The sequence below is a fragment of the Dipteris shenzhenensis genome, chromosome 24, assembly GCF_047967505.1.
Source record: "Dipteris shenzhenensis isolate YYH24624 ecotype China chromosome 24, Dip_SZ_1.0, whole genome shotgun sequence".
Lineage (NCBI taxonomy): Eukaryota > Viridiplantae > Streptophyta > Polypodiopsida > Gleicheniales > Dipteridaceae > Dipteris > Dipteris shenzhenensis.
The window spans coordinates 22,449,461-22,521,549 of NC_141619.1; the positions used below are offsets into that span (position 1 = coordinate 22,449,461).

At 42.0% G+C, this 72,089-nt stretch overlaps 2 protein-coding genes and 1 pseudogene across 3 annotated transcripts in view; 1 reads left to right on the top strand and 2 right to left on the bottom strand.

Annotated features, from left to right (window-relative positions):
- Positions 1 to 1,632: 1,632 nt before the first annotated feature.
- LOC147886373 (pyrophosphate--fructose 6-phosphate 1-phosphotransferase subunit alpha-like) lies at positions 1,633 to 39,377 on the bottom strand. 2 transcript variants are annotated; one of them, XM_087395125.1, is made up of 20 exons: positions 39,186 to 39,377; positions 38,790 to 38,874; positions 38,383 to 38,537; positions 33,652 to 33,764; positions 32,882 to 32,956; positions 30,466 to 30,579; positions 30,244 to 30,311; positions 30,009 to 30,092; positions 18,375 to 18,428; positions 18,201 to 18,281; positions 15,655 to 15,748; positions 8,379 to 8,452; positions 8,139 to 8,249; positions 7,937 to 7,981; positions 7,796 to 7,852; positions 7,526 to 7,630; positions 2,982 to 3,098; positions 2,751 to 2,854; positions 2,404 to 2,569; positions 1,633 to 2,263 (listed from the first exon to the last, which is right to left on the bottom strand). In XM_087395125.1, the coding sequence occupies exons 2-20, from the start codon at positions 38,865 to 38,867 to the stop codon at positions 2,135 to 2,137; spliced, it is 1,824 nt and encodes a 607-aa protein (XP_087251251.1). In that variant the 5' UTR covers positions 38,868 to 38,874; positions 39,186 to 39,377; the 3' UTR covers positions 1,633 to 2,134. The 2 variants fall into 2 exon arrangements, with proteins under 2 accessions (XP_087251251.1, XP_087251252.1); XM_087395126.1 differs by lacking the exon at positions 39,186 to 39,377 and adding an exon at positions 38,995 to 39,162.
- Positions 39,378 to 61,458: 22,081 nt separating this feature from the next.
- On the bottom strand, positions 61,459 to 61,554 carry LOC147886374 (U6 spliceosomal RNA; annotated as a pseudogene).
- A 1,911-nt stretch (positions 61,555 to 63,465) lies between these two features.
- The window catches only part of LOC147886375 (PPR containing protein), a 19,683-nt gene continuing 11,059 nt past the window's right edge, over positions 63,466 to 72,089 (top strand). The window contains exons 1-2 of the mRNA XM_087395885.1: positions 63,466 to 63,756; positions 63,886 to 63,992. Of these exons, the coding sequence (XP_087252011.1) occupies positions 63,560 to 63,756; positions 63,886 to 63,992 (304 nt within the window). The 5' untranslated portion in view covers positions 63,466 to 63,559. The remainder of the gene's footprint in view (positions 63,757 to 63,885; positions 63,993 to 72,089) is intronic.

Genomic DNA, 72,089 nt, shown 5'->3' on the forward strand with positions numbered 1-72,089 from the left:
CTTTCTGATCATAATCTCAAATTTGATTTCGAAAAAATATCATAAAGCCTAGGAAAAATCAAATCTATCTTACTGTCTGAGGGATAGGGTATGCCAACACCTTTCTAACCGTGGCATCATCTATACAAATCCAATCAATAAAGATACAAGATCTCACAATTCAAAAAGTCACATTTAGACTAGCATACACCTCCTCCCATGTTAGAATATCCAAAATAATTCTAAGATGGATACCATGCTCCATCAATATTTTACTATAAACTACGATATCATCCAAGAATACCACCACAAGCTTACCCAAATAAGGTATGAATATATCATTTGCTGAAAAGTGGTTGGGAGCATGTATGAGACCAAAAGGGAAGACTATATATTTGCAATGCCCATACCTCCTTCCAAACTCAAATCCCTTTCATGAATTTATTTGATGATGCCCTGTACATAGATCAACTTCAATAAAATGTGTAGCACCCGCTTATCAATCTATGAGGTGATCCATTCTAAAAATGGGATATTTATTCTTAATGGTAAACGTACTCAATTTCCTACAACTTATACACATACATATCTCGCCATCATCGTTCTTATCAAGCACTAGTACTAGTGCATCCCATGGGGATTTACTTGGTCTAATATGACCCATCCTCAAATAGTGTTTAATCTACCCAACTATCTCATCTTCTTCCTTTTAGTGGTCGGAGCATGTTTGAGACCAAAAGATAAGACTAATTTGTAATGCCGATACCTTGTTCCAAACCCAATTTTATAAACATCCCTTTCATGAATTTATTTGATGATGCCCCATACATAGATCAATTTTAGTAAAATACTTAGCACCTACTAATCAATCTATGAGGTCATCCATTCTATAAATGTGATATTTATTCTTAATGAAAAAAGTATTCAGTGGTTACCACTAATACACATACATATCTCGTCATCATCATTCTTATCAACCAATAATATTGGTGCATCCCATGGAGATTTACTTAGTCTAATATGCCCCATCCTCAAAAAGTGTTTAATCTACGTAGATATCTCATCTTCTTCCTTCTAACTCAATCAATAAGGGGTTCTAGGAAGTATATCAATCTCATGGTCAACGCCTCAAGTAGGTGGTAATCCATAAGTAAATTCTTTTGAAAATCCATCATTCATTATTATTATTATGAAGAATTCCTATGAAGAGTCTAAATTCTGTTTTTGTATGACAGAGAATAGAATACCCAAAAGGAAAAGGAAAGACTAATTTTTCAATAGTCATTCCTTTTGTGCTACATTAAATACTTTTGTAATGTATATAATATTCGATGGCAGAGCTAACTATTTGAATTTTGAGACAGCCAAGCTTCTATTTCTTCTTGAAAAACTTATCTTTGCTGCAACGGCGCATTTGTTTTCAGATGCAGCCTCCCTTGAGGACCCTTCTATCTCTGTACATTTTATTGGGATTCATGTAGTTTTCATATGCTTCATGCATGTGTTGAGTATTTTTGCACACGTTAGATATTCTTTAACTAACGTATTAAGCACACATCCACAAATCAATTGACACATAAAAGTATGCACACTGATGAATCAACCCACATTTACATGCACGTGCACTAGATCAATGAATTTGCATGCAAGTTATTACCATATCAAGTGTTAATACATAAATATTCAATTTAAGAAAAATGTCTATAGTAAAAGAAGATCTATTATTTTAATGGTCAAGTCATCAAGAAGCTCATTAGAAAAAATATACAAGGGTTGAATCAAGAGAGCCAACTGCATGCCATTCCTTTGCTTGTGACTTGCTGTCGATTGAGATCCTTGTGTACACACTTTCCGAAACTGCAATTGCCACACTATGGAGTTTTGTTTTTCTCCATAGGGATCTGGATAAACCTTATTTTTGACATGGCAATATTGGGATCCGCATACCAAAAGGCCACAAATTCCGTCAAAAAAACTTGCTCCTGTTAGAATGTGCCTGCTTCATAACATTTCCAGCTGTACGCAACACATCTGTAATTGCTTATCTTTCCAGACAAGTGTAAAACTGAAATCAAAAGTGGAATCTCAGTTGACACACTGTACTCCTAAAAAATAGCAGGAGGTGCCAATTGCATTCCCCAAGTTAGTAGTGCTATCAAAAAGGTGTTGCTCCACGATGTGCTGGAGTAGACAGGACTGAAAGAACCTCTATAACAGAGCCCATGGAGCTCAATGCAGCTTTCAGAACTTCTTCAGGGCACCCAGGCTGAACTATCTTTTTAACCTGCATTCAACAAGTGCAAAAATACTCTTTAGAAATTCGTCGAAGGAACTTCAATTGGTCAGGCTTAGAAGGTTGTATAGAATGGACCTCAACCAGATGAAAGCTACACAACATTCCAACTCGGTCAGGGTTTTAATCACCTTTTCCAAGTACGACCACAACTCTTGAATTCGACCTATATAGTCCTGATCTTGAACTGACAGTGTCACAGTTTTCAAATCGGCACCAGGACCACTATACTGAATAGGCCCTGGATTCCTATAGAAATCCTCCAAAAGCCAAGAGCTTGCATTCTGAGTCATTGTTCTGCAACATTAAAAAGTTTATGGGGCTTCAGATTTATATAACATGATTCTTTCACATTTCTTTAAGAATTGAAAGCCTCTATCAGAAAGGACCCCATTCTTCTTCAAGAAATCTGCAACAAAGCATCAAAGCACAATATCTGTGAGGAAATATGGTCAATATGTGCTTAAAAGAATCATACTCGTAAGGCTTCCCCTTGAGATCCACCTTTGCAGGATGAACAGCAGGCTTCCCAATCTGAGAGACTCCTGGTCCCCTCAACCACCTCTTGACAGTCATCATAGCCTGCAAGAAAGATCTAATACTTGGAAAGAGAATCTCTAATCAAGAAAATACATGCCATGATACCCCGTTTGAAAATTCTCAACAACTCACTAAAAGAGAGATGTCAAAAATGTCTGACAAGATGTACCGCAATGGGGGCAGCTCCACAGCGCCACTGTGAGACATCCTGCTTGAGGTTTGTTATGGTCGCCATGTATCCATTCAGGCCTGCTCCTACAAGATGGTAGCATATTTGACCCAAAGCCTTCAAGCACAAAAAAAATAAATCGTCAGCTCCTAGCTGGTATAGTGCACTTCAGACGCCTATCTCATACAGCCTTAGCCTGTCAGTTTTTCATTTAACCATTATGATAGCCATATATCCACTCAAGCCTGCTCCTACAAGATGGTAGAATATTTGACCTAAAGCCTTCAACTAATATTGAGCAGCATTTGCCAATCCATTGTGTGTCAAGCTTTTTTTATCTTAGCCATCCATCTTCAAGAAATCTTGTGCATCTCCGAAAATGCATTTCACAGCCGCGCACCTTCAAAATATTCTAGAAGTCAAAAAAGTAGAGTTCCTAACAGGAGCAGGGTTCAACATGACATGCATCTTTTACTTGTAGATGTGTTTTTCTCTTTCTCTATGAAAGAGATGCTTGTCTAAGGCTATAGGAAAAAGAACATCTTATATTATGCTTGCATTGATCAGCTAATTACAAAGGCACTGGGTAAAACGAAAGACCAGCTGTTCGCGGTCAGCATATCAGAGTCCCAGCTCACTGCCTAAGGTAAACCCTGGAGCAACACTAACAACCAGTCTCGGGGACTTAGAAAGTTGGGTCCGCAGTCCATCCATCACTAGGCTGCAACAATCAACCCAAAGGCGCCGCACTGTAACACTAACCACCAGAGTAGGACTTTCCCTCTCAACGGATCATTCTGACCCTCTGCCAAGGTGTCTCCTCCAAATAAGATCAAATGTAAGGAGCTGCTGCTGAAAGGGGGCGCTCTGGTTGACATGCTACACTACCCACCATCCAAACAACAGGAGGCTACCGTGCTGGTTTTATCTCTCTCAAAGGGACACCTACTCATGAAAATTATCCCTACAGCAAGCGTGGGGCTCATCACTAGTGTGGCCTTGTCCCACCAAGCCTCTAAGTGGTGGCTCTATCAAATCTCTGCTCCATCAACAGACTCCTCTCACATGTGACAGTCATCTGTCCTCCGGGGTAAGTGTGCATTCCTGCTCCAGGACCTTAGAACTGGCTGGGCAATTGTCCCATCCCACTACACCACCATCTTCCCTTTCGAGTTACATACCTCCATACGCCATACCATTGGTTGCTTCTCCCTATATAATGAGCTGGTCTCAGATAAACCTGTGGGAAGCTTCCACACCCTCATCAAACTCAGGATCATTTCCTCTTTTGGGGCAGCCAGAAACTGAGGGGGAAGAGCCCGCTGGGATGGGGAGGGCATCTCAAAAGTCATCTATGCGAGGGCTGCCAAACCCTCCCATGCCTAGGGCGTTCCAAAGGACACCTCAATGCAACAGCAGCAAGACACATTTCTGAATCAATAATGCCCAATCCTCCCTCAATCTGAGGGAGGATCATTGTCTGCCAAGCCTTCCAGAGTGGGGGTGCTACTGAGGAGGTCAGGCTACCACAAAAGCTTTCTAGACTTATTAGAGCCTAGGGTAAGGCCCCAAATGACAAGCTTGCCTAGCAAGCATTGGTTTTGCATTGCCGGTTTTATAATATCCAATCCTCCCCAAATCTCTGCCAAGCAACTCCAGCTCGAGTGTCACCATTGTCATTCAAACCAAAACACGGGAGTAGTGGGCCAATCGCCGGAGCTGGTCTATGCATTCCCCATGAAAGCACCAAGAAGACACGATGTACTAAGTGATGGCTATCAAAACCATGAGGGCTATCTATCAGATAGTGGCTAACAAAACCTTATTCACTACCACCAAAGCTCTCCCTACAAGTGAGATTTAGTAGAGCTCCAACATAGAAACTTCGGCAATAACTCTCCAATACGAGGACCACTTGCTACTCACTAAGATGTTAAATCCGCGTCACCTGAGCCACAAGGGATCCACTTGAAACAAAAAGAAAACCCTCTGCATCTATGAGGAAACCAACCAACTTGTTCCCTTTAATCCCTGCCTCCCTTCCTTTTCCTTTTTGTGGCAGAGACTCTGATTTATTACTTCAGGTCACAAGGATGTGCTTGCCAATTGCTAGGAGTAAGCTGATGCGACGCCCATAGATGAAATGTCATTTTTAGTGGAAGTAACAACCACGTAAGGTACATACTCTCCTAAATGGTTATTTCCAAGCCTCAAGTACTGACAAACCAATTACAAGAGGGGAAAAGGGCTAACCTGTGTGTCCCCATGACAAGCGGAGTCATATTGCCTAAAAATAGAGCTGAAAGTTTGTAATCCAACGTTTCAATAAGCCAAGGTTGCTCATGCTGCCCTCTATGAATACACAATCCACCCTATCATGGGCCTTCTTAAAAATCCAAACAAATGACAGTGAGTGGCCGGAAAAGTAAGACTGTGCATACCCAATCAGTCACCTCCCAAAAAGTTAAAGCTTTTTGTCCAAGGTCCTAGCACCTACACCTTAAATAAATCAGTCTTCGTATTGTGGGTGAAATATAGACCCTGACTAAGATCTTATATGAGATATCAAAAAGGGTAGTTGGTTGCCACTAGCAAACGCAGGCTCTCTCCCACCTTGAGATGAGGTATATCCAGCCATGGATAAGGGGGTTTACAATCCAAACATAAAAAATCCCTTGATACATTGAAATCGTCTAAAATGTAATGTGGAGGGTGGATACCCAACCATTTCAGAGGCATAAAGAGAGAGCCTAAGGCTATTGCTCAACACTGCAAATGGGCAGAGGATGGGACACTGCATGAGACCTCACCAAATTTCCACAGTGTAGGTATTGGACGGACCCTCTAGCTAGAGCCACTTGTTACATCCAAGAATCCTGCAAGTGTGTGATACTTTACGATGTGTTGGCATGAAAAGTACCATCCACAGACAAGTGCCTCAAGTGATGGTCGTTTGCTAAAACAACACAATCAGAGCAAAGGCAAGCTTGATGTCAACTCCGGAGAGGCCACCGACACATACACGAAGCAGGCTGTTCAAGGCCAAATCCAATCCCTGGGCAAGGGCATATATCTAGATGAATCCAGGAACATGCCCAAACTCATCCTCTAAAAACACAACTTCAATCTCATGATAGTCACTCACAAGTTTGAAAACCATAAACTCCATCACGCATAGCAGAACTAACATCCCCATTGACGTCATCAGCACCCAACAGTGGTGTAGACCATAGTTTAAACATACGCTCTCAAATATACAAATCCACACAGCCTCACATACTTGAGCATCCATTTATACAAAGTCTTCGTACTGAGTTTCTGTCGGCACTCTAGAGGTGAAGGGCAGACTCAACCATGATGAAGGCTAGCACTAAAGGAGCAAGCTAATCAAAAAGTGTCCAAAATCTCTTCATTCAATCTACAATGCTTGTGAAGACTCTCCGATTTCAATTTATTCTCTCCCTGGGCAAGGGCAATTCAGAATCCAAAAGACATCCAAGGTCCACTACTCAAGTACGTCACCTATAGGAGCGAGCCTACAAACTTCTAGTGTATGCCTTTTTTTAAAGTAAGAAGAAAAGATATCAAATCATTCTATAATCCCAAGCACAATTGAAACAATGACATCTTGAGCTCACCGCTCTAGAGATCTTGCAGATACGTGGATGGAGTGCCTCCTTGTGTTGATGCTCAATTAAATGTGTGGCGTCACTCATCAAGAACCAAAGTACGCTCCATAGCAGGATAGCCTTGAACTCACAGTCACAATTAGACAAAGACATGGGCGGAGGTCAGCCTGTCAAGGATGTCATGAGCATGTTTAGAGGGACCCCTACTGGGCAAGGTCTCCATATAGGTATAAATGATCCTCAGGTATCGTTCGAGGAGTACCTTGAGCCCAGCTATAAGGAAACCCTACCACCATAGAAGGGAAATATGATCATACATACTGTTTTAATCTCCTCCCGTGTCCAAGCTCCCATCCACCCTTGTTAAGCTTAAGACATGATACTTGGGAAGAACTCAAGAGCAGGTCCTAGCAATCGAGATGGATGGAGGACATCAAGCACTCACTAGTTTCAAAGCTGAGAGGCCAATCGCCTCTAAAGATACCCTTCAAGAGGGGAAGTCATAGATGCAGCGTAGTCAGCATCCCCCAAAATAAGTAAAGATATGACATCTTCTTTACTGAGCAAGGAATCCCAACAACCATATTTCTTGAGCCAATACCCAGGTAGACAAAGTGGTGGCACACATCTGGAAGAGGTGACACATTTTGAGGTGTTTTTAGAAAATGTTTCCTTCAGCATGCAAATGCGTTTAGTTGCAACTATGCTAGCCAGTATCATTGCAACTGTGATGGGAGCAGAAGTGTGGGTGCTTTTTCCCATTCATTAAGAACCAAAATGCATATATCATGAAACCATCCATGCATTCCTATTCTCTTGCCTTTAACCTGATTGTTATGCAGTTTCATGTCTTCATCCACTAAAAAATGCATCCAGTTTCAACCATAACGACTCCAATGATGGTGTTATACTTACATAGGCATAATCACAGTCAAAGTTAGATGGTAAAGATCCCCTCGCTTGATAACCAAAGAAATGACAAATGCCATTGAATTTCTTCCCTGTGTATGTCCCAAGTTTCTGAGGTTTCAAAAGTAAAGAGCTTTGTGAGCAACCATATTTGCAATTCAAAAGCAAAGATGGACAAATGTTAGATGAAGAGAAAGAGAAAAGTGCTTGATGCTTTTCGATTGTCTATTAGATATTCAAAAGATCTTGTGCTCAAACTAGAGTTGGGGATAGCACCGTTCTCCTCGTCATCTCTGTCTCTACCAACTGTGCGAACAACTTCTCTGTCTCAATCTGCTCATTAACAAAACAGAAGCTCAGAAGGAGGTGGCGGATATTGAAATGCAAATATTGTCCTCCATAGAATGAGTATTATACCTGGGACAACTGAACAGAGTCATCTGATTCCTTTTCAAGAAGAAACTGCGGTCAAGAGAACAATGAAGTGTAAAGCTAGTGTTGCAAACATCCTTCCACAACACTTTCAACCAGAACTTTCTTTAGTTTCTTGCTGAAAACAGGCATTTTCTCAGAATTGTAGGAAAACAGAGGCAGCAGCTTCACACGCTTATCAGTGTACCTGAGTTCGAATGAATGGAGGCAAGAATTCAAACAATGCAGATGCCCATGGTGAAAGCTGAGATGGGATTTCCTGGACGCTAACCCCCTGCTTCAGATGACCATGAATCTCCTGCACAAAATATGCCACAGCTCCACTCATCACCTCAGAACATTACAATATCCATGTGCAGGCACCGGTCTACACTGACACCATTGACCTTATTATCAAATTTCAATTGTCTTCTCAAAGGATGCATACCTCTAAAAGGGCATATACTTCAGGAATGCTCTCTATAAGACCTTCAGGTAGGAGAATAACGCCATGGTACTTATCTGTAAATAGAATATCAAGGAATTACTCTGGCTTGAACATTAACTTCTCCAAATATCCGGGAACACGCTCACCTCATCACTTAAGAACACACAAAAAGTGCAGTTTTTAACTTTTTGGCCCACATGGTAGCAACTATCAATGGCCCATATAGTGGTAGCAACTATAAAATTTAAATGTCGTCAGGCATGGCAAGGGGTAGGTACTATGGCATCCCTACCACTTTCATCAGTCCCAATATGACACACATGAGCATAAAATCATGGAAAGGTCTCGCAAAAGCGAGAGATGAAAGAAAGCCTTGATCGTGATGAAGGCTAAAGATTAGTCTGCATTTTCATCTAGGTCGCAATCTCTGAAGTCAAGATTGAACAACTGAGGTAGGAATGCTTGAAAATTTGGCTGAAAAAGCACATGCACAATACTAGTTGAAAGCAAGAGGACATGAGCAGCTAGGAACTCACTTTCTGTTACAGTTAATGTGTTATCAACAAAGATACACTCTTTTGCTGCCTGATACACAGCCTTCCAGGTAAATTTAGATGCATACTTCAACTATAACCAGAGTTAAACTGCAGAGACATGTGTCCACACATTCTTGGAGGATACGATCACTATAAATGTAGCAACGAGTGTTGAGACTAATCTTAAGAAGAGATTTGACCAGTGGCACGTTGCATATCAAGCTTAAGTATCTGTCGAAATGGATCATGCTGAGGTGGCACACAAGTATTAAATATAGCTGAGAAAACAGAGAAGGAACATAAGGGTTTATCCCACTCACCCAAAATATTATCTTATGTATTTTGTCCTCCTGCACCCAGGCCACCAAGCCTCATCAATCAGGTGCCTCAATTTGTTGAGTTCGTTACTACAGAGCCTTTTTGGTGCACCAAAAAGATACACCAGCATAGTGGACCTCTCGGTGTCTAATCTTCTGGCCTGGGAACCTTCAAGTTATACCTCTAATGACCTGCAATATTCACGGTCAAGCTGTAGTATTGAGTAGATAATGCCCTCATTCACTAATTTTTTAATCACTGTGTGTCCAATACCAGTGGTACTGGCATTGAGACACGTGAAGCTCGCGTTTAGGATCCCCCAGCGCTTAGTATTGGGGTCGGATTACGATTCGAAATCAGTACCCTCTAGCTTAAGGAGTCAATAAAAATATTAGAGCTGTACATGTGCTGTTTCGTCTTAGGTTTTCTTACAAAACCCTCACTTTCTCTATAGCATTGCCTAAATTTTCTACCTTCCGCATTCACTCCTCTTCTATATGCCATATGCTTTGCAATATGCAAATCCAGTACCAAAAATCTCCCTTTGTTGTCAAAGTAGATCCCTCCATATTTGGTTGATCCTTCAGTGTGATCAAAACAAAATTTTCATGCATCTTTTCTTTGTTTCCTCCACCAGGTTGGCTTGATGGTTCTCATTATGCATGCATGCTTCCTACGTCACTTCCTCTACACTGACTTCAACTTTCCCTCTCATCATTATGCATATGAGGGGTGTGAAAAGAGAGTGGACCTCATTGCCACTATTATAACACTTTTTGGCATGCATGTCTGTTCATTATGTTCCTCCACTAGTTTGCATGAATTTTTCTTCGAATACATTCTCTCTTACTTTGCCTCCATACCACAACAATAAACCTTTCTGCTATTAGCATATCACCATGCATGCTATCTTCACTACACCTTCAGTGTGACCATATCACCTTTAGTGTGATCTTGTCATCTCTAGTATGGCTCTACCATCTTCAACATGGTCTATTTCTTACCGTCTTCAAGTACGGTCTTATTTATGCCATCCACAATATGGTGATAAATCTTTAGTATCCACACACATCTAGTAAGAAGATGTTGAGTGCATGGGATGGACTTCACATCAGTGAAGTTACGAGTTGTTTGACTATTTCTATCAGATCACCAGGTCTATAGTACCCATGGTTTATCCATAACACATTCAGACTGACTTTGGGTGATGCAAGGCTTACTAAGGGCAGACCAAGATAATAACACTTTAACCATGAGGCGGATGTGATCTTCAGAACCTAAAATCTTGGAGAGTCAAGATTAGCACCATGATCACTCGCATTCACATTAAGTAGGACACATTCAGTTCTAATAGACGATTTCAGTTTGGGTAAATTTGGAGTTATCTACGTCAATTTATAAGCCTTGCAAGTCCAAGTTGGTATTTGTTCTAGGCCCATTGGTTGAATTCACTATGCATGTGGTAAAGGCGTTATGGGACTAAAATTATTAAAAGCCATAATTAAGTATTAGACTAATTAATTAATTAATTATAATAGCTTATAATATACCTTTGTCAGACTAGAATATATCCCATCGTACATATTTAGCTATTATAATAGCTTCTAATAGCTAATTAAATATTAAATTTAGGATCTGAATTTTAAAAAAGCCTAAACTCGATTTAATTTCAAGCTCTAGGCTGGGCCAAATGGTAATTGCGATTCACAGAATCTTCTAGTTCTTGATTTGCGAATTTATTTCAGTCTATTTTCTCATTTCTAAATTTCATTTTCACCTATAAGCACACCTGGAGTTAATTTTACCCATTTCTAACCTATTTTATCTAAGCTTTAAGAGTTTTGTGCAAGTTAGATTCATTTCTATAATTGCTGAGATTGGGCTCTACATGAGATTTTGGAAAACAACCAATAGCTACTTTTCTGTGGGTATTTAAGTTCTCATATTCCATATTCCTCAATGGGGAAAAGTATATATCTAGATAAATCCAGGAATGTGCCCAAACTCCTCCTCTAAAAACACAACATAGTGCAGTTTCAATCTCATGATAGTCACTCATAAGGTTGACCATAAACTCCATCATGCTATTAGAGGTCAGCATCTCCTAACATCACCCAGAGAGAGAAGGGCCTGTCTAGGCTCAGAGGGATGCCTCTATTCAGGGCTGTATGCAGCCCCTTTGTAGGCTGGAGGGAGTCGGCCATATAGGCCTGTTGGGTCGGCCAGCCTGCCCTACCCAACTAGGGAGGGGCTGGGGGGCTAGATATAGGCCCCCCCTCAGCCCTCATTTTATCATCTAGTGGAGCAGCATAGCCAGCTCAGTTGAGCAGTTCTGGAGCAGCATTGCCAGCCCTGTAGAGCAGTTCTAGGGCAGGGTTTTGGAGCAGTTCATCCACCCCTTTGTGCTTCCAGTTGATGAGGTTGTTGAGCTGTCCAGAGGAGCTCTCGAGCAGCCTGTTGAGCAGTTCTGGAGCAGCATTGCCAGCCCTGTAGAGCAGTTCTAGGGCAGGGTTTTGGAGCAGTTCATCCACCCCTTTGTGCTTCCAATTGATGAGGTTGTTCAGCTGTCCAGGGGAGCTCTCGAGCAGCCTGTTGTGCAGAGGTTTTCCCCCAGTTGTAGCGGGGCTTTTTCCAGAGATCACTTGCAGTTCTTGTGTGCCTTTCTCTCCTTCTCAAAGTGGTGTGTGTGAGGCGTGCTCTCTCTCTCTCTCTCTCTCTCTCTCTCTCTCTCTCTCTCGTCGCCCAGCCTCCCCCGTTCCTCGTTCGTCGCTCAGCCTCTCCCATCCATCACTCAGCCTCCCCCGTTCCCCATTCGTCGCTCGTCGTTGTCGCCGCTCAGCCCGTCCATCGTTTGTCTCAACCGCCGCCTGCCCCGCCTAACCTATCTAATCCTATCTAATCTAACCTATCTATCTACCTAGCTAATCTAGCTAACCAGCTACCAAAGCCGCTGCCAGCAACCAACAGCCGCCAAAAGTCAACAGCCCCCAACAACCGCCAACCGCCGGCTCCCCCTAGCCCGTCGTCACCAACAAACCCTCCAATCCCGTCGTCAACAACAAACCCCCCCCTCCAACCCTAGCCTAACCCTAATCCCGAGTTAGTCTTAACCCTAACCCTAACCCTAACCCCGAGTTGGGCTAAACCCCCAACCCAACCTGGGGGTTAGGTTCAGCTAGGGGGTTCTACAGACAGCCAAATATGGACTGGCCTATCCTCTCCTCCAAGTCCCCCTCAACTCCTTCAACCTCCATCAAGACTCAGTACTCTACAGTTGCAACAATGACACCCTCTCCGTATGCACGCAAATATCAACACGCAATTATCAACAAGAAGGCTCCAAACGACCCATCCTTGGGCAACAAGATCAGATTTTTTATCTATAGCAAGTAGCGAGAGAGCTACGATTGGAACTAGCAAAAGTAAAAGCTCGACTTCACATACTCGAAGAGCCTAGTAAGCAGGCAGTAATTGATGAGGCTGTAAAATCTTGTAAGGACTCCTCCCCTACCCACAACTAGTCTCTACACTCAAAGATCTTGTTCACATTGAAGTACAAACGGCTAAGAATGAAGTGATTGTGGAAGTGGATACCAAAGCAAGTAAGTCTGATATTCAAGCAGACAATTCAAGCAGACATTAAAGAACACGAAGCTAGATGTGATAATGCGCTGAAGATTAGAATAGGGGGACTTTCAGAAGATTGGTACAAAGAAGAGGACACTTATAGTGAAATATTGACAAAGATCAAAGCAAGCTTGCCCAACATTGAATGGACGGATGATGATGAGCAGCAGGATGATGACGACTCCAGGCCCACTTCTATTATGCACTACGAAGGTCAGGCAATCCTTACACTGAAGTCAAAAGATATGCGAATCAAGCTTCTTCGACAATCTTACAAGCTGAAGGGTACCAAAGTATGGATAGTTGAGGAGCTTACACAAACTCAACTCAAAAATAAGGCAACTAAATTAGCTAAAGTCAGGGCTGCCAGAAAGGATGGAAAATGGGCAGTTTACCGTGAAGGCATAGCCCTAATCAGAGAGGTTAAATCAAAACCAAAAGACTCTCAGTCTTAAACTAATGTATGGCTGATTACTCTTTCAGACTATTATGTAGGTACTCTAAATAAATGGGGGTTTCTTTTGCACTCCTTGGGAGCTGCCATGCGCCCTCCCTAAAGCAGTTGCACTAGAGGGTTTCTTGCTGTCCCATAGACCTTTTGGTCTCTAGTGGACGTTAATAGACTTTCTTTCTTTCTTTCTTTCTGCACTTCTCACACACGCATAGCAAGGACTAGCTACAATGACATCCGCACTGACGTCATTGGTGCCCAGCAGTGGGTATAGACCATATATATATACATATGCTCTCACACATACAAATCCACACACGCACACATACTTGAGCATCCATTTATACTGAGTTTCTGTCAACACTCCGGAGATGAAGGGACTCAACCGTGACGAGGGCTAGCACTAAAGGAGAAGACTAATAAAAAAGTAGTCCAAAATCTCTCCATTCAAGCTACAACTACTTGTGAAAACTAAACAATTTCATTTTAGTCTCTCCCAACATCGTAGCTGACAGGGCAACGTACCACTTGAGATAGAAAGAATTATCGCAATACCAACAAGCCGCAACATGGACGAAACCTTCACAAGGTGAAATTTGCATGTCCACTAATATGGCAGAAGCATATATCTAGATGAATCCAAGAACATGCCCCAACTCATCCTCTAAAAACACAACATAGCGCAGTTTCAATCTCATGATAGTCACTCATAAGGTTGAATACCATAAACTCCATCACGTATAGCAAGGACTAGCTACTATGACATCCCCACTGACGTCATTAGCACCCCACAATGGGTGTAGACCATAGTATAAACATATGCTCTCACACATACAAATCCACACACCCACACATGCTTGAGGATTGGCACTCCGAAGGTGAAGGGCAGACTCAGCCAAGACAAGGGCTAGCACTAAGAGAAGGCTAATCAAAAAGTAGTCCAAAATCTCTTCATTCAAGCTACAACTGCTTGTGAAGACTAAACGATTTCATTTTAGTCTCTCCTAGAAGAGCATCTGAATCTAGCTAATAGGGAAATGCACCACTTGAGATAGAAAGAATTATTGCAATACCAGCAAGACGCAACATGGACGAAAACTTCACAAGGTGAAATTTGCATGTCCACTAATACGGCAAAAACATATATCTAGATGAATCCAAGAACATGCCCAAACTCATCCTCTAAAAACACAACATAGTGCACTTTCAATCTCATGATAGTCACTCATAAGGTTGAAAACCATAAACTCCATCACGCATAGCAAGGACTAGCTACTATGACATCCCCATTGATGTCATCAGCACCCAACAGTGGGTGTAAATCCACACATATGCTCTCACACATACAAATCCACACACCCACACATACTTCAACATTCATTTATACAAAGTCTTCATACTGAGTTTCTATCTAAAGGGCAGGGGCAGACTCAGCCATGATGAAGGCTAGCACTAAACTTGTATCTTGTAATACTTCATGCAATAGTATTTCTATGTCTACCTTGGGTTCTGTCTGAGGATCTGTGTTACAATTGTAATTGAAGCCTTGCATTGTTGGGATAAAGAAATTAGCTTGGATAGGGAGTGTATCTCAGTCACACTCCATCAAAGACTGGATTTTCTCTACTCAATCTCTTGTGTGAATTTCGAATAATATGTGTGTAATTGTTGATTCTTGTTTGATGGCAAGTTGATATTGGAAGTTTGCTATTGGATCGTTTTCTCAATTTTCTAATAGGAGATTCTTTTCTTTTTGGGATAGAATTGATGCATAGCCTTAATTTGTTGATTATACGCCAGAAAGACGTGCAAGATTTAAAAAAAGAGATGCAAAAAAAAACTGTGGCAAACAAGAACCTTAAAAGTTCGCTAAAACCTGGCTGATTTTAGTCAGGTTGCAGTTGCTTTTATGTCCAATTGGACAGGAAAGGAGACTTATTGCCTTATGATGCCTTATGCCTTATGATGCCTGAGCCCCTGTTCTTCTTTCTATAAGAGACTTTGCTTCCAAACTTCTCAGCATAGATGTCAAGACTGATACAAACAAAAAGCACTAGCAAGCCACTAAGCCCCTTTTTCTTTCCCATACAAAAAATATGGCTTCCCATTACTGAAAAGAGCACCAGGAATGGAAACAAGCATAGCAGGAAGCATCAAATTCTTGGTTCAGCAAGCACAAATCAATAAGAACACTCTTCCAGGATGTTTCCTGGTTAACAATACTAGAGTGAAATGGTCTGCCACCTACATCCCGCTATATCAGCGCTTGTTCATAGCCTGGGAATCAAACAAATAACTTCACTAAGCCTCTAGCACCAATTCCAGACCATACAATTAAGGATACCTGTTTCAGCTCTTGCTTGTATGGCATCACAGATTTGCTTGGTGACCTCAAAGAGAGTCATTTTCAAAGTTGAAACCTCCTCCCCAAGTATGACCTGCAAAAGCGGCAGCATTGAAGCCTGAGACAAACATTTCTAACGTAACACACAGGCTAGTATGTACAGCCCTCTCTAATGTATCTGCTGGCCTTTTGAGCCATGGAAAGGACACAGCCATAAGACCAAAAGAAAGAAAAAATCCTATGGCAGCAATCGCAATCTCAAAACAGGGATCAAATTTTGCACTACTTCCAAAGATGATGTCGAGGACAACCACTGGCTAAATATGCAAATGTTGTTACTTATATATTTTCGAACTAAATTCTCCATAATTTAACAGCTACAACCAAATTTGCACTCGGTAACCATAATATTTCATGGGTGCCCATTAAAAAATGATGTTTCAATTACAATTTACAATTGACTTTGAAACTTGATGCATCAAAAGCAGAGAGGACCACATAGACGCGGTTGCATACATAGAACAATAGATGCATGCCCTAGGGGCAATGGGTTCTCCATCCATCACTATCCTAACCAACCCTTGGAAATCTTTGGCCTCTTCCTCACCTTCACATAGATCCACAACATTTAGGCTCAACTTAACTAAGCTAGCATGTCATCCATGCATGGAAGGATGCAAATAATGTCACCTTTGTGCTTAAACAAAAGGTGTAAACAGATAATTGTTTTATCCATATAATACAGACTGTGATTTTATCCATCAGGCAGCCTAACACTCAATACAAAAAGTTATCGCCTTCTTAGATCCATGGTTGATTGCTTCAGAATAATGAACTCAGCAACAAGCTAGATTAATCACTTTTGCTCATACACAATTTATACTTGTTCCCTAAGCACTTCGATTGTTGCTAAGATCAGTATAGATTACAGCTTAAGACAAAAGACATGAAACAATACTTTGCTTGTTTTTATTTCTTATTCTTCTCAAACAGACAATCCAAAAAATTGCATTGTCATGACATAGAATGCACAAGCCCTTCTTGCAACACCTTTGCAAAATCTCTTGATCTAACCACTTTCGTGTTGAAGCTTAAATGTTCCATTCTATCATCTCCTCGTGATTTGCCTTCCTAGAAGAATCTTGTCCCATTGTTGTCTTTCTTCCTCCTAAACTTAGGCCTATCTCATTCTGATCTAAATCTCCCTCCATCATTTCTCTTATCATCAATACAATTCACCAATGCAATCATCTTCTTCAGATCCGCTACATAAAAACACATCACCTCCTTCTAAGTGCTCTTTGACAACTGACTCAAAACCTTTTGAGGCTGCTCACTTTGAGTCAAAGGATGGAAGTTCTAAACTTCAACAAAATAGCCCAAAATCGATCCGTATACTTCCTCACAGATTCACCTATCTTTTGTGTGAGACTATCATCTCTACAAACATATCTCATTCGAAATAACAGAAAAGAAAGTGCTATCTAATATGTTTTTCTTTAACTTAAAAAGTATTCAATAGCATATCTTGAGACGTAAGAGCTTGATGCCAGTCAAGGGGTTTCGAAAAGGCAAGTTTCAAAACGGGGTTCAGGGTTTCGAAAACGTTTCAGGGCCATCCCGAAACGTCTGTAAAAATGTTTCGTGCACAATGAGGTATTTAAATATATATTTTTTCCCAAAAAAATTAAAACAATCTAGATTATTACCACCCGAACTCCAATACTTGAAAAAAAGTCGTGAAACATATAGAACTTGAAATTTTAAACATATTACCAATTTCTAAATCAAAAAATTAACACATCATTGAAGATTCAAGAGTCAATGGTCATATTTCAGAACTGAAAAAGATACATGAATCATGACAAGAGGCTCAATCTTCAAAGCTGATATCATGCTAATATGTACTCCAATTTGGGGGGTTTTAAGTGCTCTGAAATGCATGTTTTGGATTCCAAATGTTTCGGTGCGTTTTTGACGATTTGGGGGTTTTTAGGTGCTCCAAAACGCGAGTTTTGGATTCGAAACGTTTCTGAAACGTTTGGTACATTTTGGGGCCACCGTGGTCCTGAAGAGTGACAATGTTGAGAAAAGGGAAGTAGGGGCAGTAGGATTTGAAGGGTGTAAGGGATGAGTGAAACTTAAGGGGAATCCCAGAGAGAGAGATCAGAAACTTGGTAAAGTGCATTCCACAAATCACCCAGAAAAGTACAAGACTACACATTAACTTCAATGTAGTACCCCCCTAGGCTCAAATATGCCCCCATGCCTAAAGGTCTTAGTACTAGAATCTTGCAGGACCAATCTACAAGGTGCTCGTCCAGACTTAAATTTTGTGAGCTGATCTTGACCATAAAAGCTTCATCTGCTTAATTGACCCATTTTCAGATGCAGCACTTGACACAATCAGGCACGTAGATACCATAAGTAAGATTTTCATCCTACATTCTACAGGAGCTACGCACTCATGAACTTGGTATGCAGCAATAAGGCCTAGCTATGATAACAAGCATTGAAGCGTGGAAGGAAAAGATGGAAACATTTACCATATTTGGATGAGACTGAAGCGCACACTCCAACGCCACATGGGAAGCACGCCTCCCCATCAGCCGGATGAAGTAATAGTACTGCAAGTTAACAATGAGCCTCTGATTAGTAACACGTGAATCAGCACAAGCATAAACTCAGTTCTGGAGCTTTAAATGAATGCTTGGTGATACCTTCTCTGCAGATAATGCATCGGTGCAAATATTGCTGATCAGTTGAGAATTAACCTGTAAACAATCAAGCCAATTGAGTCGTCTACCACAGGGATATTGCATCTAAGCATCCATATTGCACAAGGAAAGCATGCACACCACTGTTCATGCAGCACATATGCCAGTCTTTATCGTAAGAATTAAATAAGCCTCAACAAAAGAACAATTACTCCAAAATATTATTTCAGAAAAGGAAGTGCATAAAATAAGCAAGCAAGAAGAAGGGCTAAGATATTAAGCCTTCAAAAATACTTAATTGTATTTACTTTTTCATAAGGCATACATGTGGAAATCTATAGAGACTTGCCAAAAAGTGATACTTGTCATACCACAAACCTCGTGGAAAGAAATTGTTGCAAAGTTCTTAATAAAGTATTACCACAAGCTATAATATCTTTTCTATCATTTTCCAATATATATCTAAATGCATCCAGGAACATACCCAAACTCATCCTCTAAAAACACAAAACAGTGTGCAGTTTCAATCTCATGATAGTCACTCATACTATGCCATCCCCACTGACGTTATCAACGTGCAACGGTGGGTGTAGACCATAGTATAAATGTATGCTCTCACACATACAGATGCACACCCCCACACATACTTGAGTATCCATTCATACAAACGTCTTCATACTAAGTCTCTAACGGCACTCCAGAGATCAAGGGCAGCCTCAGCCGTGACAAGGCTAGCACTAAAAGACAAGGCTAATCAAAAGTATATACCTAGATGAATCCAGGAACATTCCCAAACTCATCCTCTAAAAACACAACATAGTGCAGTTTCAATCTCATGATAGTCACTCACAAGGTTGAAAACCATAAACTCCATCATGCATAGCAGGGACTAGCTACTATGACATCCCCACTGACGTCATCAGCTCACACATACAAATCCACACACCCACACATACTTGAGCATCCATTTATACAAAGTCTTCGTACTGAGTTTCTGTCGGCACTCCGGAGGTGAAAGGCAGACTCAGCCATGATGAAGGCTAGCACTAAAGGAGAAGGCTAATCAAAAGGTAGTCCAAAATCTCTTCATTCAAGCTACAATTGCTTGTGAAGTCTAAACATTTTCATTTTAGTCTCTCCCCAACGAGCATCTAAATCTAAATCTAGCTGATAGGGCAACGCACCATTTAAGATAGAAAGAATTATCACAATACCAGCAGGCTGCAACTTGGACGAAAACTTCACAAGGTGAAATTTGCATGTCCGCTAATACGGCAGAAGCATATATAGATGAATCCAAGAACTTTCCCAAACTCATCCTCTAAAAACACAACATAGTGCAGTTTCAATCTCATGATAGTCACTCACAAGGTTGAAAACCATAAACTCCATCATGCATAGCAAGGACTAGCTACTATGACATTCTCTTTATTCCACAACTAGCTAATCAAAAGTAGTCCACATTCTCTTTATTCAAGCTACAACTGCTTGTGAAGACTATTCGTTTTCATTTTAGTATCTACCAGACAAGCATCTAAGCAACAAATGCTAAGACAATCTGGCTCTGATAAGGCAATGCACCACGAAATAATTTATAGCAATATCAGCAAGCCGAAACATGGAAGAAAACTTCACAAGGTGAAATTGCATGTCCGCTAATACGGCAAGAACATGTATCTAGATGAATCCACGAACATGCCCAAACTCATTTTCTAAAAACACTACACACAACACCTAGTAACCACTCATCCACTTTTCTATCATTGCCAAATTATGAATTTTAGGAGAGCCTCAATTATTCCCATTTCTTTCCTCCCACCCCCAAATTTCTCACTATAAATAGAGAGGCTCACCGTTCAAGCTAGATCCTTCACTTGCCAAGCAATGGAGGGCCAGTAATAGTCAAGGTGAGAGCTCAATGGCATCTGGGAGGGTCCGGCAATCAAGCACCAAGATTCCCTTCACAGTTTGGGACTCCCATTGGCCCCAAGAGCTATACAATCTTCTATCTTCCTTATCGTTATTCGCATTTATGTTGACCATACTAGTATTTGAGGATGATTTGGGAGGAAAGTGTGTCTCATTTCAGATCATCGCCTACCTCATTTTGGCTATATAGTATGACTAGACCAACAATGACATATGTTACCAAGAACAGCTCTCTCATCGTCCATGCAACTTGCAAGGAGGATGAGAATCGCTCGTACATGTATGCCAAGAGATGGTTTTACTCTCATGGCATATCCATTGATCACCCTCCCCATACCTGCATTGATGATATATGCCAAGTACAATGAGATCCAAGGTTGATATCGTTGCTTGTTTAATTGGGGATTTCTAGACATGAGCCACCCCACAGGCGCTACCTATCAGGAGAGTCACTTTGATCACAAATTAGCCCCCTCATGTGCTGCCTGCCTTTCTACTATGCTTGCCAACATCGATGATACCCTCCTACTAAAGGATAGAGCTGCCCTTATTGTCCACTCCCTCCATGATGATCTTTTCCACACACCACCAAATCCATTCGCCCAACACCTATTGGGTCGATCCCCTACAATAGCTGGTAGGATGATAAGTGTAAGGCCTTGTGTTGCCAACGCAAATTCAAGACCAAGCATCACCTTCTAACTGAGACAAAAGCCAAATGAGAATATCATCGTCTAATCTATCAGAAGAAGAGAGACTTCATCTACCAAAATGAAGAAGATTTACTAAACATTCTCTTTAGCAATAACTCCAAGGACTTTTGGCAGAAGTTTCTCGAGTAGAGGTCCACATCCCCATTCACAAATCCAACCATCTAGCACACCTTTTTTTTTTTTCAAAGAAAGAAACCTTCTATTAACGCTTGAAAGATTTCATACAAGACAGCTGCCCCGAAGGTGCTGAGTATGGAAAAGACCGGAAAAGGCTGAAAGAAACCGGCCTCTTCTAGAGAAACCCAGCTCACTGCCTAGGGGATCTCTGGAACTCGGGCTAACAACCAGGTGGGGGGACTATACATCCAGCAAATCCCTCGCGGAGTGAAGATGTAGAAAACACCTGCAGGCCAAGCCTTGTAGAAACGAGCACGTCTCTCGATAGTCGCCTTGGAGCCTGGAGTCCCGCACTCCCAAGTGGACCGTAGAGTGTAAATGATATCCTACCATATGGCAACTAGGGTAAGCCATGGGTGGAACCGGGTGCTCACCCATCACAAGACTACAGCGAGCCACCCAAATGTTCCAAGCTGTGATGCTGGCTACCACCTCCCAAACACTGTCCTCCTTAGGAGAAGGACGAGCTAGACTGTCAGGGGGGGCTGCCTCGTGGAGTGCAATCCTCTGGATGCTTTGACCCTGTATCCGGTAGGATGGGGAGATCTCATCAATCTGAAACGCATGTCCTCCCTCTGTCAACGAAGCCACCATCCCTCAAGTGAAGTCTCTATGAATACTATGCATACGTGTCATGATCCTGAGGGCTCCCATCCAGATCCTCACTGCGCTACGACAGCTCCACAGGCAATGCGGGGTAGTCTCCAAGACACCATCAGAGCAACAATGGCACTAACACTCCACTCTCATCTGCCAACCACGGTCCAATGGGCAAGCCTCCGTGGGCGGCTAGCTAGAAGAAGTAGGAGATCTTCCTCAATCGCAAGCTGGACCACAACCGCATCCAAAACCTAGAGCGCAGATCCCGAGGCACTCTCTGGATCACCCAGTGTCTCTCTCACGAAGGGATCCACCTCGACAAGTCCATCTGAAGCCTCTTGCCAATCTGTGTAATAAGGGCACCTCATCCACTTGCTCAGCTAGGCCGCCCCCGGAGGGCCAGAACCACACTACTCTCCCACAGCCAAAGGCACCACCTAGAGGCATCCTGCTCTGAGATACTGGGAGGGTCAATGTGCCGCTCCTTCCCTAAACGTCCCACCACTCTGATAATCTGCCAGTGTATCCTATCAAGACTCCCATCCATCTCAGGGTCACTCTCACTGAGTGACTGAATTAGGCCTCCAGGTCCTACACGAAAGAACTCGGGGTGCGTGCTGCCGCGCTGCATCAACATTCTCAAGGGAACACCAGTGCCAAAAAACTGCCCCAACCATCTACTGTCTCTCCAAATGTGAAGTCCTTCCCACCAGGACTCCGAAATGACTAAGTCAATCTCACCCATCCGCTACCCTGCCCCTCGCAGATGCGTTAGGGCGTCAAGCCTCGCCTCTGTCTCCATAAGTAGTCTGCTCCAGCGGCCAAAGGACCCTGCTGGACCACTGTCCCATTGTGCCCAACCAATGTGAGACCGTTGTCCGAGCATCCGTCCCTCCTGATCCCTGATCTCTAGGTGCCATAAAAGGGACTGGCGCTCAAACTCCTCTCTGCATCAGGGCAGAGCACGGATGAGACCCCCTACCAATCTCTGCCATACCCTGTGGAGACTCCTCATCAGGGGGGAGCCCTTCTCCGTAAGTGGGGGCCTCTGAGAAGATCCATCTATGTAAGGCTGCCACTGTCCCCCAGTGCGTGGAGTGTTCCTCAGAAGCCCTCGCTAAGAGGAGCTTCCAAGGCTCTACACCTAGGGTGAGGCCACGGACCACCAACTTGCCCAGAAGGACCCTGCTCTGCATCTCCGGATCAATGACACCCAAGCCTCCCAATGCCTGCGGCATGATCACTGTCTGCCAAGCTACTCAAGCCCTGAGCCTGCCCAAAGGAAGTTCCGTACTAACCGTCGGAGCTGCCCAATGCATCCTCTGTGAAAGCACCAGCAGGAGGCGATATACCAGGCCGTGGCAAGAAGGACCTAGTTTACCACTAAGGCGCGACTTGCTAGGGAGAGTTTGACCGAGCTCCAATAGAGAAGCTTGCGCCGAACACTCTCCAGGACCGGGACAATCTGTTGCTCTGCAGTGATGTCAATACCCACCTGGCAACCAAGGTATCTCGCTGTCTGGCCTCGCAGTATCCATCTTAAGCCAAAGTCACTCCCCCACTCACGGATCTCCTGTGTCTCCTCAAAGCTTGTGAAGAAGCCTATGGATTTTGTCCAGTTGATCCGTGCCCTCGAGGCCTCACAATAAATAGCCAGGGCGCCTCTGACTCTCCCCAGACTCGTTGTGGTGCCCTCAACATACAAGGCCGTGTCATCTGCAAACTCCGAGTCAAGTAGCTCCTCCTTCTGTCCGATTGGGAGCCTCAACCCTGTGAGACCCGCCACCTGTGATCTCAAAAAGTAGCCCAAAGCCTCCGCCACAAACAAGAAGAGTAAGGGAGCAAGTAGGCAGCCTTGACGGACCGAGCGAGAGAGAGGAAAGGCCTAGCCTGTGTGTCCTCCGATAAGCATCTGACTAGAGCTCGTTGCATATAGCGCTGAAACTCCTCTGACCCATCTGTCTGAGAAACCCAATCTCCTCATAGTGCCCTCCAGGAAACACCACTCCACCCTGTCGTAGGCCTTCTCAAAATCCAAGAGAAGGACGGCCAGCGGCTATGACTCCTCCCTGGACCAATCCACTGCCTCCCAGAATGTGAAGATGTTGTCCAGGATGCTACGCTCCTAGACAAACCCAGTCTGTGTGTCATGGATGATGTCGGTAAGATGGGGCCGTAACCACAAACTCAAGGCCTTGGCGAGGATCTTGTATGCAAGTATCAAGCAAGGTGATCGGCCTCCACTGTCGAATATCTGACCTATCTCCCTCTTTCGGGATCAAACAAAGAAAGAGGCGCCACCCTGCTTGTCTTCCCCAAACTCCAAGTTTTTTAAGCCCTCTTAACAATCCAAGAGTCTACATCCGAAAGACACTCTGATAGCCTCCTCCAAAAGGCCGGGCGGTGCTGCCTGCACACTGGGGCGTACACGTTCAGGAACCTAATCCTGGACTCTCCCGTCCGAACTCCCATCCAAACTCCCCATCCTGGAATGAGCTCGCCCTGATCGTAGACCTCTGAAGCCAAAGTCTGTGAGACTGTTGCAGACCCCTCCGCTCCGTCCTACTGCGAGAGACCACACCTCTGGCCCTCTCCCTGGGAGAAGGTGATGGCATCTTATGATGTCTGCGGCTGAAAACATGTGCTCCTGAATCATAAGGATGTCCACTGCCCGCCCTACCACTGCCCTCTGCAACTCTTACCGGAGTATCAGGTACTGCGCTAGCTACGAACACGATCGTGGAGCCCGTGTATGTTCCAACTCACTAAGGTCTAGCTCATTAGGACGGAGGAGTCGGGAACAAGGCTCTCCTATGAGTTTGTCCTCCGCGATCCTCATTGAACTAGCGTCTGCGGCTTCCGCCATTGCCGCATTTGGAGCTCCTGGGACTCGCTGCTGCTGCAAGGGTGGGTGCGGAGGCTGAATCTCCGAAGCTGGAGGATCGACTGAGTGGGCGGTGGTCCCTGCCGCCGAAGGAGGTAGCTCCTGTTGTACCTCCTTCGAGGCCTCTCGGTCAACCCTGCCCCTCTCTCTGCGATTGGCCCTCGACTTGTGGCGTTTACTGGCTTGCTTGCTTGGTTTCTTTTACTTTTCAACCTGTGTCCAGTCCCCTATTGAGGGGGTAACCCATGGGGTCTGAGACTCCTGTTGTTCCTGCCTGAGAGGGTGCTGAACTCGGGCCTGCTAACTCTGCCTACTCGGCAAAGGGAGGGGAGGAGGCACAGAAGGGAGGCCACCAGGGCAATCTCTAGCGAGGTGACCCATCTGTCTACACTGAAGACACTAGCCTGGTAACCCAGAGATCTCCACCCTCTGGCGAAGTGTGCCCCCTTCCAAGGTCTCGAGAAGGATCAACTCTGGGAGGGACTCTGGGCTCTCAATCACCAGTCTGATCTCACGGACTCCATCATCTGCTAGAACGAAGGCGGCCGTCTCTAGCGGGGACTCAAGCACTGTGTCAAATGCTCGACCAATGGAAGGAAGGATGGCTCCATACTCCTTGGGGAGCCCTGGGAAGTGGAGTGTAACCGAAAACCATGGAACATGGTGTGTTGTATCCATGTCCTCCACTGTGAACCCATGATATCAAGAAAAGAGAGAGACAAGGTGCGGGCCAAGGAGTATGGGGCTCTACTTCACAAGTGTCGAGGCGGTGTTGGGGGAGCTCAGCTGTGGATGAGAAAAATGCCTCTTCCATAGATCGTGACCTTCTGGTTGTGGTCTCTCTCTAATGCCAAGCTCACCTAGATCCACTCTTGCACCTGTCTCTGTGTAGGCATGAGGCCCACAATTCTGCCCACAAGCGCCTTGTCCTGGAGGGATTGAACTGCTTGCTATACCTATTGCTTGTTAGCTGGGGAAAGAAGAACCTTAACGGTTGTGGGATTCGAGGGTGCTGCCATAGAGCCCCTCTGGCCAGACCAAGGGTCACCACTAAGGTTTTTCTTTCGCCTTCACAAGCATAAGTGCTCCCGCTGCAAGGAGGAAAAAGAAAAAAGTAAAAAAAAGAGAGTTAGAGGGGGAGGCGGAGACGAGGCGGGGCGAAGGAGGGGGCAAGGACAGAAGAGGAAGAAGGAGAGCAAGAAGGGCGGAAGAGGCAAGAGAGCGAGAAGGCGAGGGGGGAGAGAAGGAGGGGAGGAGAGGCAAGAGGGCGGAGAGGGGGCAGAGAGAGGAGCCAGCGGGGGAGAGAAGAAGGGCGCGGGAGGCAGAAGAGGTGGAGGTGGCAGGAGGCGAAGGTGGAGGAGGAGGAGGCAGAGAAGGCGGAGGCAAGGGGAAGCGGGGTGGTGAGAGACGCAACAAGCAGAGGGGGACGCACCAAGCGGGCGAGGAGGCAACGGGGGCGAGAGAAGCAGAGGCGGGCGCAGGAAGGGCGATGGGAGCGAGACGGGCAGGAGCAAAAGAGGGGATGAGAAGGACGGGGAGTGCAGAGGCGGCAGACGAGGTGAAGGTAGCGGGGCAGCCAAGGGCGGCGTGGCGTCACGGGGAGCAACAGCTTACCCTAGGAAGCTACTTCGCCAATGGGCACTCCATGCATATACCATCTAGCACACTTATGCACGCACCCTCTATGACATTCCCAACCAGCCGACACCAAACTTTCAACATCTACCCTACCCTCCCTCCGATTCTCTCTTTATCACCGGTGACATCAAAACATGCAACTCTCAAGTTACATGATGGCCAAGTCAAAGATCATGAGTGTGATACGAAAGCAAACTTAAAGGGCCGCTTGCAAATTGACCACCTTAGCCACGAGGTCGACAGAGCTCTCCGTGCGTAAGAGCATCTTCCTCTTCTCCTTTGTCTTTTCTCTCTTGTCTCATACAATGACTCTCCTAACTTCCTTTTTGTCACTTACATGAAAAACTGTATATACTCTATATCCTTTTAGTAAGCTAATTTGTAGGCAATGTCTCCAATTCTCTTAGGGTTTCTAAAGATTCGGGCACCCTAAGATAAACATTCTCATTTTCTTTGAGCTTCAACCTTTTATGGTGTGGGTCTGCATAACTCCTTGCTCTATCTTGAGCCTTTCTAATGCTATCTTCAGCTGATTTAAGCATTTGATTCATAACCTCAAGAAAATCTTGAATCTTCTCTATTTAGAGTTCCAACACCAACGGGGACTCTAAGCTGAAATCCATACATCAACATGAATGGACTAATATATATAGTTATATGTTTGGCACTGTTATAAGCAAATTCTAACATGGACAAATACCATTCCCAATAGTTTGCCTTTTACTTACGTATGCTTGAAGTATGTTCTCAATGACCTGATTGACCCTTTCAGCTTGAACATCACTTTGTGGATGATCCTCAATAAAGTCTTCGATACTTGAATCTTCTCTATTTAGAGTTCCACAGTCAACTAAGACTCTAGGCTGAAATCCATACATCAACATTAAGGAGCTAGATTTCGTAATGGACTCTTAGTTGTGTCTGCACTGCACTTAAATAGGGAGAGAGTTCATTGAGCCCGACCTTCTCAATCTTCAATCTCATGTTAGTTTGGTAATCGAAATCTTTGAGTTCATTGAGCCCAACCTTCTCATTCTACAGTCTCATGTTAGTAGTCTAATCGAAATCTTTTGTCTGGACTAATATATATAGTTAAATGTTTGGCGCTATTATAAGCAAATTCTAATATGGACAAATACCATTCCCAATAGTTTACCTTTTACTTACGTATCTCGAGGCATATTCTCAATGACCTGATTGACCCTTCCAGCTTGAACATCACTCTATGGATGATCCAGAGTGCTGATATTCAAAGTAGTTTCTAACCTAACAAATACAGCTCTCCAAAAATGGTTGTTAAATTTGCTATCCCGATCACTAACAATACCGGCTAATAGCCCACACAATCTATAGATGCTTCTTATATAAAGTTACTATCCATTTTTGCCTCAGCAATGTCATCATTGATGTCCCAAGCCCTCTTGAATATTTCTAACATAGATTTCTACTCCTATCATTCTCCACTCTTCCATAATTTAATCATTCCACCTTCTTGAATATTGCTGTGAGAACAAGCAGCCACCAAGTCTTATAGAACCTTAGCACCTCAACTGTATGCTATTTGAACGTCATTGATACATCGTTCTACAATGTGGAAATTAATCACCATTGATTGAAAATTCTTATCTCAACAGGGTTTTGAAGCAATCTCACCTAATAAATCTATCTTCGCATCATTCTGCAGGACCCATGAGGTTATTCATAAAAATCTCTAGGAATTTTTTTAATCCATTGTACTCGTCATACACAACCACTACATCTAAAAGCTCCATTCCAAATGCTAGATGCTATTGTAATAATCATGTACCACTTGAATAAAGAAGTATACCAAGATTTAACATCCTAGTAGGGAGTAGCCATCTTTTACAAGCCGTTACACCAAGATAGAGGGCTCCAAAACTGTTCACCACCCAGCCACAATTTCGTAGAGTGCTCCCTTGTGATGACGTACGTGAACGCCCCTTGAGTTCCCTTTTTTTGAATCCTTCCTTTGTGGAGCCTCTCTCTAGAAATCTCCCCTGAACCCAACACTTGCCAAGTGGCTCCTTGTTTGGTGCCACGTGTCCCACTAGGAACCTTATCATTCAAGCCCTCTCACGGCTCCCCTTTGCACCCCTCATTAATGCTTAAGCCTAGACCCAAGCCTTCGTAGCCACGCTAAAAAGTAAGTGTTGTCAAGCCCTTTGGTTCCCCGCCTCATCATAATCTTACTGCATGGTTCCAGGATTATGGCTGACGTAACAAGTCTCACCACTCAGCAGGAGCGACATGAACAGGACACTAGTGCATCATTCCTACCCGACACGGGACTGCCTGGCCCTTTAGACCTATTACTTCAATGAGAGTAATCATACACAGCATCTCGTCGCTCAAAGAGGGACAGGGAGAGGGAGAAAAGCATAAGCATAAACATTCCGTGCCATTGTTGTTACAGTTGTTACATCAGCATGTCTCCCCCCCCGCACAACACACAAACACGTTTTCATATATATTTCAACCACCTACAACAAAAAGGCTCTCAGATGAAACTGTTAAAAGGGTCTAAGAATGTGATCTACACAGCCAACATTGCTGATAATATCCTAGGTAAGGGAGAAAAGCATAAGCATAAACATTCCGTGCCATTGTTGTTACAGTTGTTACATCAGCATGTCTCCCCCCCCGCACAACACACAAACACGTTTTCATATATATTTCAACCACCTACAACAAAAAGGCTCTCAGATGAAACTGTTAAAAGGGTCTAAGAATGTGATCTACACAGCCAACATTGCTGATAATATCCTAGGTAAGGGAGAAAAGCATAAGCATAAACATTCCGTGCCATTGTTGTTACAGTTGTTACATCAGCATGTCTCCCCCCCCGCACAACACACAAACACGTTTTCATATATATTTCAACCACCTACAACAAAAAGGCTCTCAGATGAAACTGTTAAAAGGGTCTAAGAATGTGATCTACACAGCCAACATTGCTGATAATATCCTAGGTAAGGGATCAGTCCCAACAAAAAATTACACACAAAAGAAAGGATTCATCAATGATGTTCTAAATGCTTCAAAACTCAGCACAAAATTTATTTCAATTGACCAAATGACACAATAGAACTGGATCTATAATAAAAGACATATATCAACATGTGCTAAAAAACATCATATATGATAGCTTCAATGCCAAGCATGCACGCAATGTCAGCCCGCGGAGTCTCTTGTAGGGAAAACATAAAGAATATCAAATTTGTAGGGAAAAACATCAAATATGGTACATAATTCAAGCTAATAGCTTCAATGCCAACCATGCATGCAAGATTGCAATGTCAGCAGAAAATACACCAAAGCAGCTTGTTTAAAAAGTTCAATCCATCAATCATATTCTTGACAGCTATCTACACAGAAAACTACTATCATTGTTGCATTTGACCTCATTTTAGACTTGTAACGTAAAGCCCAAAGTAGGGAACAAAACTTTCGTATGTCCTTACTTATATATATCGTGAGGACTCAAACATGCCCAATCTCGTCAATTTAAAAGCAAACAAAGGGCACAGGTTTCTGGCTTTCAAGCTCCTGATAATACTCAAATCTCTCTCTCTGTTCTGCCCCCATCATTCCCAATTTTGAAAAGCAAGCAATCACAACTTTTACACAGGAAGCCCGCATAACTTCTAGACTTTCTGGAGCGCGCCAGAGAGGCACCTTGCAAACGGTGTCAAATCCAACATCAGCCTCCACAAATTGATTCTTCAAATCACCATTCAACGTCACTGGAACTCCAATGACCTGATCATGTCAACATGACAAAAGGTTTTTGAGATTTTCTGACCAGAACAGTCCGTTCATAAGACAGAACTGTAAAACACAACAGACGTGAATTCAGAAAAGCTGAAACAGTCTCAAGAGCAAAAAAGAAAACATAATTTGACCGGGTGACCTTTGTATGGCAAGCTGTGGCAGAAAATGTCTCAGCCAACTGAGCTGCATCAGTGCTTGTTGTACATCCTATAATTCCATAGGAAATTAATATACTTGTCCCAAATTCTTGTCTAACGAAACTGCTGATCATGAGAATTGAATAATGCCTTCTTCAAAAGAACAAACTAAGTGAAATCAGTGACTAACAGACCTACATCACCTCAATGCCTTAAGAACATACCACCTATTAGGACGAGCCCATCCAATTTGAGGGCTTCACAAGCTGCTCTAGCATCATTTACTTGCTGCACTGACCTTATCTGGTCCTTTGTTCGACCCAGTAAATCATAGCCACCTGCATTAATACATGGCTCCTTGAGACCAAAGGGTTGCACTGGGAATGGATTAAGTCTTACATATAGCAGCTAAGACATGCAGCAAATTGACTAACCCTTCACACCATCAGCACTCTCGAGCATCAATGTATACAGGAATCGGTGGAAATGCTGACTGCAGGTAGCATACAGGCTAGTAGAAAGTCCAAGTTGATTCCAAATCTCAATAAAAAGAGACTGCGCAATGTTTCCTTTATCAGGCACTACATCCAAAAATTCTAGCCACCCGCAACTTCCACGCATCACATCCATCATATGCATGCAATGGCATCACTACTGGCTCCATCAATGCCAATAAAAAGGGTGCAAATCATTTACAGACTAGCATGCATAATCTCTCTCTGTTCTTTGGACGCAAGAGGAAAAATCAACCACATTTTTTATTTTAACACTACAAATAATGCCAATCAATAACAATGATAGGTTAAATTGCATGCAGTGTCCTACAATTGATGTGAATTGCCTCATGAAATTCAAGAGCCGTACCAGACTTAGCACACTGATACAGCCCAAGTTTGTAAGCTTATCTATGTGTCAAGTTGACAACTACATAAGCAGCAACTGTGATGGAGGACTGAATTCTGACCAAGCTGTAATTAATCAACAAAGGACAGTCAGCATCAAGCACTCAGTGGAATCAGTGTCAAATGACTGCGGGCAAGAATAAATGTACAGCCCCAGTTTGTGAGCGTATCTATGTGTCAAGTTGACAACTAAATAAGCAGCAATTGTGATGGAGGACTGAATTCTGACCAAGCTGTAATTCGTCAACAAAGGAGAAACAGTCCTGGAGCTAAGAGAGAGTAATGACATGAAAAGGAGAGAATGCCATGTATGTACTGTCTTATAAGCAAATGTCTCACTATACACCTACATGACAGCAGCAAACATACCCATAGAGTTTCCTTACATATGAAGAAGCCCACTCATAATTTCACCTTGCATTTTTGGTTTCTTATTTTAACTCGTAGAGGCACACTACAGACGTAATTAATTAAGTCAAGATTTAACCTTTCACTATCTACTTGTTTCTGTACAAAATTGAATCCCAACTTGTCAACGACAAAATATCCAGTCTATACTTTATCATAGCCACAGCAAAACTTCCAGCCATCCACTTCAACACGCATGGCATAGATTGAATCCTTACGGGCCCCGTAATGCCCATTACCAAGCAGAGTTTCTATAGCTCCTCACATGTAAAGATATGAATGATCGACATGATTTACCTTTACGCTTGAAATAATGCCAATCAAGAGTAAACCTTACTACTTCATCACTAGCAAAGCCATACAACAGCTGTGAATAACATTGTGACATTAGCTTTCCCTTCTCTTTCCTTTCAACTCTAGCAAAGTACTCTCAGAGAAGTTCATGACAACCCCTCTACTCAACCACTGGTTGCAACTTGAAACGAAAATCTTTTGCAAGGAACTTGATAGTGCATAAAATTTCCTTGGAAATTAAAGAGCAATACTAAAGTCTGAAAGGCAAAAGCAAAAAGGTATCCAAAACATCACTTATATTACTCATAGTTTCCGCTCAATTGCATATAGTTCAAATAGACCTAGTATATAAAGCTTTCTTCGCAGATGACTGCCAAGATTCTCCATTAAAGGGTAAACTGGGAATCCATAAGTGAAAGCTATCAGTCGAGCAAATCCAGTTTACTCAGTGCAAAGCTCATTTTCCATCATGTCAGCCACTCGACAGAGCATAAGTCACACAGCATTTTGGGAGGAATCGTGTTTGAAGATTACTAACAAAACCTTGAAAGAAAATGCATACAGCCTTAAATTAAATTGCCACTTAACAAACTTCAGAAAATTGATGCCACCATAAATACTGGAACAGTATGCTATGACAGCCACTCTCTCACTATGGGAATCACAGTGGCCTTGCATGGGAACTCTCGTTGGGCTCAAGACATTTGTAGTTTCATCAAGATTCAACACCCAGAAATGGGTGTCTCACACGTAAACCCAGACTTCACCTTAAAAATTTTAATCCTTCTATAGAAAATGCTGAGCTTTCAAGATTTTCAATTGTAAGGGAATAGCAATAGGGAGTACATGCACATCCTAATAGAGAGCAGATTATGTAACTCATGGTTTGTCATGTATGATTGTATACTTGTTTTGACGCACTCTAACATCTGTAGCATCTCAACATGGAGGTAAATAGCATTTTTAGCTTTTCCAAACACCTAAACACTTTTTATAAAAAAAAAGCAAAGAGATGTTCAAAAGTATGGAGGTGTACCTTGATTGCGAAATGAAATAAGATGATCTTCAGTTATTTCAATAGTCTGCTGAGCAAAAAGTCCTTCAGTTCCACCTGAAAGTAAAGAAATAAAAGGCAAAACAAAGGCTGTTAAGTTGAACATTTAAAAGGATATCTAAAAAGACATAATTTAAGATAGTATTTAAGGAGTTCAAAAAGTCATCCATCCACAAAAGACGAGATAAAATATTCAGCGATGTCAATCCCAAACTTAATACATATCGATACTGCCTTCATATGATGAAAGTCAACTGTAAAAGCTGGTATGTTGACTCAAATTTGCAGAAAATGGACTAACGACAGTTTGTTGTCAAGCCTACTATGGGGGGAAAGAGTTCTCCATGAGATGTCTCATGGGTGTAAGCACCTCACACAGCAAGGCCGGCTCTCAAAACAAAACAAAACCTACTACACACAAGAGAATGTGAGATCATTGTGGGCATGCTTGCTTCTCCTTTACATGATCATGCATCTCCACTGGGAACTTCACTATTGAAGGTGCCTGGCTGGCAGATTACTTTTCAGGGAGTCAAGCACAAATTATAATGATATCCCATTGTCAACATGGGAAAAGATGCACTCATTGCTCAAACCAACTTATGATTTGCAATGTATTATCGATTTCTGATTTATAAAATGTCTTCAATTTATGAGATACACAGGTCGAGTAAGTAAAGTTCTCCATTCCAAAATTCATAAATCACGTCCATTAGCTTACTCTGAAATTGAGAAGCATGGTGTATACTTACCAACGAAGCCCAACAACACACTATCCCGGTTATGTGACTTCAATGCATCAAATAAGCCTGCAATAATGTTATGACCACCAGGAGATTGCCGTCCACAGAACACCACACCAATTCTGCAGAAAAATATCATTTAAGGGAATTTAAACAGAAGATTGGCATATGCTCTCTCTCTCTCTCTCTCTCTCTCTCTCTCTCTCTCTCTCTCTGTGTGCTGAATTTGCCACGACATGCCAGAGTTTGGAGATTTTGTGATTCACAGACAGTCGAGACAGAGGCACGTGTAGCCCTACAGTGCCCCAGATATATACATATCAGGGATGATTGCCAGCAGATACTGGTAGATACCACACAGCTCTCATCAGTTCTCTCCACTGCCTCTCCGGCAGCGTTGGGGTTTTTTGTCACTCGTCTTTTTTCATACCGTCAAGAACTTGAAAACTCTTGACCCCTCCACTTCAGAGGAGATTTTTTTGTACTGAGGATTAGGTCCCATGGGTCATTTTCGGCCCCCCAAGGACGATAATAGATTCTACTTCTACTTCTTCTCTCTCTCTGTGAGCAGCAGGCATACCAAAGAGCAGCGGATCTGTATGCTATGCACACTAGGAGTGGCTGAGACAGAGGAGCATTTTTTCTGTAGATCAGAGGACGTGCCTCTACCGGCTTTGGCCCACTCTCACGACTGATCCACTTCCATGACCAGGTCTGCATTGGCCTATATCTACTTGAGATGTGCCGACACAGGGAGACTCTGCTACGACAGATTAGAGAGCAGCCGGAGGCAACCAAACCACAAGATAGAGAGGCTAATAGAGCACAGCGACACGTCATAGACTTTTATGCATTTGAGTCAGCCCCAAGAGACAACGGGATGGAGGAGGAGGAGATAGCTGACACTCGATCACTAAGAGAGGGATGCAAAGACCACTTGCAGCACGGAGAGTGACTAGAGCACACTCTATTGAGGTCTGGCCTATCACAGCTTTCACTTGAGTCAAGGGGTCACTCTGAACATAGCCCAGAGGGTCCAAGGGCTAAGTTCATGGGGTCCCTAAGTGACAGAGTTCCTAGAGGCCATTAAAGAGTAGTGGATCTAAACTTCATCCATGCTAGCGCAAGTCTCAACCTTAGGTTATTTCCTCGGCCCATGTTAGACTAAGTGCTAACCCTTGGCCACAACCGATAGGAAAGCCTAGTCTCAACCCTAGTAGCTTCCACGTTAGACCCTCCCTAAAAGCTAGATCTAACCAGATCTTCGCTTTAACCCTAGCTCTTCCAATCAAGTTAACCCCAAGTTGATCCTGTTAAAGATGTAACATTCTTCCCCCTTACAAAAGATCTATGACCTTGACCTCATAAATCAAGGTGGAAAATCTCAACAAGAGATGTAATCATCCGATGTCCATTCAAAGATTCCTCTTACAACACTTCTCATAAATTGAATTTCTTACATGGCATCTGTAAGACAGTGTCCCTAGAGGTAGGAAATCCTTTCAATACCCCCAAAGGTGTTACAAGAAGTATTAGATATGAATCTACTCATTAGATTCATTTACTCATACTAACTCTCTTACCTGAGAGTTGAGTTAACAACATAACCGATCATGATTTCCAAGATCAACTAGAAGGTTCAATACATTGCACCTAAGAGCTACAGGCACTGCTATGATGAGTACTTCTAAGGCATTGCTATGATGAGTACTTCTGACACAAGCATAAGTGCCTTAATGCCATCCTACCACTTTGGCTTAGGACTACTGCGCAGCAGAAAAATAGCCCCGAGATCACAAGATACTAATGCGTGAAATACAACTCAAACACGTGCTTAACTTAAAAGTAGGAGAATAATCCAGGCCTAAAAGAATACTTAGATGTACAACCAAAAATAGAAAGAATCTAAACTTGTGATCCAATGCACCAACACCTTTGGATAAAACCTCTGAGGTAAGGTACCTCTAGGTTGACATCCAGTATTGCTTCTTGGAACATCCAACCACTAGTTAGCTAATCACTACATCATATACATTTACAACAACCTTTGGTAAATTCAAGTTAAGGACAATTATCACCAGCATTTCAGCGTGGCATATCTAGAGAGTGAGATGCACAGAGGCCTTAGACCATTCCCAAGTCCAACCCTCTCATACTTTGATGGCTATTGGGATGAGCATGTAGGGATCCGAGCGACCTCTGCTACAAGGGTTACTTTCCTTAGGGAATGGAGAGGCTCCCCTTTCTCGGAGTCCTCTACAGGGTTGCGGTGGCTCGAGCGGCCTCTGCAGGAGGGTTACTTCCTTAGGGGATGGAGAGGCTCACCTTTCTTCTCGGAGTCCTCTAAAGGGTTGCGGTGGCAATTTTCAGCCACAACCTTGGATTTTTTCTATATTTATAGAAGTGTTTTTCTTTTTTTCTTTTTAATAATAATAATAATAATAAATGTATTTTACCATTGGCAAATCTCAAGACTATCCTCAAGCAACTCCCAACTAATTCAGCACCTTCAGCAGGCTGTGGGGTTGAGCTTTGGTGCCTGGTGCGCAGCCTGCGTTCAGGCAGCCATATAGGACAAGTTCAACTGAGGAGGATGAAATTGTGCGGCTTCAAGAATATGTCTGGCTGGGTCAAGTGAGACCTAGCAAGTCATCTTCGGGTGCACTGGTTGTAATATTAGTGAATTCTAGTTTAGTAGTTAGTTAGGTAGTGGGCCCTGTAATCCTAAAAAAGGGTCTCACTCATACAAAAATAGAAAGTAATGAGCCATACCAAAGGTCACAAAGGAGTCTATTAAGATCATGTGACAGAACCTCTGTGGCAGACCTTACCATGAGTGCTGCATAGACAGCTAGCTTTTCCTAGGCACTCCACGGTCACTGAATTAAGCAACTCCCAACTCCATGGTCAAAGCTTGAAGTAAAAGCAGTTTTCTAGTGAAATATGTGAGCCTTAGAAGTCCAGAAACCTTTTAATTAAATACATAAATGAATAGAGGAATCAAAAAGGAGACCTTAAAGGTAGGGACCAGGTAAATCACAGCTTAACCATATAGATAGTTTTATTGTTCCTTGAATCTAACCATAATCTAGACTGACAGAAGTCACCACATGCACGTATTAATCTCTTAACGTGAAATGTCACATCCTCCTTTATGCTCACACATTTCTCTCAGGTATGTGCAAGAGAGATGCAATTTTCAGTCTACTCTCCGATGCTCTATAGCTGAATCTCGTTTTGCTCATAGAAGCATCATCCAAGCTCTGACTCCGCTCTTATCTGTCAGTCGCTATCCATCCTGCAACCCTGCATTAAATCAGTGAATCTAGATTAATCTTTGCCTGAAATCATGGCTTGTATCCTGCCGATTTCACTTTCCAAATGCATAGCAGCACCATGCAACTCCGAATCTGCTCTCATCTGTTCCTGCTAGTCATTTGCTATCTGACCTACCACCCATCTAGATTCCTCTTTGCCTGACATCGCAGCTTATATCCTGCCAATTGCACTTTCCAGATTTGTTAGTAGCACCTTGCAAAGATTTTCCATATTTCACGTTTGCATCTGCACGTACAAACACTGTCCAGATTTCGTTTTTGCAGTACACCTAGAAACACTGTCCAGATTTCGAAGGGGATGGACTCCAATTCAGTTCTAGGATGAATTACATTTCCAAATATTGATCCCACATTTGGATGATAATGTGCACATAGAAAGCTTGGTCCAGTATTGGGACATTCCCACAGCTTCCTCTGTACAGTCTTTTGAGCTTGGCATCTTATAGTAGCAGTTGTGGAGATTCAGACTAAGGATATCAGATGCAGTCTTCTCCAAGGCCACCTGTGATGTCCAAATTGGGAATGCTTTTGTGTAAATTACACTTCATACTCCCATGGGCCGGACTGAATCTTAGCAAACATTGCAAAGCTGAGCTTACCATAAATCGGATGAACCAATCAAAAAGAGGGCATTAGAGTGCATTCACGGGATGCAATTTCTACGATTGAAATCTGTGGAAAGCCAAAAAATAGGCTATGCGTTCACGGGATGCAATTTCTACGATTGAAATCTGTGGAAAGCCAAAAAATAGGCTATTCCCAGCAAGTTCACCTTGCTGATCAGGGCCAGAGAAGCTCCCACTAAAATCGCAAACATGGCAATGTTAAGCTGATAAACAGCCACTCCTCATGTTTCGGACGCTCCTGCTACTGCCTGACAGACTCTTCTTGCAAGGTGAAACGGTGCTCTGTGCAAGTCGTTGCAGCGCAGTTGCAGAACAGGGGTACACCTGCAAATCACTGACGGTTTTGGTAGATGTATTCAGCCGCTGTGTTTTGGGCATGCTGTTTAGCCGCTGTGTTGTATAATTTGTTCCTCGATACAGACAAAGCCACTAAGAAGTCATACCATGTACCACCCTTACCAATAATTTTAATACCTTTACCGGCAAAGACTAAAACGTATAGTCTGAACTCTGTTCTGCCATTCAGGAAAACCGAATAATGAAATCTTCAACGGTGAGTCACTGACATGATCAGCTGTCCATGCCATTGTATTGACAATTCTAGGAATGTATTCAAATTATGTTTGCTTCTTGCGTCTACGCGGTGACAGCGTAGGCAAAGTTACGTAGCTTTCAGATAAAAGGTGCACTAGTGCACCCTCCTGGATGTCCTTAACCTTTCTCCTTGTAGAGAGATGACAACCTTTTCCTAAACTACTGCTTTTATCACACTTTACCTTAGCTTATCAGAGGGCAATCCAGTTTTCTCATCACGAAGAAGTTGCACGAGTGGTTGGCCGTAGGTAAGAGGAAAAGATCTACTAATTGCCAACGCATCAGACGGGTCTGCAGCAGTTGTAGATTCTCCACGCACCAATTGTACACGTTCCCCCTGCAAGGCAGTGGAAAACAAGTCCTCTCAAAACTTCACTACTATCCTTTCTGCTAAGTGTCGTAAGTTCCAGAAAAACTCTGTGCAAAAGAACTACCTAGTAATGGAATCTCTGAGCAAACGAGCAAGCAAATTTCTTAAACAGCACCTGATTTCTATAGATCCTGTACTAATCCCCCTTGATAACGGATGCTTGAGCTCAGGAAAAACGTCATCACTAAGACAGGGAAGCAATACACAAGGAAGCTATACCTGCAAAGCAGGCGGCAGCTGCGGCACGTACTGGCTCCTGATCTTCTGGAGGCCAGATAATTGAGTCGAAACCCCCATTCTTCAACTACAAAACGGTAACAAACACATTAGCAGACGAGAGTCCAAATTCCGCTCCAGCATGCAAAAAAATCCAGACGACTTATGACACTAAAACGATGAACAAAACTCGACAAAGGAGCACCACCTGAGCTGAAGAAAGAATGGATGAAATGAAAGAAGGAAGAGGAAGGGCACGGCAAGGAGAAGGCAAAAAAGTTCTGATAGCTTGGGAAAGACTCGATCAGGGAGACAGAGCGGATGGACTATCAAGGACTAATCTAAAGCAAAACGGAAACGAGAAAGAAGAAATGCAGGAGGGAAGGAAAGAAGACATACCGAGTGAGGACTGAGAAGAGATGGGGAGGAATGAAATGGAGATGAAGATGAAGAAGATGATGAAGATTTTGAACTCTGATGAAGATGGGATGAAGATGTTGAGGTTGAAGTCTCGTGGGGTTGTTGGATGGATCTCGTGGGCAAAAAGACAGAGACCGGCCTCCTCCCTTTGTCTTTGGTATTACCTCCTACAAGCTTTACTTTGCTTTGGTATTAACCCCCCCCCCCCCCATTGGTGGTGTTGTTAGCTTTGTTTGTTGTCAAATTCTATGGCCCCATCTCTCTCGCCTAAGATCACCTTCCCCCCACATGGGCCACCGACCCATTGTCCCACATCATTTTATGATAGATTTCCTCTCTTCTTCCAGAGCATGTTGCCTGGGCCACCCACCCATTGTCCCACATCATTTTATGATAGATTTCCTCTCTTCTTCCAGAGCATGTTGCCTTAATTACTTTTTCGGACAGACACTCTCTCTCTCTCTCTCTCTCTCTCTCTCTCTCTCTCTCTCTCTCTCTCACACACACACACACAATTTTAGCTTCTAATAACCTAAAGCAATGCTCGTATACTAACAATAGACAAATGCATGCACACATACACCCATGCAGGTGTGTCTTACACACACATGCGTGCATGCATGCGCACATGCACACACTTTTTTTACTAAAATGAACACGGCGCATGCGCACATACACACACACACAGGCAAGCAAAGATTTCTTTAAAAATCAAAAATTTTGGAAATTTACTATAAGTAACTTCCAAGTTTCCATTGAAGCACTCGTTTGACAATGCAATGCTAACAACACAAGGCATAAGATATTAGTTAAGTCCCAATAGCACAACTATTCTAGAGGATAGGGCCCACTACAAATTGTGAAAGTAGTCTATTATACATCAAGAACAACATCTCAATCCACTTTATATATGTGGTCCCTTATGTCTATAAACTCATCCATCGTACATAAGCTATGTCCATTTATTCCCCTATGTGTGTACTTGATCCAGGTCCATTCGACCTCCATGGATACTTATTATACATGTGCATCACATACAATCCTAGCATGTTTTTTGTTGTCATCTTTACATGAATAGCTATTTGCCTTTTAAATGGAATATTATTGGAACATAGGGAGATGCTTAGAGGTTCATGAGATAGAGGATTGAAAAAAAATAAGTAGAGAAGGGGCTCCACACAAAGAAAAGAAATCGTGCATTATTCCAAGCATATGCTCCTTAAGGAAATTGTGTGATACAAATATGGTAATCATCAACTTTAACTAAGAAGCAAACCTCCTATTATCTTAAAGTTAGAGACTAATGAAACCCATAAAAACCTAGGTTGATTCCCTCACACCCACATGCCACTAGTGTTGAAAATGTATACTTGGGTGTGGTGCCACTTGAAAAATTTTGACGTGTGTCTTTAGATCTACTATGTTTGGCAAGACCCTCATGATAAATTTGCCATGGATTGACTAGTAATACATCCTTGTTTTAAGACCCTTCACTTGGCACTTTTTCAAGTTGCAATGATGGACTAGTCAATGTGCCATGCGTAAGACGTCCTTAGCAAAGGGTATATATCTATTCACTAGTCTATCAAAGGAGCAATCTCAATAGCTTTGAATAATTTATTAATCTCTAAAATTCCATAGTAAAATAAAAGTGCTTGATTTCAAACCAATCAAGTAGTAAAAGACTACATTTTATCATTTATGTGATATCTTTTCCCAAACTAAAGGTCAACTACATATCAAAGTTTTATCTTTCATCTTACTAATAACCACCCATATATAGATAGCACTTCTTGTTCTCTTATGTGGACAAGCATAATTATGGACCTATGGTATGATCAACTTAAATGACATTTTACATCTACTTGAAATGGATAATTTGGCAAATCTATAAGGCTCGATATATTTATATTCTTGACTTGAATATATTAATGAACTTGTAACATGAAAATATCTAATCCATCCATTAGTAAACAAACTAGCTATCTTATGTATTGGGCATAATACCTTTAATATATATACTTAATTTTTTAATGGTCAATAAGTTAATATGGACTTGTTTAGAATTATATACTATAAGTTTATGCATAAATGGCACATACGTGGTTCCTAGAAAGCCAACTATGAAAATATGATGCATTTAAAACATACATTCAAAATATTTATTTAAAACCATGTGGTATTTCCTAAGCAACACGGATAGGAAAGATTGATAAGCATTGATGGTGCAATGCCCCAAGGAATCTTCTTCATGTTGTCTTATGTGGAGATTGATTAATCACTTCTAGGAGCACAAATATATACTTTCATTCACAATTTTCTATAATGGTGAACTTCACACAAAAGGATATGATAGGGCAATAAGTTTTGTCCTCTTTGTCTCAAAAAAAACTCCACATAAGAGGATATGATAAGGCAATAATGGTGTCAATTTGTGTACTCACACCCTTGACTAGCTTGATCGATTTGACCTATAGCTCCCACTAAGTTAACCAAAAGTGCCATGCTTTTTTCTTTTTTTGGGCCATGCTTTTGAATCCATTAAGATAAATAGTTAAAGTCCTCCAAGCATTATATTTGGCTTAGGAGGCCAACCATTAGTTTTCTACTACACTACCTCGTTTTTTACAAGCTCAAAGCTAACAATGGCCAAACTTATTAGCTTTCTAACTCTTCCCCTTATTTTCACATGATTATCACTCTTACATCCATTTAAAGGTAATCTCCCCAATTTCTTTTTAAATGATGTTATCTCTGTTGAGAAAATATCAAATTTGAAATGGATGATAATAAACATACCATTTAGAATGAATGCATTGTCGAAGATAACAAACGTGACAAGAGAGAACATGTGAAAAAGAACAGTAATGGTGTACATGCACTAGGGTTGGACTTGCATTAGATACATTTCTATGGCTTGAGCTAAGGAAGATTAATTGATACAAGAGAAAGTACACAATAGACTATCACCTTCCATCGTTGATATTATCTTCCATAAGACAATGAGAGCTATTGTCATCCTAACAAACCATTCAGTCAAATATAATTAAAAGTCATCAAAGGGCAAGCTAATGAATGGTAATTACTACAAAAGTATTCTCTAATAAACATTTAAAGAAGACGCATGCCTTCAAATAAAAAATATTGTTTGTAATATGGTCATGTCCATGTAAAAATAAGGGTGCCACATCGCTCAGAGCCATAATTCCTTTTATTTTCTCCTCCATCATTTCTTGAGTTAGTCTTGCTTCAAATCCATATTTTTCCCCATTAGATAATTAGATATGTTTAATATAAAGTTCAAGGGCAAAGACATCAATATCTAATTAAATCCTCTTGTAATAAGATCGTGTTTCCTTTGTTGTCCTCGTAAAGGCAGCAAATCCATTCTCTTTATGGTAGTTCCATTTCTTTGTCATATTTGTTTATGTAGCGAAAATTTGCTTTCACGCTTAGATTTATGACTTATTGTTGGGCTACTTTTCAGTGTCAAATAATAAATCCAAAATTAACTCATTAAACAAACCATTTCTTGTTCTACATGGAGGCACAATTTCCTACTTTCTTTGTAATGTGATTTAGATGCCCCCTTTTGAATGGAGGCTATTTAAAACAACGTTCTCTATAATGTGGTCATGATTAACACCTTTTTAAACCGTTCTCTATAATGAATGGAGGCTATTTAAAACGTTCTCTATAATGTGATTATGATTATCACCTTTTTTTTAAATGCAAGAGATGTCTCTCCATAAGTTTAAATTGATGAGATATTGGACAATTTTAAGAAATGCAAGAGCAATACATTGAATGATAATATTTGATTTTTGTGAGTGGAAATATGCCTTCCCATAGAATTCTAACCATATATGAGATGGAATTGACAATAAGGGCATACAATTCATGGAACCACATGGGTACATCTAAAAAGGGACATGAGCTAACATGTGCACACCTACAAGCTCAAATTTGGTGACAAATGAGCATGATTTTAGCTAAAATCTTGTCAATAAGAAAAATATGATTTCAGATAGGTTTCTTTAATTCCTCCATGCATCCACTTAATCTCACCCACGTTCAAGTGTCAAAGCTTTATGGACTAGAGATTTGCAAAGCAAGTGTGTGCTTCAAAACGCATGCATTGCTCAGAATTATGGACTAGAGATTTGGAAACCAAGTGTGTGCTCAAGCTACATAGTAGCTACTCATTTAGCAAATGAGAAAACCACACCACTACTTAGTGAAATGACAAAGGGACTAGGTAGTAGTGAGCAAATTGTGAAACATGTATACAGACCATCATTATAAATTTTAATGTTAATAATTTACACAAAGTTTAACAATACCCGATAATCATATGTAGCATTAGTACTATGCAAATACAACTCCAATACAATTTTCATCATTTGTTGCAAATAGAAGCTTTCATTGTCCTCTTCGATAAGGTATATGATACTTATATCTACATCCAACCCATCATCTTCCATCCCCTAGCCCAAATTCCCATCTGCATTAGCTATACTTATATCTACATCCAACCCATCATCTTCCATCCCCTAGCCTAAATCCCCATCTACATTAGCTATCGGAGTCCATTTTTCAATCCTCTTTTTCTTTCAACTAGGAAGTTTCATTTGCTTTAGCTCCATTTTTTGATAAATGGTTAGCATGGCATTCTAAGAATGCAGTTCAACTTCAACTAGAGCTTTGCATTTAGTTTGATTATTATGAAATTAGTGTTGCTTTTCAAAGAAATTGAGGAACTTGTAATGTGGATGTTCCACTATATTTCATAACTTGTATTTAATTTCATTGCAAGATTATGAAACATATTAGTTTTCGATGCAAAAAAGATTATTTTGAAATATTAAATTGACATAGATTATGTAAAACTTTTTGCATATACAAGGCTAGGCTTGCAACATAACTAGACCATAACATGATCACCCTCTTCCTTGAATCTACTAGCTATATAATATCTTGGATCTATCACCCCCTCATCTCTCATATCCCATCTCCCATCCTTGATCTCCCATATCCCATATCCCATCCCTCATCTTTCATATCCCATCTCCCATCCCTGATCTACCATCCCTAAACCTCGAGCCTCTCATCTCCTAGTTTCCATCCATACTCCCATCCATTACCACCTCTACTATCACCAAGTCTTCTATCATTAATGTTGCTATCAGAGTCCTCAAGGTCATCCTACTACCTCTACTCAGTTGTTACAACCTCCACTTTTAGATCATACCTCTCCCTATCCACTCTTGCATCCGTACAATGCATGGTTCATTTTGATATATTTTCTAAAATTATTTTTGTCAAACCATTCTAGTTATATTTAAGCAAGACAAACCAAAATACTAGCTCTAGAAAAGGCCATTATAACAAAAATTAATTGCCAAAGGCAATATATTTAAAACCAAAATAACACGATGACTGGACAAATAGACATGGCATAGCTCCACCAGAGTCCCCATGCCTCAAGTGTCCTCTCTTGAACAAAAAATTTCCAAGTATATCTCATGCAAAACTTTAGATTGGATAGCTTGCAATTCAAGAGCATATACTACAAAGTTATGATCTTTATATGTTTATTACAACTGCTAATACTCAAGAGTCTAATTGAAAATTTACATAATAAAACTTCCAAAGAATAGCCTTAATGATCAAGAAAATGAACAACAAAAGGTAATGACTTATTATGAGAGCTTCAAATAGCAATACATTGTGTAGGGTGATGTATTTGTAGAGAGGCATTATGATAATCATGGTGAGCACATTGAGCATTCTCACTAATGATAGTCACTATTACCTTTAATATAATTGCACACAATAGCAAAGAGAATGCATCCATGTGAAACAATGAAATAGATGCACATGCAAGTGCCATTGAAGGAGATTGAGATAAGGATACCTATGGAGGTGTGCTTGCATGGTGTAGGACTCTAGTGTAGATGAAAATCACAAAGGGTAAAGGACAACGACTACCTCTCCAAGAGTTGATATTAGATGGCATGATAATGCTACATCCTTGTTGGTAGGGCACCATAGGACCCTTGACACATGGGGGTTTTGTCACAAACACTAAAATGACACAAAAACCATCAACATGAAAGATGTGCATTACACTGGTACGTGACTTCTTCTTTAAACCCCCTTCAAATGGTCCATGTTCCCCCTCCCCCTTTAGCATGCCTTCTTCTTTAATGCCCCCTTCTTAAATGGTCCCTCTTAATTGAACTCCTCCCTCCCCCCTTTATCCCTTAGTTTAATCATGCCCTTCCCCTCTTCCTCCCTCCCCCCTTTATCCCTTAGTTTAATCATGCCCTTCCCCTCTTTCTTTTCACCCCTCTTCTCTTCCCAACAACTAATTAATGGGAATTTCCCATTTTTCAATGTATGGGGGAACATACTTATCACTCAAGGTAGATGGATCGTGGTGGATATGTGTGGACTAAAGGGGACTAAAGGCAATAAACAAAATAATTATAAAGAATCGTGCTCCAATCCCTCGGATTTATGAGATCATAGATAGTTTAAAAGAAGCCAAGATTTTTAGAAGGATAGATCTTATGAGTGGATACCATCAGGTACTAATTGCCCCTCAAGACATCCACAAAATGGATTTAAGGATAAAACATGAATATTTGGTAGTCCCTTTTGGTTTGAATAATGCTCTAGCAATATTCAAATGAATGATGAGCTAGATTTTTAAGAAATAAAGCGCCCTTGTAGGAACATTCTTTGATCATATTATAGTATTCACTAAGGATGAGAAGGATCATAGAGAACATTTGAGGATCATGTTTGGAGGAACATGAGCTTTATATAAATGCTAAAAATAGTGATTTTTTTCTTTCAGTGATAGGATTTTTAAGGCATATTGTTTCGGATGGTGGGATCAAAATGGATCTTTATAAATTGAAGGTCACTCATGAATGGCTTGATTGAAGAAGGAACATGAAGTAAGATCATTTCTTGGGTTATGTTGATATTACATAAGGTTTATATACCAATTTTCTCACAAAGCATCACCCTTACATGATTTAACAAGGAAGGAAAAAGCTTTGCCCAAGGGTATTCAACCTTTAAGGACAACATGGTGGCTGAAGTTAGTGATGATGAAGAAGAGTGTTTCCTTCAAAGAAATCCATCATTAGTCACTATCTTTGAGATTTATGTGCAAAGAATTATACACAACTCTACTAAGAAGCAAGTAGATGATGGTTTGGGTGGCAACAATTCAGAAAGATCCGAATTCAGTGAGCGACAGAGATTTCAAAAATAGAAACGAAATAAAAAACATAAGTCAGATTAAAAGCAGTCTAAAGAATGGGATGCTGATGAGGAGAAAGAAGAATATTATGTTACACCAGATATTCAAGCGTTTGTTCCGAGTAGAAACAATTGTAGCGGGCCATGAAATGTATAGCTTTCTTGACTGCTTCAATGGGATACAATCAAATTAAAATGGCTCCAAATGATAGAGAAAAAACAGTGTTCATCATGGAGTGGGGGGTATTTGCGAGCAATGTCATGACATTTGGGCTAAAGAATGCTCCTCCCACATTCTAGAAGTGGATCCAGGAAGTGTTTGCTCCTTATTTAACTACATTCATTTGAGCTTTCTAAGATGATTCTCTGTTTTCAGAAAGAAAGATGACCATTTGCCATATCTGAGACTTTGTTTTGAAAAGTGTAGAATTGCAAGACTGAGTTTGAATCCCGAGAAATGTGCATTTGCTATCAAACTGAGTGTGCCAGTGGGGACATATACCACTAGAGGATAATAAAACATTAAGATATTACTTTTGATCATGATATAGATAGATAGGTCCAAATACTAATATAGAAGCTAGTAACTGCAAGGGCAGCACCTATGCATGTAATTGCAACCGTTTTGATGCATATTTGGACGATGCTAGAAACATTGTAGACATTTCGAAGTTTTGAATGTTCAAAACTGTCTATTTTTTTATTCTCAGTTCTGATATGGATCTTCAAAGTTAAGAATGCTATCTTTCTGCTTTCAAATGTGAAATGCTAAGTCTAATTTAATGTTAGGAGGAATTGTAGGATATTTCCATGCCTATCATACCTCAAAAATAGCTTTTGAAGACCACCTTAGAAAGTGTGCGAGAGTTTAGGAGGATGAACTTCAAGAAATAAACAAAGAAACTAATCCAAAAATGGTGCAAGTGAGTTCTTTGTTGGAAAATCCTTTTAAGGAATCATTAAAGGACTTACTACTTGGATGTCTTTGCTTGGCAGTATACATATATGAAAGGAGCTGATCCATCCTTTTGTCAACATCGAATAAATTTGAAGAAAGATGCAATCCCAGTAGTCCAACAAAGATACCAAATGAACCCAAATTAGGTGGCAAAAGTAAAGGAGGAAATTGATAAGCTGCTAAAAGGGTAGGTTCTATCTACCCTGTGGACAAGGTAATATGGTTGTCATCATCGATAGTCATCATTTTGAAAAAGAATGGTAAGCTTCAAGTTTGCTAATTACCACAAGCTAAATACAGCCACAATAATGGATCCCTTTTCGTTACCATTTTGTTATACAATGCTGGACGCTGTGGCGAGCCATGAAATGTATAGCTTTCATGATGGATTCAGAGGATATAATCAAATTAGAATGCCTCGAGAGGATGAGATAAAACAACGTTTAGTGGGGGTATTTGTGAGCAATGTCATGACATTTGGGATAAAGATAGAACGCTCCTCCCACATTCCAGAAGTGGATCCAGGAAGTGTTTTCTTCCTATTTAATTACATTCATTTGAGTTTTCTTGGATGATTTCTCTGTTTTTGGAAAGAAAGATGACCATTTGCCATATTTGAGACTTTGTTTAGAAAGATGTAGAATTGCAAGACTAAGTTCAAATCCTAAGAAATGTGCATTTGCTGTCAAACAAGGTGTGTTGTTAGGTCATATCATTTCCAAAGATGGCATATCTATTGATCCTTGGAAGGTTGAGGTGATTCAAAAAACTTCTACGCCAAAGACATTGAAGTAGTTATCAAGGTTTGTGGGACAAATAAAATGGCATAGCCGATTTCTGAGGTATTTATTTGATGTGTGTGCAGCATTAACAAAGTTAACTAGGAAAGGAGAAGTGTATAAGTGGGCAAATCAAGAACAAAGAGCTTTTGAGATACTAAAAAAGATCCTGGTGGCTGCACCCATATTGAAATCACCTGATTGGATGTTGCCTTTTCATATATTTGTGGATGCATTTGATATAGTAGTTAGGGCTATGTTGATGCAACAGTTTATGAAGGGTTGGCACCAAACAAATCTATTATGCTAGCCAAGTATTGGCAAGAGCTCAACAAAACTATAGTGTAAGACAGAGAGAAGCACTGGGTATGGTTTACTCATTACAAAAATTTTGACATTATTTGTTGGCTCACAAAGTTGTTCTGCATGTGGATCATCAGGCTTTAATTCATTGGGTTGGTAGCATGCGATAGCCGATTATCTCAGTAGATTGCCAAATGGAGAGGAATCGATTGGAATCAAAGATGATTTACCTAATGCAAGTTTGATCAAAGAAAGAAATTTGTTTTACGAAGAAAACCATTCCTGGTAATTGCTAGAGTTAAATATAGAAGGATAGATCAGGTGATAAGAAGGTGTGTGCAGGATCATGAGAGAAAGATTGTACTCTAGGAAGCACATGCTGACACTATTGGAGGACATTTTTCAGGAGAAATCACATAAGGTTATGATAGGAATGACACCATTTAGATTGGTATATGGTTGTGAGGCAGTAGTTCCCATGGAGTTTGTGGTTCCCAGTCTTTGTTCAGATTGGTACATGGTTGTCAGGTAGTAGTTCCCATGGAGTTTGTGGTTCGCAGCCTTCAGATTGCAACTGCAAATAAAATGTCACATGATGATTTAGTCGATGATAGGATACTCCAACTTTTGAAGCTCTAAGAGGATCGAGTGGTAAGATCCTATAATTCAGATATAATTCAAAAGAGGAGGCGAGCTTGGACACATCAAAATATCAAGTTTAAGCATTTCAAAAATGTGATTGAGTCTTGATGTTCAGCTAGAGATTAGGGCCGAGACTAGGGAAGTTGAGATTACAGTATGATGGACTGTACAAGATCCTCAAAGTCTTGGAGGGAGGTAGATTTCTTTTGGAAGATATGTATGGGAATGAAGTACCAAAGTCGATGAATGGTTTCAGGCTAAATCCATACAGTGCACAAATATTAATGACTCAAACAACACTAGGAAGGTCAATAATTCAAGGAGGAACATCAATGGTGTGTTCTGTAATGGTTTGTGCAACAACAGAAGTGTGGAGGGAAGATCGAATGTTCAAAAGGATGATTGTACCTAAGTCTAAAATTCCGAGAGGCATCAACAATATCAAAAAATCGGATGATCGAATCTGCAGTATCCGAAAATCCAAAAAGTGAAGCAATAGTGTCCAAAATTTAGAAAAAGCATTCACGGTTCTAAAAATAGCATGGATGGAAAGATGCAATAATGGTTGGCTAAGGTGGTACGATGAGGAGTTTGATAATGATCATGTCGGTACCAGCTTCAAAAGGTACAATCGACTAGTGTGGATTACCGTGATGTAGCTGATGAAGGGGGAGGAGCCGACTTGGATCACAATAGGTCATTATAAGGCGATGCATGTTGTCACTGATGCTGGGCATATCACATGTGTGAAGGGGGGTCTATCAAGAATTGTACACTTTGACTTTAGTGGAAATTTGCATATGATGTTTGTGGCATATAGTTGGGGCATTACCACCATTACCATTGCAATGTCTATTGCTCAACGAGTCGATCGCCAAACCAAGCAAAAGGGGTGCTCCGAACTCGACCTACTCTCATAGAGGTAGCAGCCAGTGTCATGCAGTGTAAGGAGAAGGTGACACTAGTCAAGAAAAGCAAGAGAGCTTTACAGGAGGCATCGACTGAATTTGAGATTCAAGAGGTGACGATGGACTCCGCCACAGATTCAGATGTGTTGCCAAAGAAATGCTAAGGAGCAAATGGCATGAGCCTGGTTCATGATACGACAGTAACCCTTGAGATTTTGGAACATAAGAAATGGTTGATGCAAATTGATTCAGACTTCATTTTTTGAGGTATTGGAGATAGTTTCTGACAAGAATATAGAGTTGCAAGCAAATAATTTGCTGCTATAAGAAAGAGTGGACTCACTAAGATATTTGGAATATGAGCTACGACACACATCGGCGGAGGACACAGAGATTGATGGCATCTTCATGGGGAGTGGGGCAGTCAGTAAATTGAAACTTGATCTTGTGACTTTGAGTCAAAATGCATGGGAAAATTTGCAAGAGAGGTTGTTGATTATAGCTCGAATCCCATATGATGCTTATGCTTTTGAGGAATCCACAATTCAGGTTTTGAAAGATAAAGTCATGGAGCAGGAGAAGTTTATCCAAGACTTACAGATGAGGAATGAGAAGCTCACTCAAGAGCTCCAACAGGTCAAGAGAAGCTCACTCAAGAGCTCTAACAGGTTAAAGAAAGAGAGCTGCAAATGCAGCCAGGTTCGTCATCAAGGATTTTTACTAATAAAAAATATCATGTTTCTCATTGAATGAATATTTAGGTTGTTAAAGATAAAGAAGGAATCAAGCCCAAAGAGCCAATTGAATTGGATCATATGGAAGTACTGAGATCGACGAGGAAGATGGTGTTGTGAAAGTTGAAGAGGTACTAGCGGCAATGAGGACTGTAGAGGAGTTGAATTTCGAGAAGACTAAAGCAGATTTTTGTATGGCAAGCAATGCCAAGATGTTCGCGGAGGAAACTCCTACCAAAGAGACTCCAATAGTGCATGTATGCACTATAGATACTCAAATTTCAATTACGGAGTAGATTCATGATAACCCAGCAGAGCTATTGATGTAGGAAACTAATAATTCTAGCAACATTCTGTAGAATCATCCTGAAGGAGTCACTGGTGGGATTGAACCAATTCCACAAAGGGTTTGAGTCACAAATGTTTTGGCAAATCATTTGAACCACTAGGTGTGCCAGTGGGGACATATCCCACTAGAGGATAATAAAACATTAGGATATTATTTTTTATCATGATATAGATAGATAGGACCAAATACTAATATAGAAGTTAGTAACTGCAAGGGCAATGCCTATGCATGTAGTTGCAACCATTTTGCCATATTCGAATGATGCTGGAAACATTGTAGACATTTCAAAGTCCCAAATGTTCAAAAATGTATATTTTTGGATTCTTAGTTCTAATATGGACCTTCAAATTTAAGAACGCTGTCTTTCTATTTTCGAATGTGAAATGCTAAGTCTGATTTACTATTAGGTAGAATTGTAGGATATGTCCATGCCTATCACATTTTACACAAATGCAAAGTGGATGGATTGCCATTACTTAGCTGAATATCCTCATCTCATAAAATTTTATGAGGAGGACTTACAATTGAGTACCCTCACCTAGTTGTAATTAGTTGAGGACACCTGATTTGGTGATGGAGGAAATGTAACATATCTACACCTTTATCCACTACATTTTTGGATCATTATCAGATCTCCTATTTCATTTCTGATGATTACATGTTTACTGACCACACGTGTGAGTGTTCTTTGATTGAGTTCTTCTAATTGGACATTATACCCCAGGCAGTTATCTCCTATAAGTCCTGATAGTTCTTTTGATGGGACATTATTGTAATAGGTAGAGATTAAATCCGGAAATCTACCTATTGGTAGAAATACATCATCATCGAGAATACATTCAGAACTTTCGAAAGAGAATACATCAACTCAGAATTTAGTGCAACATAGATAGTCGATTAAGGCAAACAACTGCATATTCCTTGTATTGTAAATGCTTCTGTCACAACAGCATATAGAGAATAGGCATAGAACTAGACATAACAGAGTCCAATCAGAAATATCATATCCGCATTCGAAATACTGCATGACAGGCATATGAGCCAAACAACTAACTTCCTACACATGGGAGTTTCTTACTAACTTGCATACGCGCCTCATCAGCGGTTGCACAACTACTTCCTATTAAGGTTTTCCATATGTCCTATATCATTGCTAAAGATAAAGAGTTCATAAATGTGTTTGGGCTACATTCGCCCACACTGGCACACCTGGTGGAACAATCATTTTTGTGCCACAAAATTATTGAGACTCGAACCCACTCATTTATTTGTTGTAGTAGATCCAATACAATGGTCTATCGAGACTAAACTAGTTGGAATCAATTCATGATCAACATCATGCTCTTCGTGCTAAACTCCCATAAAATGCTCTTCAAATTGGGATCGTCAAACTATTCTGTTCATTCTGCACCGGTTTCTTTGGAACAATACTGGTTACATCCTCATCTTTCTTTTGCACTATATTGAACATATCCTCTGAATGGCAATTGAACAACAATGCATCCTAGTTTCCTCCAGTCAAATCATGAACAACTTTAAAAGCTTGAAGTATTTCTTCTAGTTGTACCAAATCCTCTTGAAAGTCTTCTTTTAGCTCCACACGACTCCTACTTTGATTACTTGGCCCTGGTGCCATATCTTTAGGTACTTGTACAGACAACAGTTTAGAAAAAATTTCAGCCGAATTAGTACCCTGAAGTGTTGCTGATGTCACCTGAGACTGTTGCTGGAACTGCAACAGTTGTTGCTGTAATTCTTGAATCTGGTTTTCCTATTCTTGAACCTTATCTTTCAAGATATTTGCTGTATGTTCCTCTGAAGCAAAAGCTTTATAAGGCCTCTAAGCTAAAATAAACAATCTATCTTTTAAGTTATCCAAAACACCTTGAGATATTACTACCAACTCAGTCTTAAGATTGTCCACTGCATCTGCTACCATAAATACTCCCTCCACCTCTGTTTCATCTAAAATGTCTTTCAACTGCTACTCCAAATTCTTCAATGCATCTAGTCTTGCTTGTAAACATAAATTATTGGTTTGCAGCTCTGTGTTGCATTTAGACACTACCTCCAAAACATTAAAAAATTGATCTTGCATTTCTTTTAACCATTTAGTAACAATAGGTAGACATGCCTACTGCTTTTCTATCTGCTGCATCAGCTTCTACTAGTCACTTTCCTTCTGCTCTTTGTAAGCCTGCAAATTTTTTTGTAACTATGCTATGTCTTGTTTGATCTTCTGCATCTGAGTACTTTCTTGGACTTGCTATAGCAATTTCTTATAGATCAAAAATATTAGTTGCAGCTTGACGCTGAGCTGCCTACAGTTGACTCCCAAAACTACGTATAATTTTAACTGCATGATTGAATTGCTCAAATGAAACATTAGACATAGAATTCTTATTGACAACTAGTGTATCCATTTCATCTACACCATCTACATTCTGTTCTTGAGACACAGCCAGTCTATGAGATCGAGCTTCTACTTCCATCCTACACATGATGAGCTTGTGAGTTCCTACCTTTACAAGACGATCAAACCAAGACTCGTTGCTTGTGCCTCATCATGGAATTTGATATCTACAAATTTGTTAGTATTCACCATTTCACTCTTCATTCTCCCATTAGGTTTGAGATTTCGAAGTTTTTTGTGTTGTGAGACTAGTAATGGATTTTCAATAGGAGTCTCACTCCCAAGGAGCGGTTCTTTGGCCATACGGGCACCTTCAAGCCCTTTAGGATCCCATTTGAAATTTGGGGACTCAGATGCTTTTATGGGCTTAGTTAAATACAATTCCACCACTCTGGTTTGCTGGCCAATGCTTGTATCCAATTATTGATGTCACTTTGTGTATACCCTTCTATGAGTTTTAGTATATTTGTAGAGGTACGGGGGATTAGTTGTTGTGGAGGAAGTGTCTACAACATTTCTAGGAATAGTGGGTTTGATTTCCCTTGTTCCCAAATTTATCTTGATAGCGGTTTCTCTATTTTGGATTGTGATTTTATGAGTGCCCCAATCATGGAGTACCAAAGACTCCCGAAGCCATGGTCTTCCCAACAATATTTGGTATGTTGTGGATCCCTTGGGAAGATCCAAGATAGTAAACTGGAGAGTGAACCTGACTCCAGCAATTTTTATTTTGGCACATTTTCAACGATACCCAATGGCTTCATTTTAGGGTGGTCGGCTAGGCGGATGTTGAATGTGGCCTTCTACATCAGAGGTAGGCCCCATTCTTCACATAGATCTCTTGCTAGAATGTTTACTCCGGCTCCGCCGTCCACTATTGCAGGGTATTGGCCAAAGGCTTTATGCTCCAGTGGGATGATTACATTTTTTATGTCATCCCTAGCACCAAATTTTACTGAAATACCCTTTTCTTCATCTTCAAGTGGGGGGAAGTATCGTGAAGATTCGATCCATCCCTTGAAACTCTCCCATATTATAGGGCAATTTCTTAGTAAGGTGCCAATTAGCATCATGACGGGGTAGCTTATCAAGCTTGCTAGTGCAGCACCATCCAATTGGGGATGTTTTGCCTGTTGCTCCATTACCCTTTGGAAGTTATTGGGATCAATCACTGTGTCAATGCTGGGTGATGAGGGTGCTCTAACCTCTTCTGCTGCTACTATCCTATCTATCTCAAAATTTTATTGCTCCTGTTGTACCATTGCTTCAAGGCTTAATAACGAGCCTTCTCAGTTTCAGCATTGGGGTATGCTTCCTTGGCTTCTTGGGTGGCACTTGATGTGCTAGGCATGGTGTTGTGGGATAGGCATGGCTTGTTTTTCTAGAGGGCTCTTTGCTATTGCCGTGCTGCTTCTTTCTGCTATCTTGTTATGATCAAGACTGGTTGTGATACCACTTTGTGTTACCACACTATGTTTTTGCCGTGCCGCTTCTTTCTGCTATCTTGTTATGATCAAAACTGGATGTGATACCACACTTTGTGTTACCACACTATGATTTTCCACACTTATCATCACTAGGGGTACATTAGGTTTTTAGTGGGCAGCAGTCCATGTAGGCATGCCCAACTCCGCATTCCCTACACATAGGTTGGAATGTAACCGAGTTACCCTTGTGTGGGCATTTCGCTATGCGGTGGTTTTCTCCATAACCATAACTCTTGATGGGTGTTCGATATGTGGTGGGCCTTACTTGATTACCATACGTCGGAATGAGTCCTTTGGCACCATCCATATAGTACATAGGGTATTTTGTTTCATACTCATAGTGAGGTTCCAGCTCTTCAGGTTAAAGTTGTTACACCGAAACTATTGGATCAAGATTGGGAGCCGAGGATATTGGGGAGGATTGGGATTCCTCATTAGTTGAGGCACTTGTCCTCACCGGGAGGGGGTTGAGACATGGCACTTGTGCATTAGGTGCTAGGGCTAGTTGCCTGTACACTGGGATTAGCGGCTATTGATTTTGTTGGGGCCGGGGTTGTGCTACCCTCATATTATAGAAATAGGTATTTACATCATGCCCTGCAACATTGCAAATGGAACACCATAACCATGGGAGTTGAGCCACTTCTGGTGGGTTTAGTTTGTTTCTCAGGATTGGGCATTCATTGGTTGTATGGTTGGCCATATAGTGTAAGCACCAAACATTTCTCTCTGTGGGTACTGTGGTAGAGACATGCAACTTTTGTTGGATGGCCTGCATCATTTCATTTTTTACTCTTAGGGGTATGGCTTCCACTCTATCCTCATCGATGGTGTGAATGATTGATGGAAGCTCTCATTCCCATGGGAGTTGAAGGGTTTAGAAGGGGATTTTAGGGTTCGAAAGGGGGACAGGGTTGAGAGAGCTATCTAGGAGTTCTAGGTTCATAGGGGATTGCAGGGTTTAGGAGGAATCCAAGGTTGAGGAGTGGAGAGCTAGTCTCCTTCACGGATTCGAGGGGTAAGGGTTGAGAGGAGGAGAGACAAGGAAGGAGGAGAAAGAGGGAGGAGGGTGAAGGAGTAGAGAGGAGGGAGGAGGGAGGAGGAGAAGGAGAAGGAAGAGGGGGAGGAGAGGAGGGTGGAGGGACGAGGGAGGAGGAGGAGGGTGGACGAAGAGGGAGGAGGAGGCAGGAGGAGGAGGGTGGAGGAAGAGGGAGGAGGAGGGAGGAGGAGATGGAGAAGGAGGAAGGAGGAGGGAGTACAAGGATAGGGAGTGCAAGGATAAGGGCATGCTAGAACACGATAGTGTAAGAGAGCATGGACGCAATGGAGATCAATCACATGAACACAATAGTGAGCTTGAATAGTGAACCCCAAAGAGTGGGAGCTTCATTCCATTGAGAGATATTTATACATGTTTGTCTCTACACAATCTGTAGGTACCTCCGTGGTGGGACCTCTTTTGTAGGAGACCTTTTGGACAAGAGTCCCTCCACTTTTGGGGGGGACCTTTTGGGTCTCTACACAAAATGGGCGATCTTTGAGTCCCTACACAAAGTGGGGGGATCTTTTGGGTTTCTACACAAAGTGGGGGGACCTTTTGGGTCTTCACACAAAGTGGCAGGACCTCAAAAAGTGTAGGCTTTTAGTATTTCTCTCACTAAATTTAGTATTTCTCTCTCTAGATCCTAATTTTGTAAGTATGATTGGATTTTTTCTAGAGAGGATTTTGGCTATCCTCGTCCTTTAAGAGTCATCATACCATCTTTCAGGATTAAGATATTACAAGTAGACCTTTGCCACTACTCTACACACACAATGCTCTCGTCATTGTTGTCCTAGACTGCGCTTCTAGCCCTTGTTGCCATAGGGTTAGCAAGGAGGAGGAGGAGGAGGAGGAGGAGGGAGGGAAAGGGAGGAGAAGGGATGTGGAGGGAGGAGGAGAGGGAGGAGAGGGGTTCCAAGGTTGGAGGAGAGGGGAGAAGGAGTTGCAAGGTTAGGACATGCTTTTGGACATGGAGTGCAAGGAAGCATGGACACTTGGAGACAATTGTTTGGAATACCAAAGTAGAACTCAGCACAATGCCCTAAAGCGTGTGGGATTCATTCCATTATGGGGTATTTATGCAAGTTGGAGACTCTCTCTGCATGTAGGAATTGTAAGACATGTAGGACTTGCATCTAGGATGCACATATAGAAGTTGAATGTTGCATGTAGGAGTTGCATGTAGAACATGCATGTAGGAGTTATTCTATGTGATATGGCAACCCTACAGCTCCCACCAAGCACACTTTAAATATAGTGCCATAGGTCCATAAGCCGATTTTCTCACCAACTTGTATATCCTTCTCTGTGACATGTGACAAGTGTGACACATTGCTTATGTTACTAGCCACGTGTTGTGCCCTGTGAACCTCATCTCCTCTCAATGGCTAAGTGGATCTAGCGGGTGCATGCTCTTCACCTATAGCTAGGGATGTAGCTAGACCATAAGTGACTCGAGCCTTCTTGTCCCGACTCTTAGCCATTGTGACCCGTTGATTTGATGCAAGCACCTTACTCTTGTGATTAGCCCACACACCCATCCATTGTGTTAACTTTAAGGCATCAAACTCTTGTCCAAGAGTAGGGTCGACATTGCATGCTTCGATGAAGGAGGTTTTTACATTCCCAATAAAGCTGTCAACCCAAAGCATGGCATTTGTCTCCCATTGCACTAGGCTGACAAGGTCATCATGACCTTCAAAATACAAACTACTCTTATCATCATGAAGAATCCTCCTCTTCATAGTGCTGATTCTCTCTAGACTAGACATGGTTGACTCCATCTCACTCTCCTCTATATTGCATACCCTAACAAAAAAGGTGTCTCGAATGCTTTTCATCACTCTTTTTCATTGGCTCTTACTCAGCTCTTCGCCTACTTTTCACTTAGTGTCGACAGTTGAGGCCATGCTTGCGAGCATACCTTGTAATTATGTTTGTAGAAAGCTTGATCACTTAACACTAGCAAAGAGTTGCATTTTGCCACACAGTAGTGAGCAGGTAGGCATGTGATAATAACGAAGCACTATTTATAGTCTCTAATATCTTGCATACCCACCCTATGCATTCTTTTTTTTTTTAAATTACATGAAATGTAAATGAATGATCATGCATCAATGCAAAAGTTTAAAGATTTCCTAAAAGCTAATAATTTTCATGCACAAAAAATTCTTTCAATGCATGCATGCATGCAACAAATGTTGTGTAAATCCTTTAAAAGAATGACACAACAATCCCCCCCTTTATGTGGAGATCCGAGGGAAGCTAAATCTAGGTCGTGGCTCCAACTAGCCCCCCATCCTATTCAAGATGCGGGACCAAGAACCACTTCCCGGACTAGGCCCCTCGGCCAAGACTTGGAGAGAAGAGGAAAATTTACTTCTTCTTAATCCACTTTTAGTGAAAATGAGCCCAACGATGGACATATATATTGGGCTAGTAGTATTATTGACGATAATTTTGCATTACCATCGGTAATATTAATTATACTAGATGTAGTATTAGCACTACCACCGGTAACATGAAAATTGCCGGAGGGATTATTACTACTACCATCGGTAATAGCACTACTGCCGGTAGTGTTATGTGAAACTATTGATGGTAGTGTTAATACTACCACCGGTAGTGTTAATACTACTGCCGATAGTTATCTGAGTGCTAGGTCAAGGCCACCTGATAGCGCAAAGGCATGATTGTGTATGTGATTGCGTGAAATACGTCATCACGACACATAATCACAAGAAAAATGATGTGACTACGTAAATATACAAACTCAGGACAAGGTCCTTGATAAACACATCATTAGAGAATCATTAGCAAAGTTTGTGGGCCTTATACCCTCCCTCTTCAATAAGGACAAACATCATTATCATAGTGGGATGGCTGATTTGGATATTGGTGTTGTGGAGGAGCATGTTTGTGAGGGAGAGCATGATGAGCTTGTTTCAAATGTTGTTGCCACTATGACAACTTCTTGAAAGCCAAACACCATTGCGACCCCAAAGTGTGGAACTACCAAGCCAACTTGGCGTTTAGAAAATAAAGACAATGATGATCGAGGAATTCAATAGACTTTTCACAATAGATTTTGCAGAGCACGTTGGAGAAGATTCAAGGGTGAGAAAAGTCCTCCTCTTTAGGTTCCTTTATGCAAAAACATTACAAATCCATGGCTTAAAACTATTAGAAAGCAACCAAAGGAGACTAAATTTACTTTGTTTCGTTGTTTCGAGAAGAAAAGCCTATTTGAAAAGCCTCATCTATATACGTTATTTATGGCACTTGCAATGCAATGAAAACCTCTCTGTGGAGCGGGTTAAGATCTGATCCATATTAAAAAGTAGTCGGAAAATATGCTCTTAAAACCCATATTCATGTGGCATCGGTGCTCTCCCGAAGAGATGGATATATTGAGCAGGAAGAAAGTTTCATTGCAGCTATGGATATAATGGAGGGTGGATCAAATCAAAGGTTAAATTTAATCATCTCTCTCTCTCTCTCTCTCTCTCTCTCTCTCTCTCTCTATTTCTCTCTCTCTCTTCTCTCTCAATGAGCATAGAATGAAAAGCCTTCTTCATAGCAAAGTAGCAATAGGCGTGGTTGACCAGCCTCAAACCACAGACACACCAAATTCATAAAAGCAAACGTGCTACAACTAGACTCGCAAAGACCATGGGCATAGCCATCAAGCGAGCACCTTATCATGATTGAGATAATTTCTTGGATTTGGCATGTTTGATGGCTAGGACAATGAAGATCAACTGTTTCTACTTCATGGCCAAAACCCAATCGACATTGTCGAGACACTCGTGAATTTACACAACAAATATTGGATGGTGTATGACACATCTATGGAAGATGAGCAATCAAACACGCTTCGACTCAATGTTACACCATTTCCTTCCAATAGTTGATCATGTTTTGTCTCGCTTTCGTGTGATGTTGTGTTGGTAGAAAATTTGTTCTCTTGATGTTGTAGAAGATCAAGAATTTTGTGTAAGAGGAGCAACCAGCCATAATCTCCCACAAAAGTTCAACTATGGACGAAGATTGTGACTAGAAAGGAATCGAAGGACAATTGAACCCTTGGGGCAAGAAGCATGGAGTTGATAAAGGTATTTTTGCTAAATATGAGCACACATTGGGCTATTTATTTAGTAATATTACAATGGTTTTTTGTGTTTAACATTTAAAGACTCTCTCAATCTTAGGAGCCCTCATTAAGTTGAGTTTATGTATAGTACACTTAAATTGTAGTAGAGAACTCCAATAATTATAGGTCATTGACCCTTGACCCTTCCCTCCATTGATTTGAAGTCGAATGTGTCCCCATTGTGTAAAATGGAAATTTGAACCAATAATGGTTGAGGATAGATAGAGAGTGAGGCAAAGGTTAATTAAGAAAGTTCGTTAGTAGAGTACATTTTCTTTTAAAAGGCTTGTATGGGGATTTTCATATGCATGAGTACCACCATGAAAACTAGTTACTTGGTGATAAGTTAGTGCTACTTTTGAGGCATAGATTGAAGAAGGTGCATTAGGTACCCATTTGTTTTCTTTAGCTCATCATCATATGTGTCTTGTATCTTCTACATAGGTATCAGCTATACGAACTAAATTTAATTGTGGTGGACTAAAGAAGAATTGTTATTATCTAGAATAAAGCACAATAAACTCATCATAGGAACCTTTTATATCTCAATTACATAAAGAAAAACATAGATATGACCTGAAAGCATAACATAAAACTGAGCTAAATGCATAACTCAAAACAAAAGCTGACGAGATAGGGGTACGCTCTCTCATATTATAAATAACCAGAGAGGAAGTGTTCCACCTCTCCCCATACGATAGTGATTGTATTATCTATTGTGATGGAGAATACGAGTGTGTATGTGTGCATTATTTATCTAATCTGACTGGTAATCCCCTAATACGCCGCTAATGCATAGATGAAATAAAAGAACTAGCTCCATGAAAGCTCAAGGGAATTCTCATATTGACGGCTATTATGAATCCCTTGTTTGTATGTGCATCTTTTGTGTGAGCAACGAGAAAATCATGATGTAAATCAAGTTGACACATTCTCCTTCACATGCAGGTGTCAAGTCAAATATCAACATTAGCTACAAAAGGACCGCACGAGCAACTCATCAGAGATAAGCCTTTTATATCTAAATTACATAAAGCAAAACAGAGAGCTGACCTGAAAGTGGAACAAAGAATTGTGTTGAAAGTAGAGCTGAACACAGAGCTGAAAACAAAAGTTGACGAGAGAGGGGCATGTTCTCTCATATTATAAATAATTGGAGAGGAAGTGTGCCACCTCTCCCCATACGTCATGTATGGAACTTTTTTTAAAAAACTTTCTCAGTTTGTGCATACAATCCTTGCGTAGGGGCCATCCTGATCTTCCCTATATTGTTCCAATTTTATAAGATGTCTCCAAGGAGACTTTTTGAAACTTTCTCATTATACGTTTCCTATAAACTTACGATCTTACCTAACCAATTCTTTATTTTTTAATGCATGTTCTTGACGGTGAGCAAGCATTATGGAATCAAAAGAAATGATCATGGTGGATGTAATTGATGAACTATAACACCAACATTCACACGGTTATAATCCATTGCATTATATCTTAAAGGTCACAATTTCATGCTATTGAAAAGAGAACTCATAAGCTCATGCAACCAATTCCTCACCCGTGTATTTGTTGGGATACAATTTTTAGATCACAAATAATAAAAGTACTACCACTGATATTTATAGAGACCATCAAGTCCAATGGACTTGATGTCGTGTCTCATCTCCAAATTCTAACTTCTTTTTCTACCTCCTTTAACAAAGTGCTAAAATGGAATTATTGCTCTAAATTACATTTAAATATAAAAGATTAGGTTTAGAACAACATTATTTGATACCATTGATGATTTGATTGATTCCTCCAAGATTTCAAAAAAGTTCGTGAGGATGATAACTTGGTCATATTGGTAGTGGGCACTAGTATATAGCAACAACGATGCATTTGAGCCAAAATTTCAACATAGTACAGGAAGGGCTTACCTCAAACGTGGTCTCATGTTTTAAATGCTCACATGTGCAAAAGAGGCAACTATCTTTTGTACCTAAATAAAGTAGGCCCATCTCACAACTTCATTGTATTGAACCTTCCTATCTGAGTTCACACACAACTTCATTGTATTGAACCTTCCTATCTCACACCATCTTGTTTGGCTCCTTAAATGGCATCACCTCTACTCTTGTATGTTGCACATATATAGCATTATTTTCATGGGCCTCTTGCATCTTGGGTCATGTTATGACAACCTTGGATGCTATTCTGCATTCCTCATTTGAGTCATGATATGTAATTCTTCATGTCTTAAGGCTCCATCGTTCTTCACCCTCAAATCGTAGTCACTCATTGCTCTTTCACAAAGCTTGTTCTTGAGATGCTTGTGTGGTTTGCTTGGACTTGTCATCATCTATTCTCATATGTGTGTGTGTGCTCTTTGAGAGCCACCTTGCTAATGTTGGCAGTGGTTGTCTCACCCTTTCTGGCTTGCCATATATGGAGGCCTAAGTAAAGCCGATGGCATTGAGAAGCTCATTTTTTTGAGGGATTTGAGCCACTTGTTAGAAATCTAGAGTCTCCTCTCTCTCCACATTTTTAGCCCCCTCCTCTCCTCTTCTCTCTCTCTCTCTCTCTCTCTCTCTCTCTCTCTTCGAATTCGGACTCCCTCTCTTCCTTTCTCTCTCTTTCTTCCTCCTCTTGGGCAGGCCTATTTAATGATACATATCATTCATCTTGTTTTTTCACACTCACCCACCCACCCACCCACACACGGTCCACTATGCGGGGCACATCTGATGCTGCCAAGCAGTAAGGATTCAAATGAGGTTGGGACTGCATGAGCTGTTGTTGCTCCTCAGTCTCACCCTTTTTTTGGGGACGGGGTTTGCAAGGGTGTCTAGGCCCCCTAAGAGCAAGCATTCCTCTCTTGTGTAAGAGGGTTTGTCTCGCCTCTCCCTACCCATCCTCTTTCATGCAACCATTAGAAAAAATTTGGAAGCCTTGAAGGTTGTGATACAAGCACTCTCCGAGGGCAAACCATAGGGTATTGCTAGAATGGAAACTGTTGGTAGTGGGATCGCCCACACTCGTGCCACCCCCAATGGCAAGCATAGGCTCTCTCTTTCTCTCTCTCTCTCTCTCACTTGTGTCTCTTCCCTCCCCCTCTCTCTCTCACACACACACACGCGCACGCGCGTGCACACACACACAACCCCACACTCCCAAACACAGAGCGCACACACCCCCCCACACTCCCCCAATACACTTTTTTTTTGTGGGAAGACTCCCCCAACACACACACCCTTGTTGGACTTCGTAAGGGACGATGCATAAGCATGGAAACGTGACTCAATTGTGACTGTTTTCTTCCTCACATTGTTGCATGTTCTTCTGCATTGGTGAGCTTAGAAGGACTATGGCTTCCGCGGGGCAAACAGCTAGGCGCCTCTTCATCACCTCTAAGCATCGATTCCACCAGCTTCCCCGCGTGTCCAATGCAATGAAGAGTTCTTCCATGGGTTCCTGCCCATCTGGCCTGCCGTCGGAACTGAAAATCACGTTCACTTCTTCATCCAGAAGGTGCCATTTTCATATTCCTTAACCTTTTCTGAGGTTTAGGGTTTAAGCCAGACACCTTGTAGGCGTTAAGCGCCTCTGCAAATTATCGTGGGTCTATAGAATTTGGAAGTTTCTTGATCATGCTTGCAGGCTGCGAGGAGCTGCTGCCTTGGGACAATCTCTCATGCCATGGCACAGTGCAACTGCTGCGGCGTCGTTAGTGTCAAGGCTCTGTATTGATGGGACTCCTCTTGAAGGTCTGATTTTGAGTTATCTACTCTTCTTCTAGCTATCGATCTACACTAGAAAAGAACGTAGAAAGATGGTGAAGTTCATTCACAATATTACACGGCTCTGTTTAATTATGTATTGCTGCCTTACCAATTGTAAGACATTGCAAAGAATACGACTTAGTGGAACTACATCACTGCCCCTTGCTATGACGACTATACTAATTCACACTACGCATTTTATCAGTATCCTTTTCTATGACACGCTCGCAGAGGATACCGAGATGTTTCAAGTTTGAGTAATGGATCTAATGGTCACTGCACTCTTTATAGACTATTTACTCTGCCACAGTTTCCCTGAATGCCTAAAAAGTATGAGAAATTCACTGTGCTGAAGTCAGAAGAGTTCCAAAAGCAAGCATCCTAGTTCTTGTTGATGATCGAAGCAGGCAGAAGTGAATAAACAATAATTGTAGAGTCTTCTTACAAAATTGTACTCAATCTATGATTGATCTATTCGAAAGAAGATTTCATGAACAAAGATCCAATTCCTTTGGTATTAAAATTAATTGAGAGTTTAGTATTCAAAAGGAACCTGAAGCCTGCATCCGAGTGGTTGTGCACTTGCCACTCTTGCCTTTCTTTTTGCCTTTTTCCACGACTGAGAGTTGAAAGCTTCTTCACAATCTCAGTCTCACCATCCTCCTGATTGTATATCTTATTGCCATATACTTCCTTTTTGATTGAGCGTTGAAAGCGTTCTCCTCACCCTTTGTGGGTTTAGAATTGAAATAAAGGAAAGCCAATTTAAATGGTATATTGGCATATGAAGTTAAATGCTTTAGGAGATGACAGTTGTAAAGTGAGGTTGAAGTCCAGGGTCTAGGGGGTAAGTCTAGAAGTTTCTGGACGTGTGATGAAGAATGTGATATTGATTGATGCATGTAGTCTGGGAGGAGGCGACCATTGTAAGCCCGTGATAGTTTGTTATCAGTTTAGAGGTATTTGTAGGTAGCAACAAAGGCATGGCTACTTGTTCTTAACAGTTTGGTTTCGGAGCCAGGTTTGCGTGATGGGCATGGTGATTTAGGTGGGTTGTTTTTCGCTGGAAGCTATGAGAGGCTGTGAAAGAAATGAAGGGAGTGCTTGTCAGGTGCATGATCAGCAGGTGAGGATTCACTGTGTGATTGGCAGAGTCGTGATAGATTGTGACTTGCTGGTTGAAGGAAAATAGATGATAGGTTGGGCAACATGGCTTATGCGGAAGAGGCGATTTCCTTCAATGGCGCGTGAGGCGATTTTGTTCAATGGCGAACTGCATTGACAAGATAATACCAGCAAGTTTCAACTACAGCAGCGCATGTCGCTGAGTGACTTCTCTTGAATGAGTTGCCGTACTGACGTGGGGATTCAAATATTGTGATCATCAATGTATTGCTCAGAGGATTATTGAAGCTAGCACCAGAGTTGGTTGGCTGTGTGGTTGTAGAGATGGTTTGAGCATGACGGAAGGGTCTTCTAGTAGATCTTTGTTTGAATAATCCTTGCATTAGGTGGCCATCCCATTTTGTTCACATTAATCGTTTCACATGCCATTTGGACATTCTATATGGTTTAATTGCATAAGGAAGAGCTAGTTGTCAGTTCATGAAATGCTTCCATGACTTTGGCAAGAAGCTAAAAAGATAGCATTTGACTTAGAGAGCATTGGAAGGATTTGTAGGTGTAGCAAAGTCCCAGCAGAGGAGATATAAAGATCAAAGGAGCCAAACAAGTTTCGAAAAGGGTTTAAAGTGAATTGATGTGATTTGAGTGTTTTATGCAGCATATGTAAGAGATAGGCCTACCCTTTGTCTCCTTTGTGGACATATTGAGTAGGTTTAAGGTTTTTTGGTTCTAATGCACATTTGCATGTTTACAAAGATACCGAAAGTAGGAAGTGCATCTTTGTTGGATACAACGAAGAGTAGACCAAAGCTTACCAGCTATACAACGAGGAGTCAAAAACTATGGGTCTTTAGGAGAACGAGTCTTATCTTGACGTTGAAAGAGCCTCAACTCTAAAAAGTACCCTCCCCTGTGTCCAAGCTAACAATAGAAGCAAAGGAGGTGGTAGTAGTTTTAGAGAATGAAGACTTAAAGTCAGAGCCAGAAGAGCTAGGACCAGAGCTGTTGAGGAAGATGTTAGATGGAGAGAGAGAGAGAGAGAAGTAGAAGTAGAATTTATTAGCGTCCTCGGGGGGCCAAAAATGACCCATGGGACCCGTCTCGATACAATGTAAAAAGAGTCTCCTCAAGGAGAGGGGTCAGGAGTCTATGAGTTCCTGACGACAGGTAAAAAGACGAGTGACAAAAGATCCCAATGCTGCCGGAGAGGCAGTGGAGAGAACTGATGTCAACTGAGCGGAGTCCCCCAGTATCTGCTGGTAGTCCTCCCTGATATGTGCATATCGGGGGCACTGTAGAGCTACATGTGCCTACGTCTCAACTGTCTGCATGTCACAAAGGGTACAGACTCTAGCATGTCTAGGCTGGTGTATCCAAGCTCCCTGCTCAATGGCAAATGTATGAGATCTGGTACGGAACCTGGCACAGTAATTAGAGAGAGAGAGAGAGAGAGAGAGAGAGAGAGAGTGCAGAAGTGTAATTAGAGAATTTGAGAGAGAGAGAGAGAGAGAGAGAGAGAATGGCACAGTAAAGTGCAAGAGATTGCAAGAGACATGTGCTGGAAAAAACTCTACTTAACTGCTGAGAAAACTGCTCTGGAAGATACCACCAAAGGCTGAACTGCGCCCTCTCAAAGGTACAATACAAGCGGCCAAATGTGCACACTGGTTGGCTGACCTGGACAGGCCAACTGGCCTGAGCTTTTGCCATCCCTTAACCAGCCTCTTCTTCTTCAGCCTTTAACCAGCCTCTTAACCAGTCCCTACTTTAGCCTTTAACGAGGCCCTTTACCAGCCCTACCCTGGCAACATGCTAGTAGAATTTACTACTATCCTCGGGTGGGCACACAGGCCTCACTCCCTATAGTACAGACAGGAGATGACCAGAATTCTAACAGAAGAAGACTTTTGCAAAGGAGAGAAGGTACCACAGACCCTGGAGCAGCTGAGTGTAACAGAGATCTTTGAGAGTAGTTTAGAGGTGGACCGCCATGAACTATGCATGCTGACGGCTTAGATTTGAGAAATGAAGGAGCCTAAAAATGGGATCAGAAATGGAAGCTATTGAGAAAAACTACACATGGGATTCGGTGCCCAGACAGCCAAGAGAAAGGTTATTGGGACCAAGTGACAAAGCTACGTACACATCAGATGAAAGCCAGGTTGGTGGCCAAGAGCTACACACAGGCATAAGGTCTTGATTATAAGGAGACTTTTGCTCTGACAACTCAGAGGATTATAGCATTTGGTATGGGCCAATATTTGAGATGGACATCAAGTTCTTAACGGAGACTTGGGGAGTATGTGGAAGAGCCACAGTGTTTTCAGTGTTGGAAAGGTCACCTCCCCATCTGTAAGCCCCCATATGAGGAGAGCATGGGGGGGGTGGACCTAGGATCTGAGAGATGGTCACATGGGCAACATGATGGTTGCCATGAGGGCAGGGATCAGACAACAAAAGAGAGAGGGAGGGGGCTGCCACATGGGCAGCACCTCACAGCCAAGAAAAGAGGGATAAAAGGGCTGCCACATGGGCAGCACATGGGCTGCCATGTGGGCAGCACAACAACCTGGCAGAGGTGCAGCAAAGCAGGCGTGTATGGGTGGGAAAAGGTGCCTTCAGAGAGCAGCACATGGGGCTGGCAAAGGAACACAGGTAGCAACATGAGCAGAGCCAATAGGCGCCTGCATGGGGGACCTGGAGCAGCAGCACATGGGCCTGCAAGAGGCGCAGGAAGGGGCAAAGGCAGCAGCCCAAAAGGGCCTGCCAAAGGCCCTTTTATATGGCTGGTTGGACCAACCAACCCAGTTGGTTTTTACAGACCAGTGTGGTCGGTTCTAGTCAGCAGCCCTTGGAGGCTATAAAAGGAGGCCCTCCAGGCCCTCATTACTCATCATCTGGAGCAGCCAGTCCACCAGCAGCAGGAGCAGAAGCAGGCTTTGGGCCTATAGTCAGGAGGAGAAAGAAGTACCTTGTGCTGCAGACCTAGCTTGCAGGAGGCTGCCCACCTAGGCTGGTTTCCAGACAGCAAGGTGGAGAGGATCATTCCAGGACTGCATAGGCCTCACATGTCAATGTTTTAAGTCTAGGGTTTTGTAATGAGGCAGTGGCCACTTATGGCTTCTACCAGGGTGGCAAGCCTTAAATGTTAGTGGGTGTTTCCTTCTTTGCAATGAAATACGCTACAGTTTTCATTTTCATGTAGTCTTGCTCGAGTTATCAATGTCTCATGTGTAATCTTTCATCGCTCTTTCCTTTTTATTCCCTTTCTTGACCTGCAAGATGTGGGCTGCCCAAGCACTTATGCTTGTAGCAGTACGCTAGACTTTAATGCTTTACATGTATTAAAGGCCAAATTTGGACCAAGCTACTTAGGGTTAGGACTAAATTGGATAGGGGGTGTTTTTAGCTTTGAATGGCTAAAAGGCACCATGGAAGGCATGATGTGAGTCTCCTCCCCCTCACTGTACATCACGTTTTTATGTGATATCTCCACTTTCTAATCTACTCTAGCTCTCATACTATCCAATGCTATGTGTGTGTATCTTTGACTAACATTTTTGGCACCCCTTGTCGATGTGGTTGCAAAGAAAATCATTGTGTGTTTATAAAATTTCCCATTGTAAGCTTGTTAAAGAGCGTTCGCAAAAATGTTCATACGTAAAATTTGCACGTAGGATATGCAGTTGATGAGGCTACGGTCTTTCTTATTTATTGTCGATTATTCATGGATCTATCTTGTCAACACTTTGCAACTTACATGGTAACATTGCCTGCAAAGACATTGTGTTTTTCTTCAAGGAAAATCAATGTGCAGAGAGGGACTATGTTAAGCATTCCAAGGTCTCTTGTGCCATGAGAGCATGGCTAGAGCTTCAGCAGGGAGGTTTGAAGCTATTTCCATGCTATGGCCAAAAAGTATGAAATCACATACTACATGTGGCTAGATTGCGTAAATACTTATTTTCCTAGTCTCTAGGTTCTCACATTGCGGTTTGCTACTTCTTTCCATCTATGTCTGGTGATGTTAGCTACAAGAGATCTGCCATATCGAATACTTAAGGTCGTGTTGGGATGTTGGAGAAGCCTATGGTGTATCACTAGCTCAAAGCACTATCTCTGATGCCATATTGGAACTGTCCCACTGGCTTTGATATCACGTGAGGTGTCACGATCTGTGACGTATTCCTTTCTCTATTTCTAGACTTATGGATGGTTTGATGAATGAACACTTGTGGAAGGGTATGCCCTTTCGACGGGACACTTCCTAAGAGGCACAACTCTTGCCCTTTCGACGGGACACTTCCTAATGAGGCACAACCCTTCACAAGAGACATTCTAATGAAGAGACATTCCTATTGTAATGTACCCTCTCATCAAGGGTCACACCCTTCACAAGGGGTACACACCTCTTCATGCACACACCCTTTGGAGTACACACCTTTTCATGTGTGGCTCTTCACTCTCTATATAAGAGAGGCCCAATTGTATGGATGACACACAACATCCACCCTACAGATATTCAAGCAATACAATTATTCCTTGTTCTTTGCTATCTCAGTCTCTTTTTTGTTCCTTAGCACATTTCTAAATATAGTAAATCTAGGATTTCTTACAGTGGTATCAGAGCAAAATTCGCTCCTGCCTGTAGGAAATGCCCCCCACCTTCTAGCGCTGATCTGATACATTTTTGCCGCTAGAAGGACATCCGTGCACATTGTGCATGGAAGAGATGGAGAGGATGAGCGTAAAATTTTTAAACGCCTACCCGGCCTAAAGTCATCCTGGCCTCTCCATCTCCCTCACATCACAAGTTGATGTGAATGGACACGACAAAAATCGTGTCTTTTCAGGTGCTTGGGCTGTCCCAAAACCAAGGGAGGCACCTTTTCCACCATGGGACACACCTTTTGGTGACGAGTCTCGACTCCTCACTCATGGGACACACCCTATTGTGGACAAAAGGACATACCTATTCATGACCCCTTTTAACAATAGGGACATATCCCTTCATGAACAGGTGCACCTATTCCAAGGGTCACACCCCTTCGAATAGACACACCTTTTAGGCCCCAAGTACCTACAAAAAGGGTACCTAGAGGGGTAAAAAGGGAAAAAAAAATAAACCCATTCCCTACCCCTAGGATTACCCTAGCTACCTAGGGTTAACTAAACCCCCCATTCAATTTTTGGGGCAACTAACCCATTAGGCAGCCCAACGAAGAGTCGCAGTCTTTTCCCCAACGAAAACTGCAACGTACGGAATTCTTGGCAGCCTGCGCAGCACCAGCCTTGCACCGTACGGATTTCCTGCAGCCTGCGCCAGCCATCGCAGCCTGCACCGTACAGTCCTGCGCAGCCCTTGCCGTACAACCCTGCGCAAGCCCTGCAGCCTGCCCTTGCCTTGCCGTACAGCCCTCGCCAAATCTGCCTGCCCAGCCTGCGCCGTACAGTCTGCCAGCCTGCACAGAACAGTCCGCCAGCCCTGTGCCGTACACTCTATCAGCCCTGCGCCGTACTACCTGCAGCCCTGCGCCATACTGCACGCCAGCCCCTTGCGCAAATCATTGGCCTCGTCAGCCCCCCCCCTTCCTGCGCAGTCCTTGCCAGCCAAGCCTCGCTTCTGCCTTTTTCCTGCGCAGTCCAGCCCTGGGCAATGCTCTAAGCCTCGCCATTGACAGCCCGCAGCCCCTTGTTTTGCCATTTTTGGTCCTGCCAATTCAGCACCAGTTGCAGCTCCTCGCGCGATGAAGACCGCCTGTTAACAGCCCGGACCAGACAAGCCTCGAGCGCTCTTCGCAAACCATTGCACCATGGATCTCCGGACACCGACTTGCAGCCTTCTTCTATGCAATAACTTGGCAGATTAAAGTATTGCCAGGTGGAGTCTTTCCAATCTGCTTTTTAAAGATTCTCTTTAACAAATTACAGCAAATGAAAGAATCCACATTAAAGCATGGAAACCCCTGGTAATTCACCCGGCATTTCAAGGATGCCTCAGGCATCTGCTACTACACAATATCGTGTTCAAATTGCACAGCCAGCCCATTTTGGAGCCTTTGCATCTTGGGTCTTCTGTGTCACGTGCCCTTCGAGTGACTTGGACCACATCCTCTACCTTCTACGTGAGGCACCTCAGTTACATTATTTCCTCAGCACAGTACAGGTTGTGTTCCACGAGACACGAAGATATCCGGAACACGATATTCCTCAGGAGTTTGCTGTTCATTTTTGGAGAGAATTTTACCCTTCACCTTCGGCATCTCCAGGGTACTCTCCACCTCCTTCAGCTCCCAGATATCCTCCTCTACAGGTTGTACCTTCTCCAAGTCAGTATTTACACTCTGAAGGCACTCCTTCTCTTGGATATCCTCCATTTCCGACAGCAGCTCCTTGTCCTTTTTCAGATCCGTGGACTCTGCTACCTACCCCTGTCCTATCACGAGCAGTAACACCACTTTCAGCATCTCCAGTGTTACCTCAGACAGGACCTCCCTTACCAGATTTCCACGGGTGGTTCCATCCTGCCTCGCCTGCCCCCTCCAACATGAGCAACCTCAGGGAGCAGCCCGAACCCTCTTCCAGGAATGGTATAAACTAGAGCGCAAGTTCGCGCTTTTCTCACAGGGATCTCCGACATGTCGCACCGCTCGCGTGAAGCCTCTCCAGAGATTAAAGAATCAAGTCCCAAAAAGACCCCTGAAGGCAACGTCCAAAAATCACTATTGCAACTTCAAATATCTCAGCTTCAGGACAACATCTCCGACTTGGTTCAAAAAGTTCAACAACTTCAAGATTCTCGAAGTCCCGCACATACAGAGGATGACGTGACGCAACCAGACGACGATGCGGACTCTTTCCCACCAGAGGTAGAAAACACTGAACTACGTGCCCTCTACCGATTACTTCAAGCTTCCAAAACTAAAAGACTTGACGTCAAACTTCCGGAAGCCTACA

Excerpts from the sequence above, each read along its gene's own strand:
- LOC147886373 (XM_087395125.1), bottom strand. The coding sequence starts at position 38,867 with ATGGGGGTTTCGACTCAATTATCTGGCCTCCAGAAGATCAGGAGCCAG. Across the intron at positions 18,429-30,008 it reads GATTTGACACCGTTTGCAAG|GTTAATTCTCAACTGATCAG; the intron begins GTGCCTCTCTGG and ends GATTGTTTACAG. Across the intron at positions 15,749-18,200 it reads TTCAGTCTCATCCAAATATG|GTCATACTTGGGGAGGAGGT; the intron begins GTAAATGTTTCC and ends CCGCTTTTGCAG.